Genomic DNA, 71,460 nt, shown 5'->3' with positions numbered 1-71,460 from the left:
TAAACACCAATTTCGATCTAGGTCACCGGAAATCCAACATGATCATATTTTATTAATTTCTCAATTTTATGTGACTTGCCGGTAGCTCAATTAGCATATAACCCTTAAAATGACGTTGTGTAAAAGGTTTGCCCCAAAATAAGAACCCGACTCAGCAAATTGTAGATCTTTTATGAATAATTTGATTGTGAACACTTAACTCTTACAAATTCCTTTGTTTTTCTAATAAATTAACACTCCTCTGTTTCGCAATGGAATTCTTAACAGTAGCTTCTTTGAATGTTTTGCATTATAAAATTTTATGACATGAGTGAGAGTCGGGCAGTGACATAGCATTTCTAAATGGAAAGGCATGTTCCTATGATCTACATGAGATTTAGTTAAAGTCAAGCAAAATGATCAACTTCCAAAATGTGGCATTTGTGTATGCAAAACATTTATTCCATGCTCTTTTCTTGAAAATGGTTGTGTGTATTGCTTATAATTCCTTACATGACTATGTTATTGATTTAATGCATAACTCATATGATGCTCAATCAATCGAGGCTAAATGACATGCCAAAAAGAGACATTCAATGCAAAGTGGACCGAGCCTTTCACCAACGTGTTTGTAAGTTTGTTGGTATAGGAGATAGTAAAGGGAAATCACACCTCTTTTACTTATAACAAAAATTAGTTATAAGGCCATGTAATCAATTTGGCTGAATTTTCTAGCCAAAGGCACCTAAGTGATTAGTTTGTTTTTGATTTGGTACTTAAGTGAGTTAGTGAAAAAAATTTAGTTATAAGGCCATGTAATCAATTATTATATTTTGAAGGTTTATCCTAAGATACTTAAGTTAATTATAGTGTAAAATTGAAATGTTATGTTTAATATATGATCAATTCTAAGTTAGGATATGATTGAATTTGAATAAACATGAAATTACTTATAAATTAAGAATTGTTTTTTTATAATAAATGGAATATCAATTGCATGTTTAGGAGATTTTAGAGCTCATTCTTTGTTAAGCATGACTTCCTCAAGTTGAATTAAATGTAATTCCATTCTATTAAGTGTAAATTCAAGTAGATCTTCCATTTTTAAGTGTTCTACTTCAATAATCCTTAGGAATTAGCTTGATCCAAGCCAATTGAACCTGAATAGCATTAATTTCTTTGCCGCATCTAGTTATCCAATCTCTTAGAGCATGAACTTGATGATGATTTGAATGTTAATTGTTCCTAAAATGATATATGTTGCATGATGATGATTTAAGAGCAATTTTAGATAGTTCATGGTAATTCTTTGAGGTTTGTGATTCAATTGACTGATGAATGTTAAAATTTATTGATTGAACGTTGAAGATAAGCTTGAATGTTCATATAACTTAAGTTGAAGATATTTTAGGCTTAGATGAATGCATATGATCACAAGTTGAATGTTAGAATGATTTCTAAAAATTCGTAACTATTCTAACATTTAGGTGTTCAAAGTTTTTATGGAAAATCTTCTAGAAAACAATAGTTATGATTCATAAAAAAATTTGAAGATCGTTAAGGCTATGAACATTGAGTCGGGAGTTACTGAATAAACTAGAGTTTGATCTAAATAATCAGTCTTCGCATCAACTCATTTTGTTTTGCGAATAAAAATAGTTGGAGAATTAGTTCACAAAAGCTCAAAAACTAAAAGTCGTTCAAAAATGCATGTCGTTTAACATTATTCCCTAATTTTGAAAGAGTCGGGTTGAAACAAGGCCTAATTTAGAGCAGTCCAATTAAATTAATTTTTTATATTAGTTGGTCCATAATTATGGAAAGTCATATTAATTAAAGTTAAAGTAGACATTTTAAACTTTAATTGACAATTATAATCACTCAATTTGGAGTTTATTAAGACTTTCAATCAAATTAAAACTTAGAATGTTAGAATCAAGAGTGAAATAGAGAAGTTGGTCTTTTGGCCAACTGATAGAATTCGTGTTTATAAGGCTAATGAACCTAAATTCGTACTTAATTGATCTTGTTTGTGATTGAATTAATGATTGATTGCAATTAACAATACATGATTCTTCAGCGGGTACATTAGAAATGTGGATTAGACTTTAATTAGGTGTTTAGTGACTTAGGCCATTGCTTGAAGAACTTGCAAGTGGGAATTAACGATCATTTAGCATTAATTAATCAACTACTAGTTAATTATGAGGTTAATGGGTAATTGAGACATCAAATTCTCAAATCAAACTCAATTTTCTTGCTAGATGATCGATTAAATGAACTTGTTGATGTGTAGATTGAGTAATTACATGAATTGATAGATAATAAAAATCAATTGTTGAGAACTAATAATCAAATAGGCTTAGGTTTCCTAGTTTAGCTTAGTATTAATCAAGCTAGCTTAGTTAAAAGACATAAGAATTAATAATGAAATAACCTAGAACTTAGTAGTTTAGCTAGAAAATAAAAATCAATTCAAATTTAGAATCTCTTAACAAATATATAGCTTAGTCTATCTTAGGTCTTTCACTTAATAAATTGAGTAAAAGTTATTCCCGCCAAAATCTATCTCAAATTTAGGGATTTGCATTTGTCTTTAGCATCAAGCGTACAAGGATCATGTATAGGGGTCAAAGAACAAAGCCTTATATATTCTTTATCTAAGTTTTTATTGGGTTAAGCTCATGGGAATCATGTCTCAAGATTTAGAATAAAGCCATGCATATTTTTTTATCAACAAGTATCGGATTTTCTTTCTCATACTTTACTTTGACCCTTTTCAATACTTGGGTGGTTAATTCTAGCACTTTTATTACATTGGTTGTTCTTTTTTAGTTGGTTAGGATAACCTTTAGAATCATAATGAGTCCCTAAAAGCCATTGCATGATCACTTGGCGACCTAAATGACCTTTAGAACTCATAATTGGTAACAAAGACCTTATGGTCACTTAGATGAACATATCAACCAAGTTGGAAGTATCAAAATAGCACTTATGGAAACTATTAGTATAATCAAGTCTCCGACGGAAGATAATTTTTTACTATGTAGGAAGTGAGATAATCTCTCGTATCTAAATTGGTTTCTGGTTGACCTTAGTAGGCTAGTAATGATTCCCGCCTCACATAGAATATTCACAAGCTAAACCAAACTTGAAATAAATCCCAACATCGTGCGAGATAAGGACTTGGATGAGCATGTGCCTAATTGAGGGCCATTGGCTGCCTTTTGGGCATTACCTCTAAACTTCATCTTTTCTCCCAATAACCACGTCGATTGAAAAGAGGGTTGCGACATTTATCTTTTCCTTCGATGTTTCTTCATCAACACCGATAAATTGACTATAGCTTGTGTCTGATAATCGCACTTTCAAGATAAAACTCAATATCTTGTAATACTATGTCTCACGAAGGAAATGACCATGTCTTGTGATTTCTTTAAAAATCATCATTTGTTATGTTCAAACTTGTTTTCCTTTCATGCAAACATCATATCTTAAGTCTTCTAACTTAGTTATGAATTGCAATTTGTACTAATGGCAATAAGTTCTTAAATCGATGGATATAATTCATTTTATAAAAGCCCTTTCAAACATGACCCATAAATTATACATGATGTTGTTCAATTTGTGGACAAATTAGTTTAGGTTCAATTCTAAATAATATAATGTCATTATTAAGTCTACATTTGAGCATATATTTCTCTTGTGTTTTCATTTCATATTTTGTGTATTCTTGTGGTGCTCAATGGTGTTTGCCGGAGCAAACATGATTTGAAGTCATCGACTTGAGCTCTTATCCTTGGTAATATTCATGATTTAATCTTTTACTATTTACTTCTCAATATTTTGTTCTTCTTGTGTATTCGTGCTTGTTACTAAATTGGCAATGTTGGTCATGACCGAAGATGTTCATCGAAATGTAAAAGCCAAAGGTTGTTGATTGATGGAGATGGTGATTTGGTGATGGTCATTGGTGGTTTGTGTATTTCTTGCGATGTCATTGATAGTGAAGTATACATGTTCATAGTTTGAAGTTTTGGGTATATTAACCTTCAATTATATCCTCGTGTTCTCAGTCATTGACAAAGAAGATGATTTAAAAAAAAAAATCAAATGATAAATATATTAGAAGTCCTAAAACTTGTTACAAAGGTATTGTGTTCTAAAATTTTCAAAAAGTGTATTTAAGTTACAAAACATGTCATAGAGTGCAATTGAATCCTAAAATTTTAATAAGTACAATAAAGTTCTAAAACTAGTCAAATTGGTATAATTAAGTTCTTTCGTTAATTGCACTTTTTAAAAATTTCAAGATTCGATTGCACTTTTGTAAAAAGTATTAGAACTTAATAGCATTTTTTGTAAATTTTAGAACTCAATCGTACTTTTGTAATAAGTTTAGGACTTGATTGTGTTTTTTGAAATTTTAGGACTTAATTACATGTTTGTGACAAATATCAAGACTTATAATAGGAACGAACTTAGTATGGAGCTTTTATGAGGACATGGGTATTGTTTGGCTATGTTTAGAAATGGGCTAATGAAGTTTTTGTTGAAATAGGTGCGGTTACTTAGCCTATTTGAGGACTGTCCTGGGGTAATTCAAAATTTGACTTAGCATGTGGACTGAACACAAGAGCCCAACCCGCGTCCTTGTGAGCTTGAAGCTGACCCAGACTCGTGAAGTTCATGCTGTGTCCATATTCAGATTGAGTTTAAGTCTCCGTTTATAAAAACCAAATAAAAAAAATATGAAAATAGCAAACTAGAAAATTGGTTAGAAAAATAGGCCTTGATTAGTTTGTAGATTTTAGTATTAGAATTAGTTAATAAACATGTGATTTAGGATAGTTCATGATTTTCTCTAGTTTAGTTATGGGAAAAATAGTTCTTCTTAGAAAATTGAATTTGATTGGAACTAAGCTCGTGGGAGATCATTCCTTATGCTTAGAACAAAGCCGCGTATGTTCTTTGTCCGACAGCTACTAGGTTTTCCTTTTCATAATTTATTTTAAGCATTTTAATACCCGAGTGTTTAATTCTCGCATTTTCAATACATTGGTTATTACATTCTTTTTTAGAATGGTTAGGATAAGTGTTACGACCATAATAAATCCAATGTATGAACACATAGTGACTTGAAAGACCTTGGGACTCATAAATGATAATAAAGAACATTTGACTAATTAGTTGAACATTTCAACCAAATTAGAGGTATCCAAAGGGTGTTTATTAGACTATTAGCATAATCAAGTCCCGATTCTACATAATCTTTAGTTGCATATCTATCCTTCCTTGATTTTTAGTTGACTCAAAAAAACTAGTGGAGACTTTAGTCTCCCGTACAATCCCTGAGAATTAATTTAAAATTAAAATGAATAAAATGTTGTGCAAGACGATGGCTTGAGTGGACCGACAATTAGTTGAGGGCTATCAACTAATTTTTTTGGACATTACCTTTAAATCTCATCCTTTTCCCTAATGGCCCACATTATCGGAAAAGAGGGTTGCAACATTCTTTCTCATAAAAAGTTTATTTTTTAGGGATGATCGGTTTATAATCCGTTTTGCAAGTGAGTAAATGAAACCAATGAAGATTTGTGAAAGAGCGAGTGAGTGTGCCATGATGCATAAACTCACATCGAGGGAATTCTTAATTCAATTAACTCAAGAACAAAATTTGATCAACATAAAGCTAACCACACTCGCTCGCTTGGGAACAAATTAAAAGTTAAGGGATTACAATAAATGAAACTAAAGTTTAGGTTTAATATTATATATTAAGTTAAAATTTATGAATTATATCGAATAAATTAAAAATTGAGAGATTATTTATATCATTTAAACTCTTCTTTTTTTTTTGTGAGAGAGAACACGTCCTCTAATCGTGCAGGTGAAATGCACGTGTATGCCGGCCGCCCACTTCTACCCCGGCGGTCAACAAATGGTGGGGGCTACTCGATGCACATTCGTTGAGCAAATTGGGATCAACATGCGAAAAGAAAACAAGAGACCGGGGTATTTTTAGAATTAGCAAAGAATCTGCGGACCAAAAACATGAAACCAAAAATGTAAGCACGAATGACCCAGAACCAGAAGAAAAAGAGCAGCAGAGAGAGAGAGAGAGAGAGAGAAGAGCACTTCAAACCGAGGAAGAGGGAATTCAACGAGAACGAAGAAGCAGGTCCGGTGCGAGCGAGCGAGCTTCTTCTTCATCTACGGACCCAGGAGCAGGATGATGAACGTGGGCCCTTCTGGTTTCAGTACGCATCTCTCTCTCTCTCTCTCTCGGTTTCGTCGATTTCTTGTTCGTTAGGCCAGAGTCATGGCGCGCTCGAATTCTCCCGCATCGATCTTCCCCTTTTTCCACCGCCGAATTTCCCCCCTCCCCAATCGCGCCTTCGGGGTGTTCATCGTTCCCTCTTCTTTTGCAGACAATGCGCCGGTCTCCCGAGCGTTCATCGTCGCCACCGGCGCCTTCACCGTCTTCTTCGGGATCAGGGACCGCGCCAACAAGCTCGGCGTGTCTTACCAGGCAAGTCGGTGGTGGGTTTTTTTTCGCTGGGGAATGCGCGGCTTGGGTTTTGGCGGATTCTTTGGTGCTTGAGCTCGTGCTCGCTTGTGTGGGCTGTTTTCGTGCTCTTGATTTTTTTGATCCGCGTCTTGGAAATGATGGGGGGTGCTCGGTTGATTTTGTCCCTTTGATTGGTTGGCTCCTGGGCTTTGTGTAGATTTCGTTTCTAATGTAGCTCGCACTCTTGGACGATCCTTTTGCTCCCCTTTTCTTTGCTTTGTCAGAAGGATGAATCTGTGTAGTTTTTTTTTTCCTGCTCATGGCGCTAATTGAGGTGCTAAAACCGTCGTTTCTTGGTGTATGGTTGATTTGATTCTTCCAGCTGCCCCGGCGGTGTAGTCGAAGTTGTTTCACATCTCTCTCTGACGCCATTGCTTGAATTAGTTGTATTCGCGTACAATCAGCAATTTGGAATTTGGATTCTTTGTTTATATATTCTGCATGATTGCTGAATTGCTAGAAAGTTTGTTTTTATGAGATGATTTCCAATCTAAAGAATGAATTATAGTTTAGTCATAGTATCTCATTTATTTGTCAGACCAGTGTAGGCTGAGGTTTTATGTGGTTCTTTGGGTTGCCAAAATGAATTCAAAGTTTGTCACTTGCAAGGATATTCATTCATATCAAAATTCTAAATTGAAATAGGATTCTCGTTATTGTGGAGGTTTGCCAATGTTAATAAGAGGGGTAGATTTGAGAACTCTCTTTTAATGATTCTATGTGGATGGTAATATCAGATTTTAATATAGCATGCAGGGACACTCGTTAGTTGTACATGAGGGATGAGCATAAACAATAAATCCAAGTCCATTAATTCGGTTATTTGTTGAACTCAATTGCTTATGTGCCAACGAATTAGTGAATCAATTTCTTAGTGATGATTTGTGGAGGAAATAACTGTCAGTAATGAAGTCTGCCAGGCTAGTTGCGAGACTATTTTGAGACCCTCAAGCAAGTCTTCCTCTCTCCTATTCACTTTCTAATAGTGGAGAAATCGTTTCTCCATTGACATTCTTTAGCTTCTTCTTAGGTTTTGCTCTCACTTTTCTAAATTTTAATTTATCTTCTTGACTTTGATTGAGTTCCTGTGCTGCGGCAGAAACAAGTAAACAACCCTCTTGCTTCATTAGCAACTTACACTTAGCATTTTGTGGGAGCATAATGCTTGCCATGTCAATAGCTTCCGATTTATTGTTAGTCCTTTGAGAATTTCACAATTCCTTAAATTCTACAAAGAGGATAGTATCTTACTTCCTTATTCTTTTTGTCGGCAGGACATTTTCCAAAAGATGCAGATGTGGAAGCTAATACCAGCAATCTTTGCCTTTTCTTCAACACCAGAACTGATTTTTGGCCTTTATCTGCTCTACTACTTCAGAATTTTTGAGAGACAGATAGGTTCTAATAAGTTCTTGGTGAGTGATTTTCTCTGTAACAATGTAGAATAAAAAAACTACTAAACACTTCTCTTGGGATTCGCTAAAGTTTTGTTTCTCTTTTGTGCTGAGAGATGGATAGGTTGTATTAAGTCTTTGGAGAGATATTTATCCATTAGCTATATAGAATCAAAGAACTGCACAACATTTCTGTTGAGTATGACTAAACTTTTGTTTCAGTTTTGTGCTCCACTCTAGGTATAAAGTTTTATATTTGATGTCATAGTGGTAAGATGATGCTTACATGAAAAAATGTTTGGGGAGGTACTACTTTTGTCGCAGTTTTTCTTGTCTGTATCTTTAGTCACTTGATTCCAGTTTGTGGGAGGACCCTGATTATTTGTGTAAAAATCAGGGTACATCTGCCAACAGCCTCATCTCAAAATTTGACACTATCATGGGAATGGAACTTTGCATTTGTAACATGCTATCCTATGAGCTGGATTAGTTTCGAATAAATCTAAGAGGTTGATGGAGAAAAGTAATAATGTGATGCATGAACCGCTAGTAAGATGTGAGATATACAGAAAGGCCAACAAGGGGAATGTCAGCTTCTTGTCCACTCTTTCTACTGCAAAGTTAACTGTTCCTTAATTGTGCTTTAGCATCTACGCTATAATGTTCAATGCTATTTTACTTCAGAATAGATGTAATGGGTATCTGCTTGACAGTCAACTAGTTCTTTCATTCCAAAATGTTTAATTTTCCTTCCATTTGATGTGTACCTAATTCTTTTCTGTGGATACCTAGGTCTTTTCTTTGTTCTCTACAATAGTATCAATGGTCCTTCAAGTCCTCACATTGGCAGTTGTTAATGGTATGTCAATTCGTTTTACCTCTGTGGGAGCTTCTTCTTGCTGTCTCTTTTCACTTCATCCATCCTTTTACTGGTATCTGTTTATATAGTTTGAAATTCCTTCATTTGTGGTTATTTACATTCTACTACTGAATCTGGTACAATTGGTCAGAGAATCCAAAAGATGACTCTGAAAACTGAAACATGACAGTGGGTGAATACTGATGTCCTCTTTTGGTGGATATGAGTCTCATTCGGAAAAGCAGAAGTGCTGTCACCTTTCAATACCTACTTTAACGTTTTTACTTCATATGCAGTCTATATTGGAATGACAAATGTCCTAATTGGCCTTCTTGTGCAATTATCACAATTACCCTTTTTGTTTGGAACTGGAAATGTTCATAAAACAAGTGCCTGAATGGGCTTTTAAGCTCTTAAACACTTGCTTTGCTTGTCATAAGAATTTAGTAAGTTAGATGCGGGTGATGTGATATCTTTATATGGTCCGATGCCATGATTTGATTGTGAAAGTGGTCCTAACTAGGTTCCTGGTTCTTAATAGCCTTATTGCACACTTTTTCTTAGTAGCTGCTTTGATCGTGATGATTTCAGTTGTTGTGTTATGCAGTAGTTTCATTGGCTAGAAGATTCTATTGTGAGAGAAATTGGTATTTCCAAGTTTCAGGAACTAGCAAAGCTTTCTTTTCCATGTTTTGACTCAGAGGCAAACTTGTCTTGCAACTAATATTAAATAAATTGGTCATGGTCAATTGGCCAAATGATGTCATAACATGGATGTAGACTGTCAATATAAATCATTCCAGATTGGAGATGCCGTCATCAAAGAGTACTTTCAGAATGTTAATCCAAAAGTCTTTATGTATATGCTATGACAATACTTTATATGAAACATATTATTCATGTCAAAGAATGTAAAGAAATTGAAAGAAACAAGTGACGTTCTTCAAACGAATCATAAGCTTTATTGAGATAATTGAACATATGGTACCCCTTGTTGACAAATGCTAGAAAGTTAATATGTTCAGCAGAAAAATTTCCCATAAATTTCAGCGAAGACCTACCTTTCCTTGGGGCATGTTGCATTAGCTGAAGAGCACTTTTTTTTTTCTTTTTTCTTTTTTCATGTTTTCCCTGTAAACATATGGAGCAAAGCCAACTGATCCTTTATAATGACTAAACTTTCTCCATAATCGGCGGATATCAGAGGAGAAAGTTGACAAATGTTCGGGTACCTGCTAATGTAATGGTTTTTGCAGTTGATTATTCATTATGTACATTGTGCAAGTAACCCTAATGTTATGGTATATTAACATGATTGGCTTAAACTTATAATTTAGCTTATGGGCCAGTAGGTAGAGCAGGAAGGTAGGAACAGAACCCTGGCCCTCTTGATTCTTTTTAAGGGTGGACCATAGCTAGACATTTTACTAGTTCCTTAAGCAATGTAAAGGGAGATAAAGATCTTAATTTAAACTGCTGTGTAGATAAGATTGCGATGTTAGTCTTCTTATCACTCTCCTAGAAATTGTCATGGCTACCTTGAATCTTCTTTTTACCTTTAGCTCAACAATGGACTGTTGAAATTTCTATGCACATTCTTTCATGTCATAATTCTTGAATAATCTTCAAGTCTCCCCATGGCAATACTGATGTAAAATTTCTTCTTTTTATCTGCAGTTCCTTCCTCAAACTTAGTCAGCTCAGGTCCTTATGCTGTTATATTTGCATCGTTCGTACCCTTTTTCTTTGACATTCCAGTTTCAACACGATTTCGAGTGCTAGGCATCAGCTTCTCTGATAAATCTTTCATATATCTAGCTGGTCTGCAGGTAAGTTCAATTGATATATCTGTTTGGTGATTCAAGAGCTGTCTTAACTTTTTGTGCCTATCAGAAACATCCTTTCTGTATATTTCATTTAACCTAGTTTACATATTGCAGCTTTTGTTGTCATCCTGGAAAAGGTCCATCTTGCCAGGGATTTGCGGCATTCTTGCTGGTTCCCTGTATCGTCTCAATGTTTTCCGCATCCGCAAGGCGAAGGTTATACTCAAAAACGTTTATAACAGATCGTTTCCTTTTTACTATGCAATTAATTGTCGTCTGCTGTGGTGTTTGAATTATCCTTTTCGATCAGTACCATGTGTATATGTGATCTTGTTAGAAGCAAATTTGTGCAAGGTCCTTCTACCTTGATTATTTATGAATATAATTAGCTGAAAATGAATTCTTCTACTTTGTGTGTTTTTTCCTCTTCTCTTTTTTTTTTTTTTTTTTTGGGGGGGAGGGATTGATACTTTGACAAGCATATGTAATCTTTGTCTAAGTCCGTCATGACTTATGATGATTATTGATTAGTGTGTGATGGCTACTGCATCTCAATGTTATTGCTGGCAGAATGCTTTTTCTTTTTTTTTCTTTTGGTGGTCAAAGGATGCCCATCATTCTTGAAATTTCTGCAGATCTTGAGTCAGAATCATCAATTTTTTTGTTGTTTGGAAGTCTAGCGAAATCATCCTTGTTTCTCCTGAGAAATAATATCCTATGTTTAGTTCATGTCATATGAAAGATTACCTCATGGATGTGTATCTTGAAGGACATCTTGTTAATGCATGTCATGAGTTATTTTCATGCAACAATTTGCTAAGATTATAAAGTAGTTCTATCCTCCAATATTATATGAGTTTCCTACAAGATAAGTGGTAGGAAGATTTGTTCTATTTCAAGGACTTTTCAAGGGTAATGTTATATTTGAAACCTAGAGATTTGCATCATCACTTTAACAATGATAAATCTTTTCTGTTAAGGTACCTAAATTTTGTTTTCTAAAATGCCTCGTGTCAGCAGTTTCCAGCGCCAATCTCTTCATTCTTTTCGCGGTTACCAGGACTGTCTACAGGAAGTGCACGTGTCTCACCAACTAGGAATGTTGTGGGAAATATTCCATCTTTTGCGAGTCACCAGGTAATAGTGCATCATACGAATGCTTTGAATATATACATCCCATGTTCTGAGTACATGTGAAATCTCTTTTTACTGTCTATATCAGCATCATTATTGCCTCTGCCTCAACTTAAATACTCTTCCCTTGCAGCGGAACCATACTTCAGTGCCTTCCACCGTAGAGCCATCAGAGGAATCTGTTGCAACCCTTGTTTCAATGGGCTTCGACAGGAATTCTGCTAGGCAAGCACTTGCACAGGCTAGAAATGACGTTAATACAGCGACAAACATCCTTCTTGAAGCTCAGTCTCACTAATTGCTTAGAGAAAAGTTCTGGTGATGCGACTCGAACTCTGTTAATTAAGTTCAGGGGGAGGATTTGATGGGTGACGGGATCTGTTACCTACACAATAGGCATTTTGACGAGTCGCTCAATCTTCTAACTGGAGCTTCTGAATATCCTCGCCATGTCGTTCTTGGGACTTTCCCTTCATCGTAGATCCTTCGGTCCCTATAAGCAGTAGGCATTTATTTGCAGCTGAAAGCAATTCACACACAGCATGACCGTTGGGATGAAGCCTCGATGGATTTCGCCCAGAATCAAGACATGGTTAATTATTATCTTTAGAAGAATCCCCTATGGAAAAAACTGTGTACAGTATTTATCTGATTAATTCTTGTCTTCAGCCAGTGACAAGACATTCCGCGGGTTGTCGTTTTCTAGATCGCACAGTGGTCAGTAGTAAATGTACCTTGTTAATAGTTTATGCAAGAGTTAAGTACAATTAATGCTGCTGACTGATATTGGTCGAAATCGGAAGGGGGCGTTTCGTGACCAGCTGGAGTTGATAGGCTTTTTGTGCGTTTCGGTGCTTGAAAATTTTCATGGGGGTGGTAACTTCGATTATAAAATTTGCAGTGCTCCTCATTCTCATTCTTTTTCCTAATCTTATGATTGGTTAAGTTTCTCTAGGCGGTGGCAAGTTTTCTAAATTGGCCGCGAGGGCCACCAAAACATTAAAGGGAAGGCGACCGTACTAGTCTTTACAACATTTTCCCCATTCCATGGTGAAAAATGGTAATGACTGGCAGGTTCAAATCTTTCAAGTTACGCAAGCAATGCTGAAATAAAGCCTCGCTATTGGAAACATTGAGGAAAAGATGTAGACCTGGGAGTTTACTAGCAAATTTTACAGCTATCTGCCCTTCCATCTTGACCCGATTTGCGCACACTTGACCTCTCGACGTCGACAATAGGTTTGATTAGGAAAAATATGCTCTTAATATAAAAGAGGGAAAAAAACCTCTACTAGGTTATCTTGTACATCCTCCATCACTGCATTTTAAGCTTGGTGCATGTTGTTCAGGACGTTTATTTGGAGAAGGTTTTCCCGTTGAGAAAGAAAATTATGCAGTGGGTAACTTCACACAACGCGCCTATCCCTACTTTGCTATGTACACTCTAGCTGCAAACGCTTCCTCTCTTATCCAATGTGAGAAATTCATCTAGAATCTATCAGAATGCAACTAATGAAAAAAGGTATACACTTCTGTCCCATTACATGGTGGACTCAGGGATATTGCGTGTCCACTAATTTGCTAAAACACATCCGCAGGATAGCAACCGGATTTAAGAAGAATAAGAAATCAAGACTAGTAGCTAATAGCTATCAAATAAGCCACTGAAATTAGGTTTTCCCTCTATTCCAAGAGGGACAGCCGAAACCATAAACTCTTTTAAAAACTGAGTAGAATCCACCACCTTAAAATGCAAAGTCTCATCGAGTTAGCATATATCAGGAAAGCCCAGTCTTTGTGTAAGTGGCACGGTGTTCTGGCGTATGTAAACAGCCCTAAGGAATGAATCTCTCCAGCAATGTACGTGACAAACAAAACTGGGCACTTGGGAGGGGTTTCTGTGAACAGCACAGCCTCTTTTCCCCATCAAACTGCTCTCTTCACTCATGGGACAAAGAATAACCACACTCCACAATAATAAAAGAAATATATCCCCCTCTCAAATTCTTGATTGTATGTGTGTCCCTATTTTCGGCGAGTGCATCCTATTATCATGTACAAGGATAGCCAGAAGACACTGTAACAAATGCATCGCTCAAATCCTTATTTTGAACGAACTCCCAGGCTAGTCAAGCTCTCAATTAGAATTATCAGCTCTCCTCTTCATCAATTGTATAAACAGGTATTTGCCATATCTTAGTATTCTTCTTTGGGTCGTCAGTGAGGCTTAGATCTGTATCATCCTCTTTAAATGTTCTGATAAAAGTTTTTGCTCCCATCATGACAAGCCTCTCAATCATAAACAACTGATAATTGTTCTGAATCAAGGGATCAAGGATCTTGCTAAAATTTGAAGAGTATGCCATCTTGTACCTGTAAAAATTGGTCAAGATAAGTATTTATCATCGACCCAAAGAAGAAAAGGTATCTATCAGCTTCAACTTCTACCAGGGTTCATAATTATGCAAATACACATATGACATACAATTAAACATAACACACCTACAATCCAAACGAGGGTAAGAGGCACTTTATTTCAGTGGTTAATCTACAATCCCACTGCATAAAAGGCACTTTCATTTCCTGGGATTTTTTGTACTTGTTCAGCAACTATAAAGTAACTATATGGTCAAAGGCGATTTCATTTCCAAGACACACATTTTGTACTCAATCAGTAAGTATAAGGACACGGAAAACTGTTCGTTGAGTCTCAAATTTAATCATCAGCCAGCATTAAGGAAACAGGTAACAAATGCAATTCTGTGTTCATTCTTCTAGCATGGATGCAATGAAACCTTTCCTGTCAATATTGTCATGATCTCAAAAAGAAAGCACCCATCATCTTCATTGCCAGTGTGCTATTAAAACCAGTTACAAAGATGACATTGTCATCATATAAATACAGTTTTTCCATTCACATATCACATCCCTGGGAACTCTGCTCTACAACTTCATCAACATCATCTAAAATGGAACCCATTTGCCACCATCAACCATATCTTTACCATATACAACAATAAGCTCGCAATTGTGTAGCCCATTAACATAATTTTTGGTCTTCATAACCAACAAGAACACACTGGCAACATCCACCCATCTCACTAAATGTCTCACAAACACTCTAAAACAGTATCCTGTGCATGGTAGTTGCAATTTCTAAACTATCAAGTCAAGATAGAAGTGCAATTCACACTTGACATCATGAAATGCATAGTCCTTAGTGAGTCACCAGACTTACAATTCTCATATCACTGCATCTACATTCAAACCGCGATGGATCAAGACTTAAGCATATTCACTGCATCAGTTAATAGTTATTACATTTCTAGGTGAAAAGACCTATAAGGTCAGTTCCCACAATTCAAAGATGCATCTACTTCTTACTTATCAATTAAACCATGCCAAGTCTCTACCTTCCTATGCCCTCTAATTTGTGCAGGTACTTAATGAGTTAGGGATAACTCACCTTGTAGCAAGAGGCGAAAAAAATCCAGGCGTCCTCTCATTTGAAGCGATAAAAAGAGTCCGTCCAGGTGGGACCCACTGTTTAATTCGGCGAAGAATAAACTCTGGATGGGTATCTCTGTCCAGATGAGGGTGTAGACTCCTTTCGACCCCAAACCGGTCTTTCCTGGTTTTCACTTTGTCACCTCGACGAACGTGGATGGCATCATAATCACCGAGAGAGGCTTTAATCTGTGAATTGGAGATTAATCAGATGCCAACTCACATATATACAAAAAGATGTAATAGGCAATCTTTTAGTGTAGTACCTGCAGTATCATGAAATTCATATTTTCACAAGGTCATTTTCACAAGGTCATGAGCTCTATCTATTAACTCTAAGAATACTCCCTATAAGGGACTCCACACCAGGGTATTTAGAAAGATGTAAAAAAAGCTTGGCTGAACTGGAAAATACTCCATATTCATTTCTCAACCAAAACAAGAAGCCTCATCCTACTAGATTGTGTGCATGCTCGGGAGTTCAACACATTAACTCTTCATCAATCTTTATCTTTTATTTTTCCTTTTTAAGACAAACTTCTCTTTGAGTCTTAACTACCTGATTCACAGACCCACTGCTTTTCCTAAACATTACCTTCGAAAATGGATTTATTTCAGTGGGACTGCTTTAGTAAATACCACACTATTTTCCCAAGGACTTAAATTATCTCACTTCCATAGTGTCCTCCAAGTTACAATTAGGTTCTTGCCAGTCCATATAGGGTTTGTTTCATATTTTAAGCTGATAACTGGTGAGTTATTGTGATATCAACTACCGGTACCTTATAGGCAAATTCAATGAGATAGTTCTTTGTTTAAAGAATTTATAAATCTAGACATCCATCCCTTCATGATACTTGACTGAGACTATTCGTTTCTATAAATGGTTTTTCATGATTTCCTATGATATTAGGTTTGTAATGATGGTTCAATACTTGTGCTAATACATCATATTTTATTTTCCCCATCTTTTAGAACCTACATAAAAACAACTTTTACTGGAAGTGAAAGAAAATAGGAGATAATCGTTACCCCAGAAAGAACATTATTTGCTATGTATGAATGTACGGAATTTCTACGCCTCCAGGTAAATTACCAACCTTGGCAGCTACATCTCTTAATTCCTGTTTGGCCATTGAAGGGAGAAATGAATAAGGCAACATTATGGCACTTCGATTTTTTCGATCCTTGCATTCCATAAACCTGTATCAACTTCATGGTCAGTTCCTGAGTGAAAGTTAACAATTTGAAAGTTAATTCTTCAAAGTACACCTTACGGATACAATGCTTTTAGAGCCTATGAACATCAAAATTTCTATAACCCTAAAAAAACGAATAGCATCAAACGCTGTGTGGAAATATGAAAAAGAGCTCTCAAATACTTAAATCCTTTGTCCCAACAAACATGCGACACAAACTCAGGTTCTTCCGTGAAGAATCTAAACTACTGAGAAGCTTGAAGGAGGAAGAAGACTTAGTAACATTTCAACCAAACAAATAGGATTAGTATGTTTAAGAAAAGAATACTGCTGAAGACACAACACATGCCTTCAAGTGCCTTAAGCTAAAGGAACAACTTACGCACAAGAATGAAGCTTTGCAGAGAGATAATGTTCCAAATATGAACCCAAAAAAGGCTTACCAAGAAAGTGGACTAGCAGTTCTGTTGATGAGTAAAAGGTTTGAATAGCGTTGATCCTCTTTAAGATCATTCCGACTAAGTCCTTCCACATGAGCAACCCCTCGAGCTTCCAACTTCATGCTTGTTGACAACACCCGATACCACATTTTCGAATTGTCCAAAATCACAGGAACAGTGTCGGATATCAGTTCTATATCATACAAAGATTCCATCGCACAAGAAGATGCGGCCCACCTACCAAAACAAGTAGATTCGGTTGATTATTGCTCCAACTCGTTTTCTCATTTTTTTCCAATCCCAAGGGGGAAGCGTAAGCAGATGAGGAAAAGAAAAACCAATGCAAGAAAACTCTGTGAGATTAAGTGAAGTAACAGTATAGAAACATCAACTTTCCAGAAGGACAAACCATCTGCTAAAAGACAACAAACCCAGAGTTATGCATAGAGGAACTCACCCTTCCTCAGAAGTCATATTTGTGGACTCATGAAGGATTCCTTTCTTGTTGTGTATAGGGTTGATACACATCCTGGAAGGCATAACAAAAGTCCTGCAAATCAAGGTAAAGGAAATTTTATGAAGGGAGTGAAATTGAGCTAACTGCCAGACACATAACTCAAGCGAATGCGAGCATCTTGTTCAGACCAGAAACCAAGATAGATAAGTTCATCTTTCTAAAATGAAGCCAGATCCACGCACTAAAACAGAGGAACATTCCCAATCACAGTTTTCGCAAACAATTACTCTCGTGCGAGCTCAAATCCACTTCAATTTAAGCACTTTAATACTTCTCCAGCGCAGAACCATCTGCTACGAACACTTCAACAACCACAATGCCATCGCTCCTCCCCAGTTAAACAGAGCACGCGAATCAGAACCGCAAAACACCAAACGAGACCGACCCAGAAAGCTGCCCAATTCAACAAAAACACGGCGCGAGACGCCCCAAAGCTCGCACCTTTGGAGGAACATTGCCTCCTCCAGGGCGCATCTGAGGCTGGACTCCTGGTGGCCGAGGCCCTCGCAGGAGCCGCAGTGCTTCCCGGGGCAGTCGATCCTGTCCCCCCAGTAGAGGTACTTGTCGTGGAGCGAGTGCTGGTGCTTGTGCCTCCGCAGGAGCCCCACGATGCCGAGGGTCCCGGAGGGCGACAGCGAGGCCCCGAGCGTGGAGGCGACGGCGGAGAGGAGGAAGAGGAGGGCGACGGCGACGGCGGCGACGGAGGCGACGAGGTAGAAGAGCGGGAACCCGGGCCTGGGCTTGGGCTTGTGGGTCTTGTTGACCGCCATGGGAGCTGCAGAGCGGGAAGGTGGAGATGACGGAGACGTAGGTGATGGAGATGGAGATGTGGAGATGGCGATCAAGAAGGGATCAAGAAGAGCATTGCTTTTTTACCCCCAAGCGAGATGAAAAGTTAAATCTCAAGAAGGGCATGAAAACGAGAAGAAAAGAAAAGAATTTTAAAGGCAAATCACATGAATAAAAATCCTACAAAGATTGCTAAATCACATTGTTTAAAAGTCCCTACACTTTTTAAATTAGGCAGTGACATCATAACCTGTTTTGCTTTTGTTATAGCCGGCATTAATTAACCCATTTCTCTTCCCCCACGCGACCGATGTCGCGACACTAATCACGGCTTTCGATTTCCGAACATCGAAGAGACGTCGAGCAGACGGAGAATGTGCCGCTGCCCGACCATAGTACATGACCGGCGGTCCTGTTCGAATCGAGCTCTAAATCCGAGCCCGAGGAGTTGGAGGGATGGATGTAATGCGTCGGGTCTTTAGTGGATCCGGTCATGGTGTTGCGTCGTCCGAGAAGAGGTGAATTGTAGTGTGGCGGTGGAGGAGGCGTTGCCAACAAGGATATCTAAGTTCGACGCGGTAGTGAATGTGCCAAAGACGACTGGTCGATAGCTAGATGTGTCCATTGAGGATATATAGTTTGGTTCTTTGCTTCGAATATCTTTTCCTAAGTTGATTGGTGTCGAAAATTTCTCGACATCGAAATCGGATCATATCAAATCATAGGGCCGAACCCATTTAAATTGGTAATTGATTCTAAACCTTTGAAACATGGCAATTAGGGATTGAAATGCACGTATAGACTATAACATAAATAAGAGGTGATTGTTTTCCAGGCGTTTCAAAAACAATGAATCCACCCGTCAATGAAAGATTTGGGTAGCGGAGAAGTGGGAAACAAAAGCATGTGGGTGAAAAATGATGATTATCCTACTTATTATCAATTATTTTTATGACCCACTAATCTTTAGGAGTGATCAAATTTCGGAAAGGGTACTTTTTATTGAACTTTCATGGTCAAATTTCGTGCACTAAAATAAGTCGCAAATCCTTTAAATCAATTGTAAAGTAAATGACTTGATGTGGTAGTAAACTTCTTGAGTACATTGCATATTATCGACAGCAAAAAAAAAATCTGATTTTGATTATGATTCTGCCTTTTTATTTACTTTTTATATAGATCGAAACATTATTTCTAAAATTTCGCTTTCGAGCAAATTTCATAGTGTCAATTTTTTTTTTTTTTTTTTTGGCCCTATATTCACTTAATTTGGTTAAACATTATCACTAGTAGGAGAGAGTAGGGATATGCAACTGGACTGGGTATACCTGGAACCGGACCAGCCCACTGAAAACGGGTCGGGAAGCGATTCCCATTGAAACCTATTCGGGATCGGTTCTGAGTGATTACCCACCCTAAACCGATTTTGGACCGGTTTTGGAACCGGTTTTGGAATCGGTTCCCGGACCGGTTTTGGAATCGGTTCGAACCGATTTTGTAAGTAGAGGTCTAAAACATTTTTTCCCGATTTTTATTTTTATTCCCGCAATTACACGACGTTTTTCTCTTGGCTTTCTCAAACACGCACGGCACTCCTCCTTTGTCGTTCTTCTTCCTCACTTGCTTCCCTCCTTCACTGGCTCCCTCTCACACCGTCCGATGGACGAATGGTATTCGTCACCGCCAAATTCTTGTGTATCACATAGATTGGCTCACCTAATTTCTTTTTTGTAGAAGGAGTTATACTTGCATAAATGAGTAATTTCATGTAGTAGTTATGGGAATAAGACTAATATTAGACCCATGTTTGTTGCTAATTATTTGCCTTATGATTTTATTTATTATAATTAGTCCTGTGGATCATTAATTTTTCGTTTAGTCAAGAAGTTCATGTATTTATTTATTACAATTACTTAATGTTTTAATACAAATGATGAGGATTACGTTATTTTCTAGCGTATTAATATAAAATTGGAAGTCGTATAAAATATCGGGAGATTGCAAAATAAGTTTAAGTGGAAACAGAGTTGACCCTAGAACCGGACCAAAAAAATAATGTGGGTCAGGTACAAGATCCAATACAAACAAGGTCAGGTATAGGCCTAAAAATGGGAACTAGGTTATAATAAGGTCGGATACAAGGTCAAGATCTAGACCCTATCCACCCTGGACTCGATCACCCCTAAGGGAGAGCACGATTCTCGTTGGGCCAGTCCAACATCTAACCTAAATATCAATCCGCATAATATTGATTCCCAATTTTTGGGATAGAGGATTGAGTCTAAGACCAAGGACTGGACTGGCCTTGTGAGTTTGGTCTCGAGACCAATCACTTTTTTTTTTTTTCATTTTTTTGTATTCATCACAAGGACAAACATACTTTTTTGAAGTTACATATCTATATACACTGTGATATTGAGCAATATACCAATTTAAATCAAATAGAAATCCAAGATAAGTAAACAACATAAATCTCGACTAGTGAAAAGCAATAAATCATAGAAGACGAACACATGAAATAAAATTAAATGATTAAAAGTTCAAAATACGTAACATAAACCATGAATTATACTACTTCTTTATCTTCTTCATTCATAAAAGATTGCTTCAACTTATGAACATCTAAAAACAAAACATACAACAATCATAATTAATGCTTGACAATAATTGTTAACTAAAATTACTATGAATGCAATTGATAAAACATCTCACAATTCATGTTCATTCCACTTTAATGTGTAAACTCTTTTCAGTACTAGCATGTAATTAGTAATTGCCAAATCCGTATATAATCATCATCATCATCACAAAATCCAACACAAACCGAGAAATCATAGGATCTTGAAGCTCTTAGAAAAAGCACAAACAGAAAGCGAAAGTGGAAAACTGAAAAGCTCAGCACAAAGCGAGAACTCACGCGAGGTTAAAACTCTCAAATCAAGCACAAATTGGGAACTCACTAGGTGAGTTGTGTTTGTGAGGCGAGGGAAGAGAGGTGAGCAAGCTGTGTTTGTGAGGCAAGCTATGTCACCAGCTAAGTTGCATTCGTAAGGCAAGTGAGGAGAGGCGACACTAATGAGATGTAGCAAAGAGTCATAGAGAGGCTAGCAAAGAGATGCAACGGGGATTTTATTTTAAATGCCAGAAGAAAAGGAGGGGCCTAGGATTTAATGGAATAACCCTAAAATCCCAAGACAAGATACCAACACACATAGTGTAAATTTCAAAGACCTCGAAATCAAGGACCGACCCAATCTTCTGAGGAATCAGACTAGGGCTAGCCGGGTTGAGCCAGTCTTGGGTCGGTCTATGGTCAATTATGAATCAATGCTCACCTCTAATCACTGGCAAATAATTGTGCATGGAAAATACATCATACGAAGAAAAGAACATTTTAAGCAAATGATTTTTTATGGAACTAAATCAATTCACTCCTCATGAAATCCGAGCAAAATCTTTTTTTAAAAATGATGGTCGTGATATAAATAATAATAAGTCATTCTTTTTGGAGACAAGTGGTCCGACGCACTATTTTTGAGATGATGATAAATAATAGCTTAGACAAAACCATTATCAGTCTTGTACGACCACTTGATTAAAGAGAGGATTACGCTCGGCCAGAATCAATTGCTCTATCCGTGGAAGTTCACATTCAAACATCCAAATGATTCCCTCCAATCTCATCGGCCAATCTTGGGACCCCGTCTACTCCGACACACGTAACAACAATCCGGGCGCAAAATTCGCGGTAATGATTAAGGACGCGGTCGAAGAGACACATGAACTGTGTCCGGACCTGTCGTCATCACGAGCAATCACTCGGAACGGGCCGTTGATTTTTAAAAAGGCGGTAGTTGTAACCACCCAGCTCTGTCTATAGATTCCTCGTTCCTTCGGGCGACTGAAGCAGTGCACATGCAAATGTGCCGTGTACAGATGAAAGGATTCGAGTGACTTGCATCTGCAATCCAGCCAATCGTGGGTTATGTATTTGATATTAATACAGGTCGTACCTGCAAGTTCTAGCGCCGGCAGTGCATTGTGGTTGTGCCTAGATTTAGCACTGCATCGGCCGAGGCACGGCTGCTGTCGAAAGCCACGCCACCATGTGAATTCAATATCACTCCAAAATCTGCACAATCACTTGTGCCATCTGTAGCTAATTCGTCTATCTCCTTCTTTGGCTTGAAACTGAATCAATAACCTCTTTATTCACTCTGGGGAAATACTATGGTTAAGTTGCACTGGACACAACAGCTTGATCTTGTGTTCATGAAGATATCGGGGGCTTGGCGTTTAGCTTTTTCGACACATCGATCGAATTGGATTATATTAATGAGGAGATTAGTGCGATATAAGCAACCGATATCTGTCTGGCACATGCATTGGTAAGCTTATTTGTAGACGCTAAGAGAAAGTTATTCGGAATAATATAATCGAATCGATCCATCTAGAGACAAGTGTGACACCCTCGAAACTCATTAAGCATTCAGCAGCTTGATGATCCTACATGCATTCACGGGGATCCATCAACCATCATCTGTACAAGCCCTCCGATCAAAGGCAACAATCATGTGGAAAGGCACGAAAGGCCCCAAAAAGTGAAAAAAACTATATAACTCAACCAAAGAGATTAGGCCCGAAAAGAAAAAACAAAGAGACAAAGGTAATGACATACTCGGCAAAGACGGCGTGCCCCAACATCTGTTTCGTTTGTAATAGACGCATTTGACCAGAGTTAGCCTGTCGCACCGGTTCTAAGCATCGTGACAATGGCTGTTTATGATACTTGTGTCGCTCTGCATGTATTCGGTCCCCTTGAGATCTTTTCCTTCAAAGGAGAATTCAGAAGATTGGAAAACTCTAGGCAGACTTCTCGTCAAAACTTTTGAATCGTCCGAGAAGAAGCACCATGTAGAAGTCTGATGAATCCGAAGAAACTTAGCTTCCCATCTGAAGGTCGTATCCAGTCCTGCAGAACTACATGGATAGACACTGAAGTGCTAAGCCCAAGTTCCTGGAGATCAAAGTAATATGAGTCAATTTCGGGGAAAACAAAAGCAAATATTAAGCTCAATCCAACTCTATCATTAAAAGACAGGATTGGGGGAGAGAGGTTACTGATGCTAGTTCATCTATCATTATGGGTCTGTTCCCCTCTTTCTCGAAAAGCTCAAAACCCTTCCTTGCATGTTCTTCCCAACTCGCTGTTCCCTCCAGCTGATGGACACTTATGGCAGCCGCACAGAATTCTTCAAAATCTAACTTTCCATATTCAAAACTACTAACCTGACACAAGCATGAAGGCAAATTTTCAACAGTTAATATTCTTTTTGATGAGTTGCTTGTTTGCATGACTCATTTGATGTAATGATATGGGTATCATCAACCGGTGCTTCCAGGTCACTTGTTAACTATGCATAATGAGGAAATGTTTGAAATTTAAAGCATTAATCATGCATATCATGTGAACTAGTGCATTGAAAATTGCGACACTTCGAGTTTAGTTGCATAACAAGTGCTCTGGGAATGATATTTCGGAGCCTTACCATGTGGGCATAATCAAGTATCCGTGAATGCTTCATAGCCTCAGTAGAGTTCTTTGCCACTGCCTGGTAAATTTACACTCGTTACGATGAATTCTCAGTTGAAAGAAAAAATACAAAAGCAAAACCAATTAAAGACCCCAAGTAATAGGAAAGCAACTGACCGTCTTAAAATTCTGCATGGAAATAAAACCACTTCTGTTTGGCCCTAATATTGCAAACTGTTCCCTCAGGTAAGCCAACTGAGCCACTGTCAATGTCCTTGCAAGAGCCTGCGATAGTGGTAAACATTCATAAGTTCATTTTCAGAATAGTACATGAAATCTGAACAGTCACAGACTAATACCTGATTTCAAGGCAGAGAAAGAAAATCACTGAAAAGTGAAAATTGTTTCAAAAAGTATACAAATATTTTCATGCAAGCTCTGTCCATAAGTTCGTAAGTTCATTTTTAGAATAGTACATGAAATCTGAACAGTCACAGACTAATACCCGATTTTAAGGCAGAGAAAGAAAATCACTGAAAAGTGAAAATTGTTTCACAGTATACGAATATTTTCATGCAAGCTCTGTCCATCCTCTGACTAGTCCAATCATGAAATTCAAGATGCAGCATACAAGCGAAATTAATCTTTTCACCAAAGGAGATAGACAAATGCAGTAAAATCACCACTTACACGCAAAGCTTCTTTTCGGAGAGCAGATGACCATATATAGGCTCTTACAAGCCTGTACACAATCATATCTAGTGGTATCTTGACATCTTGGTGAGAAGCCAGCCAAGGATGACCTAATCACAATACGGGAATGTGAAAATCAGATGCAATACCAATCTGCAACCCATCCTAATGGTTTTGACAAGGGATAAGTAGCAACTAACAAGACCAGATTGGCAATGAGAAATTGATTCTTGTTCATTATTATCTAATTCTTGTTTAAATGGCTCTAGAGACTTACACAAAGCCTGGGCAGCAGTTGGCCTCTTTCTGTAATCTTTGTTCAACAATCTCTTCACAAAATCAATTGCCTCAGGGGATAGTGAAGGCCATGGGCTTTCATCAAAACTTGGATCTGCCTTAAGAACTGCCCGGAATATCCCAGATTCAGTCCTTGCCCAAAAGGGTCGACTACCACAGAGTAATATATAGGCGATGACACCAATACTCCACATGTCTGCTTCAGTTCCATAGGATCTATGTAGAACCTCAGGAGATACATAATATGCGCTTCCCACAATATCATTCAACCTTTCATCTGCAGAGATTTCACAATTTAAGCCCAATTCCACATTGTCCACCGATTCAAATAACTTAAAGCTCAATCTGTATTTCTAACCTGGCTTTACGTAGTCAGAAAGTCCAAAGTCAATGGCCCTTAGAGGAGCGTTCTCATCTTTTGTTGTGAAAAGAAAATTCTGGAAAGAAAAATCAAGCCACCCTTAGTAGACAGATTGTTGAGGTTTAGACAACTCATTAGGAGGTAGGCAGGACAGGCAAAGTACCCACTGCATTATTCAATATTTATACACTCAAAAGGATGACTGAACACCTAGAGGCTGCAAAGACCTTATATCACACAAGTATTGGCTAAAATAATTACAATGACCTCAGTTATCCAAAACGAGGTATATTGGCATTCGAGTTCATTAGTTTCTAGTATATAACCATAATGAGAAACCAACATAACAATAATGGGATACTTTGAAATCCCATAGAGAAAGCTTAAACAGGGAAAGCACTACCATGTCTAAAAATTAAAATCTTATCAAAGCTAACAGCATGATTGTACACTTTGAGACAGAAATATAAGGCTAGCTCATATGGGAACCAACCTAATTTATCTGAAACAACATAAAGATCAAGATATTAAACTTGAAAGATGATTCACGTTTCATTAAGACATTATGATCAGCAATAGATCCATTACCTCTGGCTTTAGATCACGGTGAACAACTCCTTGGAGATGACAGAAGGCTACAGCGCTCAATATCTGAACCATAATAGCCTTTGCATCTTCTTCAGAATATTTTCCACCCCTAAACAAGATGAAAATGGCTCCATTCTATGAGGATGTGACAGATGCACTTAAGCTCAACTTAAAACATTGGAAAAACAAACTTAGGACTTGATTAACTAGGCATTAGAAGCACTTCTTTACCTTGAAAGTATTCTGTCTAATAATTCACCTCCTTGACACAACCTGGACAGCAGAGAATACACTATATAAACCCCAAAAATTCAATGATCAAATATAAATCTACAAATATTCTGCTTAACACAAATTTGAACAACCAGATATTCCATGGTTGAAATGTTTCCAGAGTATAATAAACCAAAAATTTAATGAGTTGCTAAGAACAGTCAAATAGGCTGAAATTTGTTGATTCTTCTGCACTGATTAACCATAACCTTTCCCCAATTCGTTGGGAGACTATCAGTTCAGATGAACAGAGTAATGTGCATTTTATAGGTTAACTACTCATATGTTACTTGTACAATTGCCATGTAATTTTTCCTCATGATCTGGTCTGCCTCCCCTCATGCCAAAATCCCAACGCCTGACTTAATTGAAGTAGTGTTTATGAAATGTTCTCAGCTTCACACCAGAAACAATAATGTGACAGAAAACAGAAGGATGGGCAGACGACACAATTGAGACATACTCCATGACTATGTAGATGTTGTCTTCATCTTCATAGGCATCATAAAACTGGATTAAATTCTTATGTCCAGTTAATGCCCGCAAAATCTTCACTTCTCTTCTAACATCCTCTATAGCGATTGCCGTTGTCATCTGCACAAAGTACAAAAAAGAGATACATCAATGGTTCCTGCAGACAAATACTCCAAAGCATCGCACCCTTAGCAGAAACACAAACATATACGTCCCTGTCATCTCTCCATTCACCAGGAATTAAGAGCCACTCTACCGAGCATCTTTGGCGCATGCAAGAAAACTTACTTCCTTAAAAATATCACCGATCATCTTTTTTTTTCTTTCTTAAGTAAAATATGACTGATGGGCCTCGGAAGTCAAGCGTGTGTGACTCAACAGTTCCTTAGTGTACGAGCTATGGCAATTCAACCATGGTATCCAAGAAGCATTCCACCGAATACATGACTCTCTATGACCTTCTAGATAGATTCCATTTCCTAAACAGAACAGATGGACTCCATTTTCCAAACGCTACAAATGTAAACACATGGCCAGAAATCAAGGGAGTAAGTGAACAAGAAATTTCTCCACCATGAAAAAATTACGCAAAATACGGACAGTTGATTAGACAGATCAACAATAAACAGTAAGTAATCATCACAGTATGGTTATCTGTCGACCACTGAGGTTTCTACACAAGTAAAAGCAGGTCTATTCTGATAGAAACCCGCACAAAGAAGAGGACCTTTACAAAGTTTTTGTAGATTTTACACAATGAAGCTACTGAATGAACAAGAATCAGAATCCATACGAAATCCTTTCAAGAAAAACCAAACACCGGAACAAGATCCAAAGAGGGAACACAGAAGAAATCGAAACCTTTGATTTAGGGATGACTTTGACGGCAACTTCAAGGCCCTTCAAGCTGCCCTTCTTGGCCTTGGCCGAGCATGTGTACCCAAAATGGCCCCTCCCAATCTCCTCGCCCATCTCATAATGCGACACGAACTGCTTCGAAAACCCGAAGTTTTTGTCCAAACCAATCTCACATTCGCCCCCTTCAGGGATGGCGGCCTCATTGGGCTTCACAGCACCATACCTCTTGGCAAGGAACGCCTTGATGTGCTTCGCCGGCGACGGGGGCGGGAACGGACGCTTGAAGATGCGAAGCGGGGTCGAATTCACGCTGCTCGAGTTGCCAACGGCAGGGGAGTTCTTGAAGAGGCTTGGAAGAGGGCTAGGGCTGTAGAATGGGAACTTTGACGACTTGGGTGTCTTGGGGATCTTCGGGGGCTTGTTCTCAGACACTCCTGAGAGACCAGATTGGTGAATCTGCTGAGCTTCATCCGAGAAAGGGTCGTGTTGGAGGGAATTTCCAGTGAGTTGGGATTGAGCCTGCTGGAGTTCGATGGGTTTTCCATGACAGAGTCCCATGGAATTTGGCAAACACAAGAAGCCAAGAACTCGCTAACAAAGGTAAGGAAACTATGATTGATCTCAGCACTTGAGTTTCAAGAAAGAGTTTTTATTGAACATGAAAGGGAATAAAAAGAAACTTCCAACTGGATTCGGAAGCTTCAAAATCCTTTCCTATTTCCCAAGATTGACGACCAAAAGGGGGAGTCTTTCAGTGGGTTTTTGAGTTTCAAGGAGGGAACTTTTTTGAGACTGCCAATTCTTTTTTCTTTAATATGGCTCCTTTCTTTTTACCACCGGCATCAACAAATTTTTGGCTTATGAACCATTTGGAGGACGGAAGAGAAGAGCTCTAGCAGATGAAACTGAAGCTCTCCTAAACCAGCAGCTGCTCATTCTGATCTTCCCGGAAAGAGCTAGATTTGACAAAGCTTTTCCCGGAAAACCCCCCACAAGCTGGCAACTCTCAGCAGACTGATCAGGAAAGCAACCCAACTCTTTTTTTTCTGTCAAACCCAAAAAAAAAAAAGAGCCCAGAAAGGAAGAAGAGCTAACAAGAACTCAACCGGTGCAAAATCTCAAGCCTGTTATAGAGGGTGAAACCAACAGAGCAAGAAACACCTCCAGGGAAAATCTTACGCAAGAAGAAGGAAAGAATAACAAGGAAGAGAGAGAGAGAGAGAGAGAGAGAGAGAGGAGAAAAAGGTAAGAGAGGTGGGGGAAAAAGATGCTTAGCAGGGTCTACAAGGAAAAAGGAAAAGAGACGAACCCTCAAGGTCCCCTTTTTTCTGCTTTATGCAAAGCTTTTTCGTTAATGGGGGTGCAAAGAAATTGGCACACTTTATTGTTACAAGGGAACTGGCTTCATTTTCTTTTATTTTCTCCCTCCTTCCGTCTCTCTCTCTCTCTCGCGCGCGCTTGCATCTGTCACTAATAATGGAAGTGGGGCAGGGGGGGGTTTGGATCCTCCCAGCCTGTCCTTTTGCTGATCTGTGGAAAAAGAAAGGAAAAGAGCATTGAAGCAGAGGAGAGTGCAATTTTAATTGCCTGTTACAGGGCGTTTGTTATCGAGTTGTGCAGGGCTTTTGGTGGCGTTTTTACATTTGGAGGGATTATATAATCTTTATTTTGAGAGCAGTAGGAGAGAGAGGCTTGTCTGTGGTGGTGTGGACCTTTGACCTGCTTTTTGTTTTGTACCCCTTGGAGATGAGAGAGAGAGAGAGAGAGAGAGGGCCTTTGTCTTTTGCAATTCTTGTTTTTTTTTGGACCTCCTCCTGCTCCTCCTTTATCCGGTTTCACTTTATCCGTTTTTTGGTTCAAATAAAAGGCACCACCACGTTTCTTATCAAACTTCAATTTGCCACGCCACGAAACAAAAGAAGCGTGCTTTTATACCATCTCACTTTGGAAAATACTAGAATGCAATGGAAAATAATGTCTTAACAAAAGCAAAATTGAACGAATATTTCTGATGTACCTGTCTTTTTTAAGAATTAAGATTAGAATTTTACTTCATCTTTTTAATCACTTGAATAAAAAGAAACTGTAACCTCATCACTACATGAACTTCTCTCGTTCGTCATATTATTAAATATATTTTTAGATAATTCGGATATGAATATGTAATAGTTGGTTGATGCTTTATCCCGTGAATTATTTTGTTCAAAAATTCGGAGGCATAAACTTTTGTAAAGTATTAGCCTAGTGTATCTTCACTTAAATTGTTGGTAATATCTTTGAAGTTAGTGAGTGAACTTTTCTATTACTTAAATTTAACAATCGTGAACGTAATAAATTGGAAAAGCTTTGTGTGATTTTACCGTTAAGATAAATGTTAGAATCCAAGCAAGTTAATATCCTGTGGATTTGCGGTGATACATAATAATGACATTTCTATATGCAGCGTACCGAAATGTCCTTTCTGTCAAACGGAATGATGAATGTGGAATTGATTTTTTAACAATTAATTTAAAAGTTAAATCTATTTAAATTAGCTTTTGAAAATCACAAACCAAGAAAAAATTGAGAATTGGCTTTTTAATATTGATTAAGATCCAGTTATGAGAAACTTTATAGCTACTCGATATTCGTAATAATGATCTTAATCTTAAATAATACCGACATAAGGGCACATTCAAGAAAAATAAATTAAATAAATTGAGAAGATCAAATAAATCATGCCGTCTCAATAGTGTGCATGATTTCCAAATTAAAAAGGATGAATGAACAATACTACCCATAAAAGGCAAAAAAACCATATGCACACGTTGGAGCCATGCATGGATCCTTAAACATTTTGGTAAATATAAAATTCAAATACATTTTGGCAAATATGAAATTCAAATAGTTTTGGCAATATCAAGTATTTAATGTATATCAAAGAAGGGGGAATGTTAGAGTTTTATTTACCCTCTTGAACTTGCATCTTATTTATTTGTTTATATATTTATTGGTCGAAAGTACTTGCATTTTATTTCACTCGCTAACATCATTAACTTTTTATCTTTAGCATATTCCACGCACCTCTCTTCGAGGGGGTAAAGTGTTGTTGTTTCTTAAACTTTTAATTTAAATGCGCTTCCTACCTTTTCAAATAAGCAACAAGATAGAACTTACCGGAATACAAATCGACACCACTTAAATTTCAGATTAGTCTAAAAACTCGACATCAACCCCCAAAAATCCCACACCTAATTCCTTATAATCTAATCTTGACTAGCTCATTCTCCACTAATCAAAATCAGATCTAAGGTCATGCGACCTGAAATTGCGTGTCAATATTGGGGACGATCTAGATTTTTACATTTAGTATTGCCGAATTTAACTTATCATAATTTATATGTCGTCATATGCGGGTGCAATTGGGCTGGACTAAGGTAGCACCAAAAATTTGATGTCACATGTTAGCTTTTTTTTATCATTTTAATTTGTTGGCCAGAATTGCCCCTTTGTTAATTTAGATAACGTAATCACAGCGGGAGTGGTTGCGCTGCTTACCCAAGGTGAGGTGACGGATATAAAAAAGGGCAGACGTAGTCGCTAAGGCATGACCGGCGCAACCATATATTATTTTTTATTTTATGCATTGCTGGGCAACCTTTGAATTCATTCACCATGGACTTACATTGCATGGACGCAAAAGAAAAGTTAAATTGGGGAGAATCGCACCATCAATTTCTGCGAAAAAAAACCTAGAATAAAAATAGCACGTGGATATGTCGACGTAGCATTTACACCGTTGAGTAAGAGTAGTATATGATAATGTGGTGTCTGCGTGTTTGCCCGTGACATAATTTCCACCGCCGCCATCGCCACTCCATCCAGCCATCAACGACTAATTAACCACCATCATTCACCGGAAAACGCCAGCCCACCACCACCACCACCAACCACTGCGTCCATCATTACCACGGTTGTTAAATCGAAATACGGATCATGAATCAAAATGTTAAACTTATGAATTGTTAATCAAATCGAATCAAATTATAAAATTCAGTAAAGTACTTCAAATCAGTACTTTGTGTCATAGACATTTATAAATTTTATAAATAATATCATAATATGCGAAATTTTGAGTAAGAATTACCATAGTGGAAAAGGAAATATGGATTTTGAATGGATGTAATGATCCATATAAATAATAAAATATAATTTCTCAGCTCATTTTATGTAGGGAACATTTCAAATAAGAGCTTAAAATAGAGTCAATTTCTCAAAGGGATATAGAGCAGATATTGTTTTAAATAAGAATATGAAGCGGCAAATTTAGTTTCAAAGTACTTTTAATTCAGCTTTATCAAAATGCTTTTGGCCTCCAAAACCCCTTGAGTAAATACTAGGGTCTTTGGTATGCTTTTTGAAGTAGCTTTCAACCACATGCTCGCCTTAGGAATGCTAAAAGCCTAAAGCAAGTAGAGAACAACCTTTCGAAATAGCATTGATGGAATGCCGAAATTAGGGTTAAATAAACTTTTTCTCCAAAACTATCTTCATTAATTCTTCAATTTTTCAATTTTACCCTTGTTGTTACTTGTTAATCTTTTATGTGAGGGTGGTTGGCGAGGCTAATGAGGTCAAATCTAACCTAAAGGGTTGACAAGAGACCAATGAAGGGCTGATGAGGTTGCGCGACCCACACAATGGTCACCTAAGGTCCCACGACCCCAAGCAGCCATGGGTCGTGTGACCCTCGCCCGAGGTCGAGTGACCTTGGTTGTTGATGCCAAATCTAGTTCTCCTATGGCGTGTACCATTCGTTGGAGTTGGTGAAGAGTTCGATTTCTTTTTAATAAAAAAAGAAAAAGAAAAATTAAAGTTAAAGCCTTTTGCAAAAAGTTTATACAAAACATTACTTCACCCGGAGTTGTTTTGTAAAGTAGTTTTTACCAAATGCAATTTGCATTTTCTCACATGGCTTTAGTTTTCAGCATTTGCATTGCATACAAAGCCTATTTCCAAAATTGAACCAAACCCACCCTAAAGGCCTAACTTTTCAACTAGCTACAATTGCACGGACATTTTCATCAAAGGCCTTTTTCCTTCCTTTTTGGGCTGGGTTAATATCACAAAAAACTTCAAACTAGTATACATATAACGGTTTTACTTTAAACTAATTTTTATCATGAAAAATCCCAAATTTGTATATTTGAGATAAATTTAACTAAAAATAATTAATTTACCACAAAAAATCTCCAAATTAATACATTTGTGATAAAATCACCATTTATAAATTTTCGTTAAATTGAATTAATATCACAAAAACTACAAACTAATATATATATATATATATATATATATATATATATATATTATGTATGTGACAACTAATGATAAAATTTCAAACTAGTATATTCATCAACTATCTTATGTTATCAAATTCAATAATTTGACGATAAAATTTAAAAAAATTAAAACAAGGGTAAATTTATGACCGTGTACCGGTTTATGGTAAATTTGTTACAAATGTATCAATTTTGAATTTTTCGTGATGTTAATTATTTTTTTAACTTTCTTCTATTCTCTCTTTTTTCTCTTCCTCTGGGTATTATTGGGTGATGACGGCCAAGTACTTGGCTGACTTCCTTTATAATGATTGGCAAAAATGGTGGATGATCTTCCTTCTTATAAAGCCTTAATTTTGTTAAGAAGCAAACTGATGACGAAAGATGAAACCACCCCGCAATCATAATTTCTTCTTCTTCCTCCTCCTCCTCTTTCGCTTCCCTTGCATAGAGCGACCTCGACCGACCTCGATGTGCTCCTGAAGCTCAAGATTGCCCCAGCCACACCTAGCTCCGCCGCCTTTCGCCCTTTGTGATTTGGTCGACTCCTCCTCCTCCTCCTCCTTGTCGCCACCTTTTCCGCATTGCTCCTTCACTGAATTCACGTTTGATGCCAACTCATGGGTCGTCTCCCTCAACCTCACCTCCAACCCCGTCAAAATCGGCCTCCTCCTGATGTCCCTCCAATTTCTCAACCTCTTTGTCAACGTATTCTCTGAGGCCTTCCTCGGTGGAGTCTTTAGGGCGATGACCGAGCTCATCGTCCTCGACGTGTACAACAATTTCATGCGGCTGCCGCCGCCAAAGTGGGGCTGAAGTTGCCTTAACTTTACATCTTCTTAGGGGAAGTAAGCCAGAGATCGTAAAAGCCTTAACTTACCATTTTAAAGTAAAAATAGTGAATGATCTAGACTCTGAAGGAGATCAGCCAAAGTCCAAGAGGAAGAATTAAAATAGAGAACAGAAGAAATAAAAGAAAAAAAAGAAATAGTAAAAAAGGCCTTTGACAAAAATGCTCATATCACTATGACTAGTTTTTTCTTTTTTTGTCAGTTCTACTCTATTTCTACTCTACACTCACTGCGGACTTACCGCCTACCCGCTCTTGCAGGGCGTGGGGAGTCGAAACCCACTCCCGAAACTTATGCGCCTCCACCCCATTCCCTCTTGAGAAGGTGGGGATTTGAACCCCTCACCTCCCCCTTCCATATTGGAAGAGTGGCCACTAGGGCAAACTGTGACTAGTTGGAGAGATAGACTTTTATATGGGACTAAGATGGCCATTTTTCGAGACTCTTATTTGGAACAAAAATTTACTCTAAATGTTTTTTGAAAAAAATAATCTCACTTCAGATCCTTATTTGGAATTTTTTCTTTCACTATAACGGCATCATAAAGTTTAAAATTATATTTTTAACTATCCTAAAACTATCAAAATGCAATATACATCATAAATATGAGAAAATTGAATCATTTTGATAAATAAACATATAAACGACCAAATCACTTGAATTGACAAATATGTATAAATTTATTAGTGAATTGATAGATTTGCTTATGATTCATGTGATTAACGATTCACGTGATGGTACATATCACTTAGGGCCTCAAGTTGAATTAAATCGTATGATAGAGATAGAGAGTAGTGCGATTCTCATAATTATGATCATCACACCGAATTCCACCTACATCATAGCCAACCACTAGCTTGACCACTGCCATCACCGACAACAATGCCATTGACTAGAATTTCTACCACCACTAAATTCGTTAGTCACCCTACCCAACACCTGCCGTCGCCGCCCTGAAAATCCACCACGGTGAACTAAAAGAATTCCAAATCGATCGCCCTCGAGCCAAATAGATCGGGTGATCGGCTTATAAAGTGGCGGGCAACCATGTTCATCCTGCTATCTCCATGCTACGACCGTATTTTAACAAGATCTATCCATGCAATCCCAAACAAAGGTCGCATGCAATCTAGACTTCCCGTGCGGCCTCCGCCTGGAGGTGATCCAAAGGCCGCAGCCCTATATATCTCTAGAGATTATACTCTCAGTCACTGAAATAAGAACAATGGCAATAATGACGACACGATCTTGAGAAAAGAAAAGGGAAAGAAATTTTATGTGCTCACTTGGGGAAAAAAATAAAATCACTTGGTCGTCCGTGTCATTATTTTGACCTAATCATGCAGTCCATGTCAACAAAAATTATCTTGACATAGCGTAGTCAAGTTAATAGAAACCTCACAATGAACGCGATTAAAAAAATTGACATACTCTATTTAATAAAAAGGTTTATATTCTCAATTGCCAAGTCAAGACAAAAATGCAGATGCTTGACATGTCATTATCCAAGATAAAAAGAATGATAATGTTACAGAATGTGCTTATACTCCTAGTCATGGTTCTTAAATTCTTTTAATTTGATTCAAATTAATCTACTCATTACTTCCACCCAATTTTGTCTTTCTAATTAATTTGATTTTGTCACCGTCCGATGTGACAATTTGATTCTACTATCGAAGCGCCTTTTGCTAATGTGACTCTCGAATTTCCACATTAGAAAGAAAAAGAGAGAAAAGATTATGTGAGAGAGAGAGAGAGAGACCCACTACCTCATTCAAGGCTCCGGGTCTCGGTGATGGTGGCCGACGGGCCCGGGGTGCAAGAAGAATGGTGGCGCGGCCCCCTCTCATCCCCTCCATTCATTCGTTTCCCTTCTAATCGTAGTCGATGTGATTGGACAAGCTGGGGACTATGAACCTCACGACTCCAAGAGTGCGTGGACAATTTTGTACAACATCCCTAAAAAGGAAGAAGAAAGAAGAAGATTCAATTGCGAGAAATCGAAAAGGCTTTCGCATTATCTCATCGTCGATACGTAACTGGCAAAGTTGAATCGACACACGATGTCGTTTTCGGTTCAGCAGTCGATTGGCGAAAAGAATGCTAAACCTTTCAAAAGTTCATCTTGGCGAAAAGAATGCTAAACCTTTCAAAAGTTCATTGTGTTTTAGTCCCGATGTTTGCACCATCTTCTGTCTTTTCTGCATGTAACTTGGTGAAGGCACACTCATGTTCAGATATAGAGAGATTTAAAAGGTTGGTACGAACAAGGAATGTGGGATAACTAAGTTCAGTGACATGGATAGATTCGAGCTTATCTGGAGTGATATTTCGTTTAGAAAGATGTAATATTTACGAATTTAGTCCCAAACCTTTCATTTTTATTTTTTATAATCCTCAATTTTTTTGCAAAATTCTAATGTAGTGATGTCGCATGGAAACCTTTTAGCTAATTGCCATCGGAGATTATTGGCATGGCGTCTAGTCACACCTTCCTCCTATGTGACATTTAACACGAACAACTCATTGATCACTAACTCAACGATAATTGGCCAGAAGTGTTATATTGGGATATTGCTCAAAGATTTACGAAAAATTTAAGACTAAATTAACATTTGTACAATAGATTTTGAATTGAATTGATTTTTTTTCCTTTGGAATACCATTCTAATAATATCTCATTTGGACTCTATATGTCCTAGAAAACTAAGACTCATATACTAAATGGTTGCAAATTCAAGGCCTATTAATCGGGGGTGAGTAATTTCAAGTTCCTTATATGGAATCTATCCGTCGAAATGGGTTCTTCATTTTTTGGAACTTAGAACATTCCTACATACCCTAGAACCTACCCTAGGTTTCAAGGTATTATGGGTTCCTTTTCTTATTTTTTTCATTTTTTTTTCAATAGCAGCAATAATTTATAAAAGATAAACATGTAAAATAGTATAAATAATAAAAAGTTCAAAGCACTTGACATAAAATCTAAACTATAAAATTTCAATCCTCAATCATCTAAGAAAAATTGCTCCAAATTATAACCACCTAAAATCAAAAGAAACACCAATCATATTTAATCACTTAACAATAATTTTAAATTAAAATCATTGTCACTTAAACTTAAATTATAATTAAACAATCTCACCACATATATCCTTTCCACTTCAACTTGTAAACCAAGTTTATGTGAAGTAGGCATATTATAGTCCAAATTCAAATGGAGGTTGATAAGGAAAATATTAAACATTTTAAGTACTTTCGACCTACTCTTTTTATCTCAAGACCTAATCCAAAATAAAAATACCACTCAAAATTTTTAGTCAATACCCTTTTGCACTAGATCAAGCAGTTTCCACGTGTTAGAGACCTAAACTTAATCAATTTATGGAGCTTTGCAGCGTATTTCAAGTAATTAGATGGCTCTCTGTGTTGCCATCCTTGGGCTATCAAAAAGTGCTATTTATCTTTTTTAGTCGTACAACTCGTCATCCTGCATGTTCCTGTAATAGAGATTTTGAATTCATATAGTTTCAAAGCCAATATGTTCTTAGATCGGGGGTTAAAAACATCAATACCTTGTCTCAGAGAGAGAGAGAGAGAGAGAGAGAGAGAGAGAGAGAGCAGAAAGTTTATAGAGTACCAAATAGTTCGTGAATCTAATCTATCCACATAAACATCATGATCAAACTATGCCCATTGAGATCAAAAAGTTTATAGAGTACCAAATGGTTCGTAAATCTAATCTATCCACATAAACATCATGATCAAACTATGCCCATCGAGATCAAAAAGTTTATAGAGTACCAAATGGTTTATGAATCTAATCTATCCTCAGAAACATCATGATCAAACTATGCCCATCACTTAATCTTATGCTGGTTTCCAATGCAATGGCACGCATAATTTAGCCGTTGTATCAAAAGAAGAATAATTTCTTATAAAATGAAAATTGCTTCATTTTTATTTTAGGCTTTTCTCAATTCCCTCAATTTGGTCTTGAATCTCTGTTCGAATCTTAACTCACAATGCGGTTTTCTGTTTCCAATTCAGTTCTTGGGGGAATTGAAAACCGGTGATTCTAAAAAAAAAATGGAACCGGGAATCGGATCAAGGGCTTTGCGATTTGAAATTGACTTGGTTCTTCAATTTTCTAATTTTACTTTGAAACTATGCTCAGATTCTATTATTAACTCGAATAACCGCTGCCCTTTGCCACATCACATTGAGTACTCAAAACCCATTTACTATGTGAGGGTTAGAATCTCTAGGTAGACCTAGGATTTCCCCCATTAATTATATATGGAGCTATTCTCTTTTCTCAAATGCAACATGGCCATTAATTCTAGTCGTGGAAGAAACAGCAACGACAGTGATAATGATGACAAGAACGACTGTCCGGACCAATGACGATAAAGTCGTGTGGTCGAACCATGATTATAAAAGAAAAAAAGACTAGTTGGCTCCAATAATGACAATTATCATAGCAGTAAGAATAATGAATAATAACAAGGGTAATGATTATATGTTATTAAATAAGACCTACGACCCAAGACCGGTTTGGCTTATGTAAGGAGGAAGAATATCAAACTCTGGCGTTTCCTGTACGCTTGAACGGCGATTAAAATGAATCCATCATTTTACGTGCAAAGAAGTATTAGTTAGGGTTTCGCTACGATAATCGATGACAATAACTTTTTTATAAAAAGTAAGCATCATTTTTTTTTTTTAATATTCTTTGAAATATTAGGTGTCACACCTCATTTTTAATATTTTGAAAAATCAGCTTGCGGATAAAAAATCTCTTGTATAATTATTTTTTGGAAGCTCAGGAGAGCATGTTTTCATGCATTTTTTAAGTCAAATTGCATGGGTTAAAAAGCTAAATATTCTAAATGAGTTATATATACTTGCGATAGATTTTTCCAAGTGTAAAGACATGCTTCCATAGGAAAGATGAATCTTGCAATTCGTAGGCAAGTCCTCTTCTGACATTCCAAGATTGCTAGTAAAGAAAGTATCAGAATGTTCAGAGCCAGCAACTATGTATTCTAATCCTATTTTTGCACAGCAAAGTGCGTCCAAACAGGACACAGACCGCCAACGTTGTACTGTGCCTCCACATGTATATGCTCGAGGGATTTGAAGTTAGGTTATGCTGATTGTTTAAGTTGAAAGGATGAATGCTCATTGAATATTTCATTAAATCAAGATGTTGATATATTCACTCTCGCTAGCTGTTTAATCTTGTGAGATTAGCAATGGTCTGAGATAAGATCTACACCTTAAATTCGATAAGTTATTGGCGGGTGTGGATTTACATCAATTAAGGAGATATAATCATGTAAATCTGACGCCCCACTTACGCGTCTTATTAGAAAATTTAAATTTCATGGTGTTCACAAAGTAGAACTTCTTCAATTTTATAGACGAGTTAAAGGTTAAAGATGGGGGTGTTGGACTCATGCTAACCCTAGCTTAAGTTTGGTATAGATAGATACAAAAAGGCCTAGGGCCTTGGAAAATGATAATGTTTTTCTAATAACCACAGAAATTAAAGCGAGTGCCTTGGTTCATAACATGATTTGCTCTAAAAATATTCATAAAGAAACCGAATTCTTATAATCTATGATTCCGTGGCACTTTCTACGGAATAAAATCGATTTTTATGACTCCTCCTTTCCGCTTTTCAAAGCCTCTTGACTTTCAATTCCCTCCAGCGACGAAATTCAGCGATGAGAAATATGACAAAAATTGAACCTTTTCTCACTTACTTCCCCCTAATAAGGTTGCTCTCTCGTCATTGACAAGTGCCCCTCCACCTATTCTCGCTGATCCCGTGCCTTCTGTCCATATCCCAAATCCCACGGATAAACCCGCTAGATTCAAATCGCCCATGAGTGTGCAGATGAATTGACAGTCGAAATAAACAATCAGATCGCATTCATGACATAAGCTCTGGTCTTGGCTCTTCCATGTGCAGCAGGTGAGGTAGAGGAAAGTGGAGGTTGTTGGGTGTACGATGGTCATCTTCAGTATTTCTTTTTTTTTCTTTTTTTTCGAGAGCTTAGTCAAGACAAGAGCTAGGTTCGATAGTCAAATAGAATGGCGACAACCTTTTTGTCTTGAACAAATCCTAAATCGTATTATTATTGATTATGGAGCCTTTAAGTGGGCTGTTGTATTAAGAAAGTGGCAGAGTTCATCATGTTTCGGCAACTACATCCCAAATGATAATGATATTCAGTACATTAGAAAGATGTAAAGGAGTGGCGAGAAGGAGGGGATACGGATGATGCCCTTTTTTGGGCTGAGTGGAGTTTTGTGCCCTAAAAAAGAGAGAATAAGTTCTTATTCTTTGATGCCCACCCTCCTCTTATCTCTCTCTCTCTCTCTCTCTCTCTCTCTTTTCTTTCTTCTTTTTGAAGGGAATAAAGTTGCTATATACGCCCACAGAGAATTTAACACCCTCCTTTTCTTTGTACAAGAATCTACTCACAAAAAAAAAGGAGGAAAAAGAAAATTTGACATTCGTTGGGTTGTTGAGGGAGCGAGAGGCGTACTCGGAGAATTTTCTTGATATTTTCGACATAGTATCGTCGGTCGAGCAAGTGTGCTTCGATACCGGGACACGTGCATCACTCGATATCCGTTGAACAAGAACATTTGATTGTGCCATGGAACTAGCCATCCACATGTCCTGCGGTCTAGGGTTTTCTTATATAGCTTAGGACTTTGGGAGGGTGTGATTTAAGAAATTGCTAAGGAACATGCAAGAACATGGAGTACAGATGTTCTCCAGGCAGACCTAGAAATTCCCTTTTGCTCTCATCATTTGCGGTCAACTATTTGTTAAACATATATTGCTTCAGTGGGAATCCAAAGGGCAATGAGAGCGCTAATCACGACAGAAAAAAGCCACTCTCTCCTTCTCTTACCTCTCTCACCTCTGGTTCTCTGTGTCTGTGAAGAAAAAGGGCTGCTAAATGCACAAAGTCCACAACTGAAGAAAGTTAACAGCATGTTGAAAATGGGAAATATAGATAAATTATATATATGTCTTGCTTGCACTCGAATGCCTTGAAGAAGTGTCATTATTATGCATAGAGTGTTGAAATATGATAACCCACTTTATCTGCATTATGATGTTGTTAGGTGACCAGTGACCCACCAGTAATACCCAAGTCCTCATCTTATTTCATACTCTTGACCACACAAGATGATGGAAGAGAAGAAAAGTGAAAAAATAAAAATAAAAATTGGTAGTCTCAAGACTACTTTTATTAAGTACGGCCTTCGATATGTAGTTCTGTTTCAACACTCGTTCTTTGAAAAAAGAGAAGATTAATTTTATAGTTTGTAGCATGCAAGAGTTGGAACCTGCACAATTTTTCTAACCTTGAAACTTATTGCATGAGAATTCTATAGAGTGTGCCTACCGATAAGCCATTTGATACCACCTAAGTTTCTGTCGAGAAAAAGACTAAAGCCGGACATATGGTGCAAGAAAGGGTTTCTTCAACCTTCTAAGAGCTTGTTTAGTATGGATGGAGTAATGCTATAGTAACATTGTAGTTTTGTTGTGTTGTACGTGCGTTGTAACTCGTTTGTTTGGTGACGAGTGGTTTGAAGCAACATCACTTCGAAGTTAGATGGAGCAGCTTTCTCGAAGTTGACGTGAGGCGTCATGGCAAGGCAACAAAGAAAGGTTGCTAAATGCCTCACAGGATCAAGATGAAAACACCCAATTAGGCAATTGTAGCTTAGACACTCATAGCCGTTGTGCAAAGATGATACCGAACATGCTTTATATACACATTGAATGGTTCTATTTGGAAACGGGCCTAGCTGCTTCAGGCGAATATAGCTTAAAATGATAATTTATCTTTGAAGTTGAAGTACGAATATACAAGATTTTTATGAGATCCAAGCACAGGTATATAAACATCAGGAATTGTCACCTCTATGACGTATTATGCCATTTCGAATGGAGTGACTCATGATTTTGTATCGGTGGCCATGTCTTAAATTTCTTATTCAAATCCAATTTAATATGTTTTAAGATCGAGTCTGAAAAGCACGATCTTATATAATATCATTCTAACGTCTCGATACCTGGAAACATTCATTATATCGATTTCATATTGGGTATGTAAATAAGTTGGATAGATCGGACATATTCGACTTTCAATGAAAAGATCACCATATCACTTAGAGGTATAGCTTAGACAAATCAAATTTTATTAAGCTCATCCTTATTCTGTGTTGTCCCGTTTTGGGCCAAACTTGGACCACCTCCTTGAAAAATCGTAGCTTGCGGCGGGTCTTAAAACCTTATTTTCCATTTCTTTATTTCTTTTTTTTTTGGTAAAGTTCCATTTCTTTATTTCTTCCTATTTTCCTTCAGTGCGAAAAAACCATTAGCCGACACGTGGCCGATGGTCCATTCATCAAAAGGGGGGCTGATTCTCTGACTATTCCCTCCTTTGCTTCGAAAGATTTATATGATATATTCTTTGGCTGGACATGCATAGGGATTAGAGATTCTCTGACAGTTCTCCCAAAATGCAAATTTGTTGGTTACCTTTTTTATTTTATTTGATATCAAATTCTTTATTCCCTCTCCAAACCCCTATTATTTTTTGTGATCAGAGGAAAGAAAGACAAAAAAAATTTAAAAAAATTTAAAAAGAAAGGCATTGCTTGATTATGCAAGGCAAGGCATCTTGTTGGCAAAGGTATTGGTGTGGGCCCATAAAGAGGGAAATCAACACCCTCGAGGATTGATTGAGAGATTGGAGGAATCTTCTTGCTTTATGTGATGCTTCTCTTGCACCAAAAGTTTCCAAAGCCCTAAATCAAAAAAAGGAAAATGGTTTTGTACAATAAAAAAAAAAATGTCAGGAACAATTTGTGCAACTTGAAAAGCTCTATTTTTTTTTTTTTGTATGTATATACAAAACTTTGAGTGGCGAATCAAATGTACATTTTACAATTGATAACTTTTTTTTTTTTTTTTTTTTTGCAATTTATCATTATCTCTATCTTCTACAATAAGGGTACTGAACATTTCAATTCAAACAATCTTTTTAAGTAGAAAGAGAGAGAAAGCTAAAATCTTTTCATCTTTTCAAAAGATTCAAATTAAGTTTGTATTTGTGATATTATGATGTATATAGGGAGTAAGAGCTTTTAAAGTAGAGGTGATTACGAGCCTAGTAGCCCACTGGTTAGCTTCAATGAATTTAATATACCTCAATATTGAATAAAGTCCTCGATTCATAACTATGGTTTGAGCAGTGTTTTTGAGTAAATAATCAAATCAATGTATCTTATCTATCTCCCATTATGGATCAATTTATCAAAGACTAGATATCATTTCTCACATGTGGAACAAAAACTTTAACCTAGATATCTTGTTGCTCAAGTTCACTCTAGTTTAAAATCTTCAGATATGTTCGAATGATTTTAACTTTTTGCACCTAAAGACAAGAATGATAGTAACTCCAAGGCAATGCTCGTATTGGAGCCTCAAAGGAAAAAGCTTGCGATATCTTGATTTTAGCTATTTCTGTACCTTAAAATGAAATCGAACAATATGCGGAATGGATTGCCAGCTCCTTTAAGACCTTTGGGTAAAAAGAAGAGAAAAATGTAGCCCGTTGACCATAAAGCGTTTAAGTTTTTGCGTGTTATGATAGTTTCTTTATACAAATTGCCCCAAAAAAATGCGAGACAGTATAGGTCTGACAATGACATTATAGGTGGAACATAGAACAGCCTTGCAATGACATTATAGGTGACCTTGAATTTGTTCTCCCTAGAATGACTTTCAAGTATTCATCTAAATCCGATGGGCTGAATAAGCCCATTTGATAGTGAGATTGCCCGCTTCTTTCCTTGGCACTCTTTCTCTGCAATAGGAATTTTCCTGGATAGCCTTCAGACTTCAATCTCTTGGGCAAGCTTTCCCTTCAGATCTTGCGTGGAATTGGGTTACCCAAGAAATGCGAATGGGTTATTCATTGATTAGGATTCGCCGACAACGCAGTAAGCTTGCACGCACGAGGGGCACAGAAAGAAATCTCTTGATTTTTTTTCTGTTTTTCTGAAAAGAGGCAAAACCGAGTGATTTCTAAATAATGTGGAAGCAGAATAAAGAATGAAGTTGCAGAAAAGAAATAACAAAACTGAAAAGGCCCAAAAACAGAAACGTGCCCTAAACGATGGATTTTGAGACCCGAAAAGATTGCAACTGGGCAAACCAAATTAATCATGACGTAACGCTGGGAACGGTTTTTGCGAATTCGAATCATGGGCTCCGTAAATGTTAAGGTCGTTTATCGGTCACAGGACATATTCTTGTCCCCAGCCCGCCCATTGGATTTTTGCTTGTCCGAACACTCTGGAAAGTCTTTGAGCCGCGTCCACGTCAGTAGAATGCCTCGAAAAATGTAGAATTGGACTCCATAGCATCACCCTATACCGAGATTCCGCTATTGCCATGATTATACTCCAACACCACCAAGGTCACGGAACGACGAGTCTCCGCCACCACTTGCCGCCGCTGGAGACCTCGGCACTCGGACTCGAGACACTGGCGCCGGAGGTCGGGACCTCGACATTAGGGACCTTGGATCCGAGCCGGAGAACCTAGTGCTCAGGCCGGGGACATAAAAAAGCTCTAAAAGCACGGATCACTCTAAATAAAGCATTTTCGATACAGCAGAATTGTCATCACATATTAGAGATCCTTAAAACCCCAATCCCTCCATTTTGTGTGGGCTCTGTTGAGACTCCTCTATAAACAATAGTAAATGTGATAACTCAGTGCAGCCATTGAGAAGCTCCATGCCTTTGGTCCTCCAGCTTCCCCTATAAATATTATATTCGAGAGAACATAAGCAAAGAACCAACAAAGTGTAGGATTGAGACTGGGTGCCCTACACTTCAGTGAGTTACATTTAATATATTACATGTAATATGGTATTAAGATATATATTCTTTGACATATATAAATGGAGCGGGGCAGAATGAACAACTTCTATGTACACAAGCCATATACTGTCCCCGCCTCATGCCCCGCCGAATACACCTAGAGTGCAATTTTCGTGGGGAGAATTTGTTTGATTCAGTGCTGGGGCACGGATTCCCCTTGCCCATCCTTAGCCTTAAGTTGTCATCACCTTACTAGTTTTCTGTGATGGAAATGTCGATGTATAAAATATGTAACTTGTCAGTGTGCTAACGGTTTAAGACATATTGAGAAAAATCTCACCTAATATTTTGAAAATGACAAAATAATCAAAGTTTACTAATATGCGTATTTGAGTGTGCAGCACGAACAACTTCCATGTACACAAGTCATAAACAAGTAGTGTTAATAGCGAGATGCCTCAAGCATAGAAAAGCCTTTGACTTTGCAGAAGGAGAACAAGCTATTGGATGGTCTGGAAGGATCTTTGTAGAAGGAGAGCAAGCTATAGAACGCGAGTTCGTTAGAACTTAGATGCCCCAATGGAAGGTGAACGGTTTATATAACATGAGGATGTCAAATTACTTAGAAGAACCTGTTTGTAGAAGGTGAATAGATCATATTACGAAAATTTGTGAAATATCTGAAAGGACCATTCAGCAAGAGAAGTACATGCTACAAACGACGTAGATGATTCTATATACAAGCCTCCATGATCCAAATGAAAAGACCCAACTCTTTAGCAATTTAAATTGGACTTATTGGTTTGACCAAAAAAAAAAGAAAAATTGGACTTATTGGCATTTTGTAGCTATTATCAAGTGTTGGAATTTGCTAAAATTGGCATGGAGTTAATCAAATCGGTTTGCTATATATGGATAAGTAGAAGAGTCTAGACTGTATAAGCAGAGTGTTCTACTTGGGGGCTATCCTTTAATGCTTCACAGGATGTTTTGATGATCGAAAAAGGTTAGACCAACAGCTACTTGACTAGATAAAGCTTCCTAACGATTATTTTGAAGCTCGGAAGTCTATAAAAACATATCAAAATGGTTGGTGGGATTAAGAAGTTCATGAATAAGACTCTCTATTGCATCGATTTTTCTTGGTTTCCTTTATACAAAATAGAGTGGTTTTTAATTGTAAATCTCTTAAGAGAATGTGATTGTTTATAATATGAAAAGAGAGTGATAGAGTATTGTGAAGGTGCTCGAATTTGCAATAGCAACTCTAGACGCTTCAAGTAAAAGTAGAACATTCTTCACAGGCTGCAATATCTCTTAGATTACACAGTGAATTCCAGTCTTGTTGAGGCTGTTGGAATTTGGAGAGTAAAGTAAGACAAATAGAAGAGTGAAATACTATAAACCTCATTTGCATTTCTTCTATTCCTTAAACTCTTTCAATCTTTGCTTGATAGGAGACTGTGATTCTGCATAAGCATATAGGTTTTTACGACATTGATGTTCCTTTTACATACTATCCATCACGTATCTCAAGTTTCCTAAAATAACCAATTTACCCCTTCTCGGTTGGCATGCCTGGTCCATTACACATTTAGCTATGTTTCAATTGATAGACTACAATTTGCACATCATGTAATTGTCATGGTAATAATGCTGCAGGAAGAATATTGTCTCCCACATGGCGTATGCATGAAGTCATTGTGCAGTTTCATGCGTTACACGGCTTGCGTTAGATGAATGCATACTAAGAGTGGACTAGCATGCTAGATCACCACGCACAAACTCACTTAGAGAGAGAGAGAGTCAAATCCCAAAATCATAATTGAGGGCAGCCTTACAATTGCTAGACATTATTAAAATGGTTCTTGAATTTTGGTCTAATATGCAATATCATCATTAAATTTTTAATTTATTTAATGTGGTCCTCAAACTTCGATTCAATATTAAATGTGATCCCTGAAGTTTTAAACATTTTCATGTAATTTAGAGACTACATTGAATATGCATTAATAGTTTATGGATCACATTTAACAAATTAAAAGTTTTTGTACGATATTACTTATTTGACCAAGTTCAAAGACCACATTGCATCGATGAGAAGTTTAAGGACAATATTACACATTAAACAAGATTCAATGACCATTTGTGCTACTATCCATAAAAAAAGAAAAAAAAGAAAAAGAATAGTATCTCTTTCCAGTAAATGACTTTCAAAATTGTTCTAAGTGAAATCCCCCGGAAACTTTATGATTTTTTTCAAAAGAGAAGATACTATCCATGTATCAAAATAATACTTAAAAGGCACGCAAAAGGCTTTCAAGCATAGCAAAACCCAAATAGTTGCAGAACAAAGCAAAAGCTAGAAAGCAAATAATAAAGCACAGTCTGCATTCAAAAGCATAGTCTTGGAAAAAGCCAAAAGAAAAAAAGAAAATGGAAAAAAACAGAAAAGGTGTCGCAGTGGTTCCGAGCATATCATGACAACGGTTATTTATGATGCGGTCGTCTTTCGTTGTGCATGGCATTTGGTCCCCCTCAGATCTTTTCTTTCAAAGGAGAGTTCAGAAGATCTCTGAAACTCCAGTCGGACCCTTAAATAGTCTGCGAATGATCATGTAGTAGTTTGATGAATTCGTTGAAAGTTGTCTGCCGTTGTGAGGTGCCAACCCTACGTTCCTGGAGATCAGAGTACAACGAGTCAACTATGTAGACAACGAAAACAAATATCGAGCTCAATCCAACTGCATCAGAGAGAGAGAGAGAGAGCCTTTTCTCTCATTGTGATTCTGTTCACCTCTCTGGGGAAATGCTTAAAAGCCTCCCTTGCATATTCTTCCAAACTCGCTGTTCCCGCCAGCTGATCAGCACTTATGGCAGCCGTACAGAATTCTTGGAAATCAAACTTTGCTCCATATGCCAAATTAGAAACCTGACACAACCATGAAGGCAATTTTTCCACGGTTAGATATTTTTTTTTTTTGAATGAGTTCTCTGTCTGCATAAACCAACTAATGTGATGATAGGGACTGTTGTTAACAGTTGCTCTCAGAGCACTTGTTAAATATACATAAGGTGGAAATATTAGAGTTTTCAAGCATTAATCGTGCATATTACCAGAACAGCTAATGCATTGCTATTTCTTTGCATTTCCATATTTATCATGCTAGTTGTTTGTCTGCATAACCCAAGTGCTCCGGATAAGTTTTCAACAACATCCCACTGATATTTTCAAGCCTTACCTCATTGGCATACTCAAGAGTCCCTGAATGCTTCATAGCCTCGGTAGACCTCCTTGTCACAGCCTGGTAAATTGACACTAGTCACCATGAATTCTCAATTGAGAAATAAAAAAGAAAAGCAAAACCAATGAAGTGCCACAAGCAATAGGATAACAACTGACCTCCTTAAAATCCTGCATCAAAATAAAACCCTTTCTCCCGCCTAATATTTCAAACTGTTTCCTGAGGTAAGCTAGCTGAGCCTTTGTCAATGTCATTACAAGAGCCTGCTCCAGTGGTAAAGATTCATAAGTTCAGTTCTTAGAACAGTAGGCAAAAACAGTCACAGACTCGCATCTGATTTGAAGGTGGAGAAAGAAAATCATTGAAAAGTGAAGAACTATGTCAGAGTGTATGATTATTCTGATGCAAGCTCTGTCTGTCCCCTGATTAGTCGAATCACGAAATTCAAGATGCAGCGTACAAGCAAAATTAGTCTTTGAGACAGCAGACAACAGGAGATAGGCAAATTCGGTAAAATCACCACTTACCTGCAAAGCTGCTTTTTGTGGAGGAGATGACCTCATATAGGCTATTACAAGCCTACACATCATCATATCTAGTGGTATCTTGACATCATGGTGAGAAACCAGCCAAGGAAGACCTAATGAAAATTATGGGAATTCGAAGATCAGATCAATATTAATCTGCAACCCTTGCTAGGTTTGATTAGGGATAAAACTTAGCAAACTAATAAGGCCAGGTTGCCAATTACAAATTGATTGCTATTCTTCTGTATGTTATTCTTTGTTTAAATGGCTCTATAGACTTACACAAAGCCTGGGCAGCCGTTGGTCTCCTTCTGTAATTCTTGTTCAACAATCTCTTCACAAAATCAATTGCCTCAGGGGATCGAAGGCCATGGGTCTTCATCAAAACTTGGCTCTTCCTCACGGATCGCCCGGAATATTTCAGATTGATTCTGCCCCCAAAAAGGGTGGATCACCACATAGTAACATATAGGCAATGACACCAATACTCCACATGTCTGCTTCAGTTCCGTAGGATGCATGTAGAACATCAGGAGCTACAGTAAATTCGCTTCCCACAAAATCCTTCAACCTGCCACCTGCAGAGATTTCACACATTAAGTCCAACTCCACACTGTCAACAGATGGGAATATCTTAAAGTTCAATCTGTAGTTCTAACCTGGATTTATATATTCAGAAATTCCAAAGTCAATGAGCTTAAGGGGAGAGTTCTTATCTCCTGTCGCAAAAAGAAAATTCTGGAAAGAAAATCAAGCTACCATTAGTAGACAGGATTGTTGCGGTTTAGATCACTCATTAGTAGGTAGGCAGGGAAGGCAAAGTACCCACTGCATTATTCCACAGTTATACACTATGATGGAACACCTCGAGGCTGGAATAACCTCATATCACACCAGTATTGGTCAAAACAATAACAATGACCTCATTTATCCAAAATCATGCATATTCCCATCCAAGGTCATTATTTTCTAATACATAACTATAATGAGAAATCAATGTAAATAATGGAAAAATCTGAAATCCCATGAAGAAAGTTTAAAAAGGGAAAGCAGTACCGTATCTAAAAGTCAAAATCTTATTAAGGAACATGATTGTACACTTTGAGACAGAAACATAAAGCTAGATCAGAACAGAGCCAATCTAATGTATCTGAAACAACAGGAGGATCAAGACATTAAACTTCAATGATAGTCTATGTTTCATGAATACATTCTCAAAAAGTATGATCAGCAATTGATCAATTACCTCTGGCTTTAGATCACGGTGAATAACTCCCTGGAGATGACAGAAGGCTACAACACTCAATATCTGAATGATAACAGCCTTTGCATCTTCTTCAGGGTAATCTTTATCACTATACAAGACAAAAATGGTTCCATCCTCTTAAGGATTTGAAAGGTGCACTTAAGCTCAACTAAAAACATAGTAAAACAAGCTTAGGATTTGATTAACTAAGCATTAGAAACACAATTTTACCTTGAAAATATTCTGTCAAACAACTCACCTCCTTGACACAACCTGGAAAACAGAGAATACACTGGATAAACCCCAAAAGTTTAATGGTCAAACATAAACTGACAGATATTTTGCTTGAGACAAATACTGAACAACCAGAAGTTCCATCGGTTAATATGTTTTTGAGTATAATCAACCAAAATTTACCTACTTACTGAGCACAGTCAAATAGGTCAAAAAATAGTTGATTCTTCAGTGCTGAATAACCATAACCTTCCCCCAATTCGTTGGGATTCTCTCAGTTCAGATGAACAGAATAATCATTTTGCAGGTTGACCACTCCTATGTTACTTGTAAGATTGCCATGTAATTTCCCCTCATGATCTGGTCTAACTCCCCTCATGCCAAAATCCCAACGCCAGACTTAATTTTAGTAGTAATTATGACATGTTTTATACTGAGAAGCTCACAGCTTCACACCAGAAACAATAAAGATGACAGAAAACAGAAGCATAGGCACTTGGCACAATTGAAACATACTCCATGACTATGTAAACGTTGTCTCCATCTTCATAGGCATCATAAAACTGGATTAAGTTCTTATGTCCAATTCGTTCAGTTAATGCCCGCAAAATCTGCACTTCTCTTCTCACGCACTCTACATCAGTTGCTGTTGTCATCTGCAAAGTACAAAAAGAGATGCTTCAATAGTTCCTGCAGACAAATGCTCCAAAGCATCACATCCTTTGCAGCAACGCTGATACATACATCCCTTTCATCTTTCCATTTCCCGGGAATGTAAAGCTGCTCTATAGAGAACCTGTGGTGCGGCAAGTTCATACGATCAAGGCAACAGATCTCACTTTCTTGAAAACTTCACTGATCATCCTTATTTCTTTCTCAAGTGAAGTGAAATATGACTAATGGGCCTTGGAAGTTGAGTGTGTATGACTCAGTAGTTCCTTAGTATATAAAGCTCAAGGGATCCAAACTATGAAAATTCAACCATCGTATCCAAGGAGCATTTCACCTAAAATATCTCTTTATGACCTCTCAGACAGACTCCATCTACTAATCAGAAAAAAAAAATGGACTCCATTCCCAAACATGACATATATAAAGACACTGGCACAAATCAGGGCAGCGAGTGAACAAGAGATTTCTCCAAATAACTGGAATTACCCAAAATAAAGCAGTTGACTGAACAATCAATAATGAACAGTAACCATCACAGTATACTAGACACTCATCTGTCAACCACTAGCAGTTTCCACACAAGTAAAAGCAGGTATATTCTGATAGAAACCCGCACAAAAAAGAGGACCATCACAAATTTTTTGTTGATTCGAATACACAATGAAGCTACCTACTAAATAAGAACCAGAATCCATATAAAATTCTTTCAAGAAAAGGCAAATGACGCAGCAAGATCCGAAGAGGGAATACAAAAGAAAACGAAACCTTTGATTTACGGATGACTTTGACAGCAACTTCTTGGCCTTTCAAGCTGCCCCCCTTGGCCTTGGCAGAGCATGTGCGCCCAAAACCGCCCCTCCCAATCTCCTTACCCATCTCGTACTGCGCGGCGAACTGGTCCAAAAACCCGAAATTCTTGTCCAAACCAATCTCACACTCACGCCCTTCATGGGTTTCGATGGGTATTCCGTGACCGGGGGGTTCCATTTAATACTGCAAATCCAATAAGCCAAAAAGTCGCTAAATAGGCGAGAAAACTATTGTTTATCGTTCGACTTGAGTCCCAAGAAAGAATGTTAACTGAAAAAAAAAATGGGAAGCTTCAAAACTTTTTTCTGTTTCCCAAGATTGACGAACACAAGAGGAAGTATTACAGCGGGTTTTGAGTTTCAAGGAGGGAACTTCGATATGAGATTGCAAGTTGTTTTTCTCTATACGGGTCCCTAACAAATTTTCGGATCATGAACCATTTGAAGGACAAAAGGAAGAGTTCTAGCAGATGAACTGAAGCTCTTCTCAACAAGCAGCTTCTCATTCTGATCTTCCCGGGAAGAGATAGATTTCGCAAAACCTTTCCGGAAAATACGCCACGAGCTAGCAATTCTCAGCAGACTAACTAGAAAAGCAACTTACCTCTTTTCTTGTTTCCTGGTCGAACCAAAACAAAAAACCCAGAGAGGAGGAGGAAGTAACAAGAAAGGGCGAAGCGCTCAGGCTTTATACAGAGGCGAAACCATCACTGCAAAAACCGACTCCAAGCATTTCATATGCAAAAAAAAAAAAAGAATCTTCGAAAAAGTACCCGCGGCTGGCGCGTTCCACGACTTCATCTTTCGTTTGCTGGCTTCGCTGGACCCGGGCGGGTGGGAGCAGAGGTGACGAGATTGGAACGTGGGAGCTGACGAAATTGGAAGGTGGGACTGACGTTCGGTCAAAACAGAAAGAAGAAAAGCCGTTTTGTGCAGGTGTCATTCGGGGACGATTCGCTCAGACAAAAGCGAGGAGTCTTTACTACCGACAGTCGCCAATCCTACGAAACTACTCCAACCCACGGTCTTTGCTTCACCACACCGTCGCACAAGCCTCGCCGCCAAAGCATCTTGAGGAGGAGCCCCCATCACCGGAGTCTGCGGAGAACCGCACGCCAACACAATAAAATAAAATGCTGGATCACTACGAACGCCGCCGAGCGCCGGTCATCGTCCTGTCCGAATTCATAAATATCATCTGCTGAATTGGGTAAGAAGTTAGGATATTTTTTCTAACTTCACAATGTGCATATGTATGTAGTTGATACCTTGGATGGTGAATACCATATTTTGTTTTGTTTTGTTTTGTTTTTATATTATCAAAAAAAAAAAAATCTTAGATAAAATTAGGGTAGATTTTAATTGATAATTTTGCATGTTAAGATAATTTTGCATATTTAATATGATTCTAGATAATCTCCAGAGATCTATTAGGATAAAGTTTTGGATCTTTTTATTGATAGATTACATGTTAAGATAGAGATTATCTAATTAGAGATAACATCTAATTTAAATTGGGACTTGACCTAATTTAATCATTAAATTGAACTATACAATAACATAAACTTGATCAAGACTAGCATTACGTCTTCACAAACAAAACCATCACCAAATTGTGACCTTCGTAATCAAAAAGCTCAGATTGTTAAGATAAAATCTCAAACTTGTTAGTCTTCGTTTATTTCACAAAAAATGTGACATTTTCTAATAAATATTTTCTAAGAAATTATTTTTATTTTTTATTAAAATTTGAAAATGAATTGGAAAATATTTTTCACCAACGACATAAAAATCTGATTCAATTTTCTTGAGAAAAATTACAAAAATTCAATTTTTTTCCTTCTTTCTTGGCAAGAGACGAGCTTCCCTCTCCTACACCGTGAAACACGATTGCTTCCATGCCTAGGACTTTCGGGTGCGTTTGGTTGGGCGTTTAAAGCCCCTTCATGCACAAGAAAGCCCTTTGGAGAAAAAAAACGGGGTGTTTGTGCCATTTTCTAATGAGCTTTGAGTTGAAAGTTGGCGCTTGGAAATCTTTGGGAAGCTTCAATCTTTGTCTCTACTAGCATTGAGCTTTCAGCATTTTCAGAATGCTGAAGGGCTCCATTAATGAAATTTTGTGGAGTTCCTTTTTTACCCTAAAAAATCATCGGAAACCCAAATTTACCCCTTTCTAAAAGAACAAAACCAAGGGCTTTCCTTGCAGCTCCTCCAGAAACGCTCACACTCCAGTCCTCACGCTCACTCTCTCGAGAGCCCCACGACAACGCCGACTTCAAATCCGCCAACGAAAAATCTGGGTTTGTTTCCTCTGCTTGATTCTTCTCCTCATCTGGGTTTGTTTCCTCTGCTTGATTCTTCTCCTCATCTGGGTTTGTTCCTATTTCGATCTTCTGAAACGGAGGACGCAGCAACTCACAAATCAACTCCTCCCTCCCTCCGACGCGACCACTCAGGCCATCGCCTCCGCTCGATTCCCTGCACCCTCGCACGTTTTTCCCCTGCTTGTGGGTAGTGAGGTTCGGGCAACCTTCAGAGGCCCGTGCTTTCTCTCTCTAAGCCTTCTTGGGTTGTCAGGACGGAGGCAAGTTCCTCTTTTTGTCTATCGAGGTGACCCTCTTTGTATGACGCGTTCCACCTTCCTGCCCTAAATTCGCACTGATTCTAGCATTTCATGGTTGTGATGGTCGCAATCAAACGTGCACAGGGAGGCTCGAAAGAAGCCAAAACCCCTTGCGTCGTCTGCCGTTGGAGTAGAAGGATCGATTGTCACCGTTGCCGTAGAAAAGGTCTCCACGGAAAAGGTCTCTCTCTCTTTCTCTCTCGGTGGCAAACCCAGATGGTTTGGTTAGATATCAGCTCAGGTTATTGGTGAAATCTCCTAACTTGTTGCAAGTACATACTATTGCGCCGAGGTCTGATCAGAATAGAAATGTTGTTTGTGAGAGATCTGCGCGTGCAACACTGTTGCAGGTGTTTGCTTATAGATATCTCGTGGGGATGAACTTGATTAGTTTCCAAATGTGAGGGCATAGATTGACCTTATGCATTGTTCTTGCAAGAGAGATTCCATATACTTCTCTCTTTTCGATACTGGCAGCTGTTAAATTCAGGCTTGCCCTATCTAAGATGGGAGGAAATATCTCTCTAGTTGGATAGTGAGGAATTGAAAAGCATGAAGGCTACTGCTACCTAGTGAATTGAAGAAATCCCATTGCATTACTAGTGAACCGGTTCAGACTTATGAGTCATGGACCACAAGTTATGGTGGCTTGATAAGAGGGCGAAGCTCCAGATATGGTCAAGCGCTGATAGTCTACTCTTTTCCAAGCAAAGAGACCACTAGGCTTATGTTTTATAGCTTCCATCCACATAAGAGTCTGTATGAGTAGGTTTTGTTGTAATTACGGTGGTCTTCTTCAATGCTGCTTCTTGTTCCATAACAAAACACACACTGCATCGCCATGACTTCCTTGGAATTTCACCTTTTGTCCCCTTGCTTATTCTGCATCATCTGGGTTTGTTGTGGGGTGTAAGGGGGTCGACAAAATTACAGTGGCAAGTGTGCTTTCAATCAGAATGAGAGCATAGATTCATGGCGTTTCGGTATTCTTTTGGCCACTTAATTAAGTTTTCTGCGATTGGTAGATTTCTCTTTGTTTTATTTACTGCTTTTGTTGGGTGTTCCTCCGCCGAATCCTCGTATTATTTGCTGTTGTAAAGCTGATCGACCAACGAAATTGAGTTCACCTAAAATATCAGTTATATTCAACAACTGTTAACTATTTGACTCCATTTATTCTTGGTGAGGTTTTTATGTCTAGGTCAGCCCCTTTGTGCGGAGGGTGGAGTGGGCATTGAAGCTCAAGGGCATAGCCTACAACTGCATCGAGGAAGACATCCTCAACAAGAGCGCTCTGCTTCCGTGGCTCAACCCTGTTCACCAGAAAGTCTCTGTCCTCGTCCATGGAGGTAGAGTCCAGAGCAGTCTGCGAGTCCAGGAGGAATGAAGCACTATGTCAATTATTGCACCTGCTCCTTGTTCGGTGCAGAGAATAGCTTTGCTTGCCCTTGTTTTCCTTATGAGCTGAGCTTTGGATTTGTATTTAAGATTGAAGAGTTAAGTATGGATCGTAATAATGTGGTTTAGTGCGGTTTTTGAGTTACTCTGCTCCTGTGTATGATTTCACTCTAATCTTAGATTGTTGGTTGCACAAATTGACAGTTGAAGCTCCCATTGCAGACGAGTAAAATTGCAAATTAATTCCATTGCTTTGGTTGCACGTCTAGATTTGGTATGCTAAGCAAAAGAAGAACAGGCCAAAAGGATCCACTATAACCATGGCAACTCCAATTTCCAAAAGTTTTCGCTAGAGTTACTTAGGGAAAATCGTGGGGTCATGTTTTCGCACTAAGGATCAAAACATTAACTCATTTTGCGAATTGTTCATTCAACCTTCTTTGTTTTTACTTGTGCCCGCCTCTAGATCTTGCATAATAAGTTTATACCTCAATGATACGAAGCAATTCTATGGTTTTTAAAGACAATGAGCTTCTTTCCTCAAAGCATATGTTATCTTGTTTTTATTATAATGAAAGTATTATTCTTGTAATTTGAAAATAGAGTACGTAAATTTTTCCATTTGATTTTTTTAGTAAAAGAAGAATTTTAATTTTAATAAAATTGTTTACACAACATCTTTAACATGTTTGTCAAATATAAATTAAAAAGTCACAAACTTTATTTTTAAAAATTTTAAACAAATAAAAATTTAAATATTTAGATTAATCACCAAAGGGGCTTTGCAAATATGTTGTCTACCAAACACATTCATCTCAAAGTTGCTTTTTAAAGCCCAGAATTCTAAACATCTTTGCATTTCCAAAGTTCTTTAAGCTAAACTGCTTTGCATTCTCCCAATGAGCTTTCAAATGCTCAACCAAACACACCCTTCGTTTCCATGGAAGTCCAATCCCATAGCTCCTTTCTCCTCCCCATCATCACTGTCGGCAACTGTCCACTTAGGTACTTTACCTCAAACGCCGGTTCTCTCAACAGCCCTCCCCCTTCAAAGCTATTGCCGTCTCCAATAAAATAATAATATTGTTGGGAAAATCCTTTATAATATTTCGAATATGACAAACTAATGTATTTAATGATTGAATAACCAGTGAAAGATACACAAGCCATTATATAGATGATATTCTAATAGGGACATCTAAAAGATATGAGTTCTCTATCAATTGGTGAACAAGGCATTAGGCATAAAAATGTCTACAAGCTGGAGATACCTAAATAGAAGGTGAACAAGCTTAAAGCATGGAAGTACCATGGATATGTGAATAGCAAGGTGAACCACGACATTATAGACAGTGACATGAAAACAAATGCTTTGAAATCGAGAAGAAATCATGTCGTTAGTATGGCAAACGTCTAAAAGATTTGAGTTCTCTATCAATTGGTGAACAAGGCATTAAGCATAGAAATGTCTACAAGCTAGAGATACCTAAATGGAAGGTGCACAATCCTAAAACAGGAAGTTTAGTAAAGTTTGGAAGTACCATGAAATGTGAATAGCGAGGTAGAACCACGATGATATTATAAACAGTGACATGAAAACAAATACTTTGAAATTGAGAAGAAACCGTGTCGTTAGTATGGCAAGTCACTCTTGCCTTCAAATTTGTTTGTGATAAATTCATTACAAGTTCTATAACTTGTCATGAAATGTAATTCAGTCTTAAAATTTTCAAAAAAGTTCAATCAAGCCTTAAAACTTGTCACAAAAGTTTAATTGAGTTTTAGACCTTTCAAAAAGTGTAAATAAATTCTAAAACTCGTCAAATTGGTCCCGTAGAGTAATTCCATTGATTACCCTTTTTAAAAATCTTAAGGCTCAATTTCACTTTGGTGACAAGTTTGAGAAATTGATTGTATTTAAAAATTTGCACTTTCGTGACAAGTTTTAAGACTTGATTGTATTTTTTGAAAATTTACACTTTAATGATAAGTTTTAAATCTCATAGTACACTTGTCCTATCCCAGTTTGTTTTCTTTCTCTACAGTGACTTCGAATTTTCAACTACATGCAATGGGCTGAAAAAGCCCAGTACATTGTTACAGTGAGATTGCCATTTGTTTCCTTGGCCCAACCACACGCATCTATCTGTGCCACTCCTAGTGCGCGGTAGGAATTTCCTGGATAGCCTTCAAACTTCAACTTCTTCGCCAAGTTTTTTTTCTGATCTTGTTTGGAATTGGATTACCCGAGAAATGCGAATCCAATTACCTCACGTTTGGTAAGACACCTGGTCGAATACGATTCACCGACACAAAGGAAATGAAAAGCACCGGTAAACACTCGCAAAACACATGCTCAAAGCATGGAGACAAATGTCTCGATTGTTCTGTATTTCTGAAAAGAGGCAAAAACGAGTTCTTACAAAGAACATGACATATACATAGCGTTTCAACTCTAATTCCTAGAAGAAGAAAAAAAAAAACTCAGAAAGGCCCGAAAATAGATTAGTGCTCCAAAACGTGCTTGACCGATGGATTTTCAAACCCGAAACCGCTGCAAATGGAGGAACCCAATTTGGCCACACTATAGCGCTTGGGACGAGCTTTCCGAATTGTCCTAAGTGAAATCCCTTGGAAAATTTATGAATTTTTTATCGAAGAAAGATACTATCCATGTATCAAAATAATACTTAAAAGGTACATAAAAGGCTTTCAAGCATAGCAAAACCCAAATAACTGCAGAACAAAGCAAAAGCTAGAAAGCAAATAATAAAGCACAGTCTGCATTCAAAAGCACACTCTCATACCTAAAATTTATGAAATTGGAAAAACCAAAAGTAGAAAAAAAAAAGTGTTACACCAGTTCCGAGCATGTCATGACAGCGGTTATTTATGATGCGGTCGTCTTTCGTTGTGCATGGCATTTGGTCCCCCTCAGATCATTTCTTTCAAAGGAGAGTTTAGAAGATCTCTGAAACTCCAGTCAGACCCTTAAATAGTCTGCGAATGATCATGTAGTAGTTTGATGAATTCGTTGAAAGTTGTCTGCGGTTGTGAGGTGCCGAGCCTACGTTCCTGGGGATCAGAGTACAACGAGTCAACTATGGAGACAACGAAAGCAAATATCGAGCTCGATCCAACTCAACTGCATCACAGAGAGAGAGAGAGAGAGAGAGAGAGCCTTTTCTCTCATTGTGATTCTGTTCACCTTTTTGGGGAAATGCTTAAAAGCCTCCCTTGCATATTCTTCCAAACTCGCTGTTCCCGCCAGCTGATCAGCACTTATGGCAGCCGCACAGAATTTTTGGAAATCAAACTCTGCTCCACATGCCGAACCAAAAACCTGACACAAGCATGAAGGCAATTTTTCCACGATTAGATATTCTTTTTGAATGAGTTCTTCGTCTGCATAAACCAACTAATGTGATGATATGGGTTATTGTCAACAGTTGCTCTTGGAGCACTTGTTAAATTATAGACAAGGTGGAAATATTAGATTTTTCAAGCATTAATCGTGCATAGTACCAGAACAGCTAATGCATTGCTAATTGTTTGCATTTCCATATTTATCATGCTAGTTGTTTGTCTGCATAACCCAAGTGCTCCGGATAAATTTTCAACATCCTACTGATATTTTCAAGCCTTACCTCATTGGCATAATCAAGAGTCCCTGAATGCTTCATAGCCTCGGTAGACTTCTTTGTCACAGCCTGGTAAATTGACACTAGTCACCATGTATTCTCAATTGAGGAGAAGAAAAAAAGAAAAGCAAAACCAATGAAAGGCCACAAGCATCATGAAAACAGCTGACCTTCTGAAAATCCTGCATGGAAATTAAACCGTTTCTCTTTGGGCGTAATAATGCAAACTGTTTCCTGAGGTAAGCTAGCTGAGCCTCTGTCAATGTCTTTGCAAGAGTCTGCTCTAGCGGTGAAGATTCATAAGTTCAGTTCTTGGAACAGTACGTGAAAACAGTCGCAGACTCGCATCTGATTTTAAGGTGGAGAAAGAAAATGATTGAAAAGTGAAGAACTATTTCGCAGTGTACAATTATTTTGATGCAATCTCTGTCTGCCTGCTGATTAGTCGAATCACGAAATTCAAGATGCGTGTACAAGCAAAATTAGTCTTTCAGACAGCAGACAACAGGAGATAGACAAATTCGGTAAAATCACCACTTACCTGCAAAGCTTCTTTTTGTCGAGGAGATGACCTTATATAGGCTATTACAAGCCTACAGACCATCATATCTAGTGGTATCTTGACATCATGGTGAGAAACCAGCCAAGGATGACCTAATGGAAATTATGGGAATTCGAAGATCAGATCAATATTAATCTGCAACCCTTGCTAATGGTTTTGATTATGGATAAAACTTAGCAAACTAATAAGGCCAGGTTGGCAATTACAAATTGATTGCTATTCTTCTGTATGTTATTCTTTGTTTAAATGGCTCTATAGACTTACACAAAGCCTGGGCAGCGGTCAGTCTCCCTCTGTAATTCTTGTTCAACAATCTCTTCACAAAATCAATTGCCTCAGGGGATCGAGAAGGCCATGAGTCTTCATCAAAACTTGGTTCTTTCTTCCGAATCACCTGGAATATTTCAGATTGATTCTGCCCCCAAAAAAGGTGGAGCACCACATAGTAACAAATAGGCAATGACACCAATACTCCACATGTCTGCTTCAGTTCCGTAGGATGCACATAGAACATCAGGAGCTACAGTAAATTTGCTTCCCACAAGATCCTTCAACCTGCCACCTGCAGAGATTTCACAAATTAAGTCCAACTCCACACTGTCAACAGATGGGAATATCTTAAAGTTCAATCTGTAGTTCTAACCTGGATTTATATATGCAGAAAGTCCAAAGTCAATGAGCTTAAGAGGAGAGTTCTCATCAGCTGTCGCAAAAAGAAAATTCTGCAAAGAAAATCAAGCCACCATTAGTAGACAGGATTGTTGTAGTTTAGATCACTCATTAGTAGGTAGGCAGGGAGGCAAAGTACCCACTGCATCATTTGATAATTATACACAACGATGGAATACCTCGAGGCTGGAATGACCTCATATCACACCAGTATTGGTCAAAACGATAACAATGACCTCATTTATCCGAAATCATGCATATTCCCATTCAAGGTCATTATTTTCTAGTGCATACTATAATGAGAAATCAACGTAAATAATGGAAAAATCTGAAATCCCATGAAGAAAGTTTAAACAGGGGAAGCAGTACCATATCTAAAAATCAAAAAATCTTACTAAGGAACATGATTGTACTCTTTCAGACAGAAACATAAGGCTAGATCAGAACGGAGCCAATCTAATATATCTGAAGCAACAGGAAGAACAAGACATTAAACTTCAAAGATAGTCTATATTTCATGAATACATTCTCAAGAAGTATGATCAGCAATTGATTAATTACCTCTGGCTTTAGGTCACGATGGATAACTCCTTGGAGATGACAGAAGGCTACAGCGCTTAATATCTGAACCATAACAGCCTTTGCATCTTCTTCAGAGTAATTTCCACCCCTATACAAGTCAAAAATGGTTCCATTCTGTAAGGATTTGAAGGTGCACTTAAGCTCAACTAAAAACATAGTAAAACAAGCTTAGGATTTGATTAACTAAGCATCAGAAACACAATTTTACCTTGAAGATATTCTATGAAATAACTCACGTCCTTGACAAAGCCTGGACAACAGAGAATACACTGGATAAACCCCAAAAGTTTATTGGTCATATATAAACTGACAGATATTTTGCTTGAGACAAATACTGAACAACCAGAAGTTCCATCGGTTGAAATGTTTTTTGAGTATAATCAACCAAGAATTTACCTATTTACTGATCACAGTCAAATAGGTTGAAAAATAAATGATTCTTCAGTGCTGAAAAACCATAACCTTCCCCCAATTCGTTGGAAGTCTCTCAGTTCAGATGAACAGAATAATCATATTGCAGGTTGACTACTCCTACGTTACTAGCATGATTGCTGTGAATTTCCCCTCATGATCTGGTCTAACACCCCTCATGCCAAAATCCCAACACCAGACTTAATTTTAGTAGTTTTTATGACATGTTTTATATTGACAAGCTCACAGCTTCACACCAGAAACAATAACGTGACAGAAAACAGTAGCATAGGCACATGGCACAATTGAAGCATACTCCATGACTATGTAAACGTTGCCTTCATCTTCATAGGCATCACAAAACTGGATTATGTTCTGATGTTGAATTCGTTCATTTAATGCCCGCAAAATCTGCACTTCTCTTCTCACGTCATCTATATCAGTTGCTGCTGTCATCTGCAAAGTACAAAAAAGATACTTCAATAGTTCCTGCAGACAAATGCTCCAAAGCATCACATCTTTTGCAGCAACGCTGATACTTACATCCCTGTCATCTTTCCATTTCCTGGGAATTTAAAGCTGCTCTATAGAGCAACTGTGGTGCAGCAAGTTCATATGATCAAGGCAACAGACCTTACTTTCTTGAAAAATTCACTGATCATCCTTATTTCTTTCTCAAGTGAAATATGACTAATGGGCCTTGGAAGTTGAGCGTGTATGACACAATAGTTCCTTAGTATATAAAGCTCAAGGGATCCAATTCAACCATTGTATCCAAGGAGCATTTCACCTAAGACATCTCTTTATGACCTCTTAGATAGACTCCATCTACTAATCAGAAAAAAGACAGACTCCATTTCCCAAACATGACATATATAAAGACATTAACACAAATCAAGGCAGTGAGAACAAGAGATTTCTCCAAGTAACTCGGAATTACCCAAAATAAAGCAGTTCAGTAACCATCACAGTATACGATAAACCACAGTATACTATAAACCTTGGATTTAGGGAGGACTTTGACAGCAACTTCTTGGCCCTTCAAGCTGCCCTCCTTGGCCTTGGCAGAGTATGTGCACCCAAACCGCCCCCAATCTCCTTACCCATCTCATACTGCGCCAGGAACTGGTTTGAAAACCCGAAATTCTTGTCCAAACCAATCTCACACTCACCCCCTTCATGGGTGGTCTGTTGAAGGGAATTTGCAGTGAGTCGGGATTGAGTTTGCTGGGTTTCGATGAGCATTCCATGACCGGGTCCCATTTAATTCTGCAAACCCAATAAGCCAGAAAGTCGCTAAATGGGCGAGAAAACTATTATTTATCGTTCGACTTGAGTCCCAAGAAAGAATGTCAATTGAAAAAAAAATGGGAAGCTTCCAAACTTTTTTCTGTTTCCCAAGATTGACGATCAAAAGAGGAAGTATTACAGTGGGTTTTGAGTTTCAAGGAAGGAACTTTTATATGAGATTGCAAATTGTTTTTCTCTATACGGGTCCCCAACAAATTTTTGGATAACGAACCATTTGCAGGACAGAAGAGAAGAGCTCTAGCAGATGAAGTGAAGCTCTTCTCAACAAGCAGCTTCTCATTCTGATCTTCCCAGGAGGAGCTAGATTTCGCAAAACTTTTCCCGGAAAATACGCCATAAGCCAGCAATTCTCAGCAGACTAACTAGAAAAGCAACTTACCTCTGTTCTTTTTCCCTGGTTGAACCAAAAGAAAAGCCCCAGAAAGGAAGAAGAAGCAACAAGAGAGGGCGGAGCTGATAGAGGTGAAAACACCGGCGCAAGAACCCACTCCAAGGATTTCAGGAATGTTCGAAGAATATACCTCGTTGCTCATCGCAGGAGACGAGGGGGGAAAAGGGAACAAGAGCCTTAATTCTTTGTGCGGATGCAAAAAGGAGTGCGGGTGCAAAAAGGAAGAGAAGTTTTGCACCTACTACTGACAGCCGCCATAATACGGATTCCACGCCGCGGTCTTTGGTTCACAGCACCGTCACCCAAGCCTCGCCACCACCACACATCTTGAGGAACTCCCATCATTCGCCTGAGTCCACGGAGAACCGCTCGCGCCGTGAAGCCCTGCTGGAGCACTGCAAACGCCGCCGATCACCGGTCAACCTCACCGCGATTCCCATGTTCCATCGTTTGAATTCACAAATGTCTTCTGCGCCGTATCCTGAATTGGATAAGAAAGTCCTTATCTAATTCGTAAAATCACGATCTTATTTAAATGTTTCATCGATATTGCCACATTACCCAAAAATTTTTCTAACTTTACAATATGCATATGTATATAACATTGCGTGTTTAGATAAGATTGCATATTTAATGTGATTCTAGATAATCTCCTGAGATCAATTAGGATAAGATTTTGGATCTATTTTGTCAATAGATTGCATGTTAAAATAGAGTTTATCAAATTAGAGATAACATCTCATTTAAATTGGGATTTGGCCTAATTTAATCATTAAATTGAATAGGATAATATATAAAACTAGGTAATTTATTTTGGTTATTTTCTAATTTCGGTTTTCATGGAAAAACACAAAAAAAAAATATCACATGCATGTCATGTGATTAAGGTCTTATCATATTGTTATGTCATGCGCATTTCATATCGTTTGCATATTAAGCTTATTTAATTAGAAATTACATGTCATATAAAATTAGATCTATATATGTCATGTCATGTTATCTCGTCATTATTATACGCTACATCGCCATGTCATCGTGCTACGTCGCATATGCTATGTGGCACAACTAGAAATCGTGTGTCATATTGGAATAATTGCATATTAACTTTTTCCCGTCATTTAGATTTAGAATACACAATAAAAAATCATTATTTTTTCTATGTCATTGCATTTATAAAAAATTTATTTGTGCAAAGCATGATTTTCATTAAACAAGAGAAAACCTAAAAAAAGATTTGAGTGAAATTGTTTGTTAAGCATAATGATGTGATTTTCTAGCTAACACTGCATATGCTTTCATTACTTTGAGTTAAGTAAATTAACTCCATACCCTTGCAGTTTATTTGTCATTTTGGTTTATAGGGTGTTAAATAATAATTGCGCATCGGCATAATTACCTCACACGATAGGGAGTAAATTAAAATGAATATAAAAACATTTTTTCAAGATAAAAAGAAAATGTATAGAAAGGACATTAGAAAAATCTAGTAATCAAGTCCCCATACCCATAATTCCTAATTGGTAAGAGCAAAATAATTCTCTCGTTTCTTTATTTGAGCTTCTAATCAACTCACAAAAAAAAAAAAAAAAAAAAGATTAGTGATGACTCTTAATTGAAAATTATTTGCATGTTTATGACTTGGAACCCTAACTAGCGAATTTGTACGGACTAGGGAGGGTTCGAGTTAAATCAAGCTTAATAAACCATTAACCCAATTTAGGTGGTGCACCATTCAGGGAGGTTGCAACATTGTCAACGAATTTGTGGGATTTCTACCATTTTTAAAAGGAACTAAATGAGATACATTTTTCTATTTTATTTTGAAAAAAAAAAAAATCAAAGTATAATATTAAAAGAAAGAAGCATTATATGAAGAATCTAATCATAACTTTTAAAATAACGGATATTATTTTCCAACCAAACAAAAGATTTAGCGGATATTGTTTCAAAATAAAAAAAAAAATATTTAAGAACTCAAAAAAATAGAGTGGGAATATCTAATATACTTATACTTTCCATTAGTTTAGGATTTAGTCTTTACTTTTTTTATTGCAAGAAAGTAAGAGGAATCTATTGACGCCTAATTTTAATTAGCATTTGTCAAATATAAAGTAAGAGGTATCGCATAAATCCTAAATTATACCTACTATGACAACGATACTTGAAATTTTTATCACATTAGCACAAGTTTTAGGTTATTGGTGACACAAGAAAAAGTACAGATATTTGTGTCACAATAAGTACAGTTTAGAATTTTTGTTATATTTTTGTTACATAAGTATAAGTTTTGAGATTTTGACGGTATGGGAAAAATTTGAAGGTATTGATGTTATAGTAGGTATAATTTAGAATTTTTGATAATATTCAAATGCTACATGTACTGATTTTGTAAAATTGGATATCACGAGTAAACAAAAGACAGGATATATTCAAATATCTACCATATCACCGAATATCTTATTCTTTATATTTTTTTCCGTTTAGGACCAAACTTGGACCACTGACCTGAAAATGGCGGCTTTTGCCGGTCTAAAACCTTCTTTCAATTTCTTTATATCTTTCAATTTTCTTTAATTGTTAAAACATTAGCTGACACGTGTCCACGGTCCATTCATCATAAGGGCGTTGATTCTCTGAAATTCCCCGTTTGTTTAGAAAGATTTATATGATAGATTCTCGGTGGGACATGCATAGGGACTAGAATTCTTTATTCTCTCCAAATAAACACCACAAACTATATTCATTGTAACATATTGACCTTAATTTTTTTTTTTTTGTGATACAAAAAATTCAAACTTGAAGTCCACGTAACATATTTATCTGAATTATTTTTTTATACCACCAAAAACTATAAACATATATTCCTACAACACATTAACAACCATAGAAAATGCCATCACTTAATTATCAATACATAAACTTGATCAAGACTAGCATTACGTCTTCACAAACAAAACCATCACCAAATTGTGACCTTCGTAGTCGAAAAGCTCAGATTGTTAAGATAAAATCTCAAGTTTGTTAGCCTTCATTTATTTCGCAAAAAATATGACATTTTTCTAATAAATATTTTCTAAGAAGTTATTTTTATGTTTAATTAAAATTTGAAATGAATTAGAAAATATTTTTCACCAACGATATAAAAATCTGATTCAATTTTCTTGAGAAAAATTACAAAAAATTCAATTTTAATTATTCTTTTTTTCCCCTTTTTTCTTGGCAAGAAACGAGCTTACCTAAGGCCGGCAAAGCTCGATCTCACCGTATTCTCCTCTCCTACACCGTGAAACGCGATTGCTTCCATGCCTAGGACTTCGTTTCCATGGAAGTCCAATCCCATAGCTCCTTTCTCCTCCCCATCACCACTGTCGACAAATGTCCACTTAGGTGCTTTACCTCAAATGCCGGTTCTCTCAACTGCCCTCCCCTTTCAAAGCTATCGCCGTCTCCAATAAAATAATGATATTGTTGGGAAAATCCCTTATAATATTTCGGATATGACAAACTAATTTATTTAATGATTGAATAAGCAAGTGAAAGATACACAAGCCATTATATAGATGATATTCTAATAGGAACATCTAAAAGATATGAGTTCTCTATCAATTGGTGAACAGGGCATTAGGCATAGAAATGTCTACAAGCTGGAGATACCTAAATAGAAGGTGAACAAGCTTAAACGGGGAATTCGGTATAGCTTGGAAGTACCATGGATATGTGAATAGCGAGGTGAACCACAACATTATAGACAGTGACATGAAAACAAATGCTTTGAAATCAAGAAGAAATTATGTCGTTAGTATGGCGAACGTTAGTATGGCAAACGTCTAAAAGATTTGAGTTCTCTATCAATTAGTGAGCAAGGCATTAAGTATAGAAATGTCTACAAGCTAGAGGTACCTAATTGGAAGGTGCACAAGCCTAAAACAAGAAGTTCAGTAAAGTTTGGAAGTACCATGAAATGTGAATAGCGAGGTAGAACCATGATGATATTATAGACATTGACATGAAAACAAATGCTTTGAAATTGAGAAGAAACCGTGTCGTTAGTATGGCAAGTCACTCTTGCCTTCAAATTTGTTTGGGATAAATTCATTACAAGTTCTATAACTTGTCATGAAATGTAATTCAGTCTTAAAATTTTCAAAAAAGTTCAATCAAGCCTTAAAACTTTTCACAAAAGTTTAATTGAGTTTTAGACCTTTCAAAAAGTGTAAATAAATTCTAAAACTCGTCAAATTGGTCAAGTAGAGTAATTCCATTGATTACCCTTTTTAAAAATCTTAAGGCTCAATTTCACTTTGGTGACAAGTTTGAGAAATTGATTGTATTTAAAAATTTGCACTTTCGTGACAAGTTTTAAGACTTGATTGTATTTTTGAAAATTTACACTTTAATGATAAGTTTTAAATCTCATAGTACACTTGTCCTATCCCAGTTTGTTTTCTTTCTCTACAGTGACTTCAATTTTCAACTACATGCAATGGGCTGAAAAAGCCCAGTACATTGTTACAGTGAGATTGCCATTTGTTTCCTTGGCCCAACCACACGCATCTATCTGTGCCACTCCTAGTGCGCGGTAGGAATTTCCTGGATAGCCTTCAAACTTCAACTTCTTCGCCAAGTTTTTTTTTCTGATCTTGTTTGGAATTGGATTACCCGAGAAATGCGAATCCAATTACCTCACGTTTGGTAAGACACCTGGTCGAATACGATTCACCGACACAAAGGAAATGAAAAGCACCGGTAAACACTCGCAAAACACATGCTCAAAGCATGGAGACAAATGTCTCGATTGTTCTGTATTTCTGAAAAGAGGCAAAAACGAGTTCTTACAAAGAACATGACATATACATAGCGTTTCAACTCCAATTCCTAGAAAAAAAAAGAAAACTCAGAAAGGCCCGAAAATAGATTAGTGCTCCAAAACGTGCTTGACCGATGGATTTTCAAACCCGAAACCGCTGCAAATGGAGGAACCCAATTTGGCCGCACTATAGCGCTTGGGACGAGCTTTCCGAATTGTAATTATCGGCCCTATAACTCATTTTGAATGAAAAGTTATGGTCGTTTTATCGCTCATTTACATGCATTCTTGTCCCAACGTCGCCTATGGATTTCTAGTTATCCAAACACTTTAGAAAGTCTTCCCATTCATGTCCATGTCAATAGGATTCCCTCAAAAATTGAGATTCCACTATTGCCATAATTAGACTCCATCACCACCCAAATCATGGAAACAAGCCCCACTGCCACCATCGTAGAGACTTGAGACATCGGCACCGGAGGTCGAGACCTTGAGGTCAGGGACCCAGGTCCGAGCCAGATAAACCTAGCACTCGAGCCATGGACAAAACGGGGCCTAAATTATGTTTCTCTAATGAAATTTTTATAATCAATCCAAACAATTGAGACCGTTAACTATAGCTTGGAATATGATTACTGGCAATAAGATTTCCTTGGTTGGTTCCTTGTCAATGGAATCGAAGGACAACTAAGTGTGCTATGATCGACCCATAAAATGAGAAAATTACCAAAACAGCCCTACATCTAATGTAATTTTTCAATTCAATCATAAAACATTTTACATTTGTGTTAGTTCGGTCCATCGGGCCGGCGCTAATGTGGATCTTTGGCATCAACCGGCAGGCGTTGGCTTGTTTGGCCAATGTTGACGTGTCAATTTTTATGTTTTTTCTTTCCTTCTTCTTGTAGGTTGACCTTGCCGCGTTGGCAAGGGCGAGCTAACCACCGTTGGCAAGGCCTCACTATCATTGGGCAAGCTCGACCTCTCTTCGCAACAAAAGGCCTCATTAGGGGTGGTCAAGGCTTGCCCTTGCCTGTGCTGGCAACCTCGCCTACCCTAGCCTTTGGCCAGTTCGGTGACCAACCAAAAGAAGAAGGAAAAAAAATTAAAAAAAAAAGGAAAAAAATCTATATTTAAAAAAAAATGACAAGTTAGCGTCGGCTGGACGCTTGGCATTCATTTTTATCTTGAGGCCAAAATTGATTGGATGAACTGAATTGACATAAATGCAAATGGTTTATGAATAAATTAATAAAAAAATTGCAATGGATTTAAGATTGTCATTGGGCAAGTTCAATCTCTTTCGGCAACAACAAGGCCTCATTAAGGGCGGTTGAGGCTCGCCCTTGCCAATGCTTTGGCAACCTCGCTAGCCTTAGCCTTTGGTCGATCAGGCAACCAGACCAAAGGAAGAAGGAAAGAAAAAAAAAAAAAAAAAAGGAAAAATATAAAAAAAAAAATGACATATCGGCGTCGGTCGGGCGCTCAATATCACGTCAACGTTGAGCGGTCAAAATTAGCTAGATGAACTGAATTGGTATATATAAAAGAATTGTAAGACTAAATTGATAAAAGAGAAATTTAGGATTGAATTGAAAAAATTACAATGGATTTGAGACTGTTTTGTTAAACCCACCCACACACACAAAACCTACGGATCCCGCAGCATCGTGCAAGCGAGCTCAGGTAGTAAAGCGTCATCCCACAATAGAGATGCTCAAAGGCCGATCACTTCATTTTGTGTGCACTCTATTATTTTATTCCACCCTTGTTTTCGTTCCCCCATGAAACTTCACAATTCCCCATTGGATAAAGCAGAGTCGTCTCTGCCACCTCTACAGACGATTTCCATCCTTGATGGTAAATGTGACGATTCAGGACAGTTGTAAAGCTCTGTGCCTTTGGTCCTCCCTGCTTCAGCTTCCTCATTGGTAAGAACCCAAAGGTAGGATTGAGACTGGGCGCCCTGATCTTTAACGAGTTGTATGATGTAGTAATCCTTATTTCCTACATTATCTGTAATATACGTTAACATATATTTTTTCGACAAATATAATTGGAGCGGGATGGGGCGGGGCTGATGCCGTCCCCTCTTCGTGCCCCTCCAAATACCCCTAACTTTAACTTGTCACCATTTTACTAGTTTTTCATCATGGAAATGCCAATATACAATTCATGTAACTTGATAGTGCTCCCGTAATCTAAACTTTTACAATAATCAATAAAGTATTTGGATTTGAGACACGTTGAGAAAATCTCCTATGATATTTTGAAAATGACAAAATAATCGAATGTTATCAATATGTCTATTTAAGTGTGTAGAATGAGCACCTTCTATATACACAAATCACAAAGGTAGTCTTGACAACGACATGTCTAAAGCATAAAAAATACTAACTCCATAGAAGGAGAACAAGCTGTAGAACGTGAGCTTGGTAGAACTTAGATGGACCGATAGAAGCTGAACAATTTATATAATTTGAGGACATCAATTTGCTTAGAAAAACCTATTTACCGAAGGTGAACAAATCATATTACGAAAATTCATGAGAGGTCAGGAAGGATTGTTTTGTAGGGCAATACATGCTCGAAGGGAGTAAATGATTCTACGTATGAACCTCTATGATCCCAGTGAGAAGACCTAGCTCTTTGTTGATTTATATTGGACTTATTAGTGTTTCACAGTAGTCATCAAGTGTTGGAATTCACTAAAAGCAAGCGGGAGTGAATAAAACTTGTTTTAGCATGGTATTCTACTTTGGGCGTGGCCTTTAATGCTTTGTAGAGGGACAATCTGATGGTGAAAGAAGGTCAGACCAACAGCTACTTGATTGAATAAAGCTTCCTAAAGGATATTTGGAAGCTTGGAAGCATGTAAAACCATATCGAAGTGGTTGGTAGAATTAAGAAGCTCATGAACAACTCTCTCTGTTAAATTGATAGTTTTACTTTCTTTTATGCAATATAGAGTGGTTTCTATTGGTAAATCTCTTTAGGAATGTAAATGTTTATAATTTGAAAAGAAAATGAGATAGTATTGTGAGAAGTAGTCAAATTTGTAGAAGCAACCCTAAAAGCTTCAAGTAAAAGAGTACATTCTCCGAAAGCTGTAATTCCTCAAGATTACATAGTGAATTCCACTATTGTTAAGGCCGTTAGAACTTGGAGAGTAAAGTTGGACAAGTGGAAGGGTGAATTCCTATAATCTTGATTCACATTTCTTCCATCCCTTAAACTTTTTTAAATTCTGCTTGATAGGAGATTTTGATTATGCACGACCATGTGTTTTTATAGCGTTGGTGCATCTTTTACCCACAATCCATCAGACATTGATGAAAAAGATCTTGAGTTTCGTAAAACAATTAATTACCCCTTCTTGGTTGTCGTGCCTTGTCCGTTACCCATATATCTATGTTTCAATTGAATAGACGACGCAAATTGTCATGATAATAATGCTGCACAAGGATTAATTTTTCCACACGTGATGTATGCATAAAGTTAATTTTGCACTGTCTTCCGCTACACGGCTTGCATATGAGAGAGAGAGAGAGAGAGAGAGAGAGAGAGAGAGAGTCAAATCCCAAATCATCATTGAGGCAGCCTTACAACTGTTAGACATTAGAAATCATCCACATGTGGCCGGATTGATATGAACTTTAGAATATTCAAATGGATAGAGACCTTCTCTTATGATGATATATTAAAGAACTGTTCAAATTTAACTTACGAGAAAATGAATTTTTTTCCTTAGATGAATTTCAGAAATGTCCCAAGTGATATCCCCTGGAAAATTTACGAACTTAGAATAGAAAGGGAGGAAAAAAAAAATAGTGTCAGGCACATGCTGGAGAAAGCCCCTTTTAAATATTACTCCCTTCATGCTCAACACGAACACGGTCCAGAACTTAACACACAATCACCAACCCCTCC

General features: G+C 37.6%; 6 protein-coding genes across 7 annotated transcripts; 2 read left to right on the top strand and 4 right to left on the bottom strand.

Annotated features, from left to right (window-relative positions):
• Positions 1–6,079: 6,079 nt before the first annotated feature.
• LOC104425375 (rhomboid-like protein 20) lies at positions 6,080–12,670 on the top strand. 2 transcript variants are annotated; one of them, XM_039301256.1, is made up of 8 exons: positions 6,080–6,242; positions 6,414–6,514; positions 7,828–7,968; positions 8,740–8,806; positions 10,484–10,635; positions 10,747–10,848; positions 11,693–11,769; positions 11,900–12,670. In XM_039301256.1, the coding sequence occupies exons 1-8, from the start codon at positions 6,215–6,217 to the stop codon at positions 11,928–11,930; spliced, it is 699 nt and encodes a 232-aa protein (XP_039157190.1). In that variant the 5' UTR covers positions 6,080–6,214; the 3' UTR covers positions 11,931–12,670. The 2 variants fall into 2 exon arrangements, with proteins under 2 accessions (XP_039157190.1, XP_010036357.1); XM_010038055.3 differs by having other exon boundaries at positions 11,653–11,769; positions 11,900–12,583.
• Positions 12,671–13,404: 734 nt separating this feature from the next.
• LOC104425376 lies at positions 13,405–18,408 on the bottom strand. Its single transcript, XM_010038056.3, has 6 exons — positions 17,871–18,408; positions 17,370–17,462; positions 16,916–17,149; positions 16,374–16,476; positions 15,233–15,462; positions 13,405–14,139 (listed from the first exon to the last, which is right to left on the bottom strand). Exons 1-6 carry the CDS (start codon positions 18,197–18,199, stop codon positions 13,917–13,919), a joined length of 1,212 nt encoding a protein of 403 aa, XP_010036358.2. The 5' UTR covers positions 18,200–18,408; the 3' UTR covers positions 13,405–13,916.
• Positions 18,409–22,631: 4,223 nt separating this feature from the next.
• Positions 22,632–28,695, bottom strand: LOC104425377 (CDPK-related kinase 1). Its single transcript, XM_010038057.3, has 11 exons — positions 27,299–28,695; positions 26,427–26,557; positions 25,922–25,963; positions 25,691–25,799; positions 25,100–25,178; positions 24,722–25,018; positions 24,442–24,554; positions 23,929–24,036; positions 23,768–23,830; positions 23,340–23,507; positions 22,632–23,235 (listed from the first exon to the last, which is right to left on the bottom strand). Exons 1-11 carry the CDS (start codon positions 27,851–27,853, stop codon positions 23,098–23,100), a joined length of 1,803 nt encoding a protein of 600 aa, XP_010036359.2. The 5' UTR covers positions 27,854–28,695; the 3' UTR covers positions 22,632–23,097.
• Positions 28,696–46,699: 18,004 nt separating this feature from the next.
• On the bottom strand, positions 46,700–51,887 carry LOC104425379 (CDPK-related kinase 1). Its single transcript, XM_010038064.3, is given in 14 exon segments — positions 46,700–47,081; positions 47,200–47,334; positions 47,645–47,707; positions 47,806–47,910; positions 48,175–48,287; positions 48,457–48,530; positions 48,532–48,623; positions 48,625–48,752; positions 48,834–48,912; positions 49,421–49,529; positions 49,652–49,693; positions 50,171–50,310; positions 51,092–51,319; positions 51,740–51,887. Coding segments are annotated over 13 exon segments (1,386 nt in total). The 5' UTR covers positions 51,314–51,319; positions 51,740–51,887; the 3' UTR covers positions 46,700–46,997.
• A 1,248-nt stretch (positions 51,888–53,135) lies between these two features.
• On the top strand, positions 53,136–55,301 carry LOC120286225. Its single transcript, XM_039300362.1, has 5 exons — positions 53,136–53,153; positions 53,316–53,435; positions 53,472–53,719; positions 53,843–53,939; positions 54,960–55,301. Exons 1-5 carry the CDS (start codon positions 53,136–53,138, stop codon positions 55,143–55,145), a joined length of 669 nt encoding a protein of 222 aa, XP_039156296.1. The 3' UTR covers positions 55,146–55,301.
• A 2,486-nt stretch (positions 55,302–57,787) lies between these two features.
• On the bottom strand, positions 57,788–62,954 carry LOC104425378 (CDPK-related kinase 1). Its single transcript, XM_039301255.1, is given in 13 exon segments — positions 57,788–58,231; positions 58,365–58,499; positions 58,804–58,866; positions 58,968–59,075; positions 59,339–59,451; positions 59,624–59,786; positions 59,788–60,081; positions 60,590–60,698; positions 60,819–60,860; positions 61,338–61,477; positions 62,022–62,113; positions 62,116–62,290; positions 62,712–62,954. Coding segments are annotated over 12 exon segments (1,512 nt in total). The 5' UTR covers positions 62,285–62,290; positions 62,712–62,954; the 3' UTR covers positions 57,788–58,147.
• Positions 62,955–71,460: the final 8,506 nt, after the last annotated feature.

The sequence above is a fragment of the Eucalyptus grandis genome, chromosome 1, assembly GCF_016545825.1.
Source record: "Eucalyptus grandis isolate ANBG69807.140 chromosome 1, ASM1654582v1, whole genome shotgun sequence".
Classification (NCBI taxonomy): Eukaryota; Viridiplantae; Streptophyta; class Magnoliopsida; order Myrtales; family Myrtaceae; genus Eucalyptus; species Eucalyptus grandis.
This window is presented reverse-complemented; position numbering and strand designations above follow the sequence as displayed.

Excerpts from the sequence above, each read along its gene's own strand:
- LOC104425375 (XM_010038055.3), top strand. The coding sequence starts at position 6,215 with ATGATGAACGTGGGCCCTTCTGGTTTCA. Across the intron at positions 8,807-10,483 it reads CACATTGGCAGTTGTTAATG|TTCCTTCCTCAAACTTAGTC; the intron begins GTATGTCAATTC and ends TTTTATCTGCAG. Across the intron at positions 10,849-11,652 it reads TCCGCATCCGCAAGGCGAAG|TTTCCAGCGCCAATCTCTTC; the intron begins GTTATACTCAAA and ends TCGTGTCAGCAG.
- LOC104425376 (XM_010038056.3), bottom strand. The coding sequence starts at position 18,199 with ATGGCGGTCAACAAGACCCACAAGCCCAAGCCCAGGCCCGGGTTCCCG. Across the intron at positions 17,463-17,870 it reads GAGGCAATGTTCCTCCAAAG|GACTTTTGTTATGCCTTCCA; the intron begins GTGCGAGCTTTG and ends CTTGATTTGCAG. Across the intron at positions 14,140-15,232 it reads TTTTCGCCTCTTGCTACAAG|GTACAAGATGGCATACTCTT; the intron begins GTGAGTTATCCC and ends CAATTTTTACAG.
- LOC104425377 (XM_010038057.3), bottom strand. The coding sequence starts at position 27,853 with ATGGGACTCTGTCATGGAAAACCCATCGAACTCCAGCAGGCTCAATCC. Across the intron at positions 25,964-26,426 it reads AACATCTACATAGTCATGGA|GTTGTGTCAAGGAGGTGAAT; the intron begins GTATGTCTCAAT and ends TCTGCTGTCCAG. Across the intron at positions 24,555-24,721 it reads AACTGCTGCCCAGGCTTTGT|GTCATCCTTGGCTGGCTTCT; the intron begins GTAAGTCTCTAG and ends TATTGTGATTAG.
- LOC120286225 (XM_039300362.1), top strand. Across the intron at positions 53,436-53,471 it reads TCCGCCAACGAAAAATCTGG|GTTTGTTTCCTCTGCTTGAT; the intron begins GTTTGTTTCCTC and ends CTCCTCATCTGG. Across the intron at positions 53,940-54,959 it reads AAAAGGTCTCCACGGAAAAG|GTCAGCCCCTTTGTGCGGAG; the intron begins GTCTCTCTCTCT and ends TTTTATGTCTAG.